General features: G+C 39.2%; 1 protein-coding gene and 1 long non-coding RNA gene across 3 annotated transcripts; one reads left to right on the top strand and one right to left on the bottom strand.

Annotated features, from left to right (window-relative positions):
* Positions 1-24,934: 24,934 nt before the first annotated feature.
* On the bottom strand, positions 24,935-44,787 carry LOC133851126 (uncharacterized). 2 transcript variants are annotated; one of them, XR_009895744.1, is made up of 3 exons: positions 44,647-44,777; positions 44,057-44,126; positions 24,935-25,278 (listed from the first exon to the last, which is right to left on the bottom strand). It is a non-coding gene; the product is annotated as an uncharacterized LOC133851126 (long non-coding RNA). The 2 variants fall into 2 exon arrangements; XR_009895745.1 differs by having other exon boundaries at positions 44,057-44,787.
* On the top strand, positions 25,630-30,631 carry LOC133851124 (calcium-transporting ATPase 12, plasma membrane-type-like). The gene is made up of 2 exons (XM_062287436.1): positions 25,630-25,830; positions 25,954-30,631. Exons 1-2 carry the CDS (start codon positions 25,722-25,724, stop codon positions 29,127-29,129), a joined length of 3,285 nt encoding a protein of 1,094 aa, XP_062143420.1. The 5' UTR covers positions 25,630-25,721; the 3' UTR covers positions 29,130-30,631.
* Positions 44,788-72,089: the final 27,302 nt, after the last annotated feature.

Raw genomic sequence — 72,089 nt, 5'->3', positions numbered from 1 at the left:
TTTGGGAAGACCCTTTATGAGAACTGCAGATACAAAAATTTGTGTAAAAAAGGGTACAGTGAGCATGAAAGTTAATGGGGAGAAAATTGAATTCAAGGTCTTTGATGCATTGAAATTACCCCTAGACAACCTTGATTGTTTTAATATCTGTGAAATTCAAAATGTAGTGGAGAAAGTTTTTCAGGTACATCCTAGTGATCCAATGGAAGCCACTCTCACTCACAGTTTCACAAGGCAAGACATTAAGTCAAATTGTGAGAATGTTAATGATGATATCATTGAAGCCGTTCAATTCCTTGAAGCCTCTCCACCTCATCCAAGTAAGTATGCACCTCCCTTTGAATCGCTTGTGCCAACTAACACTACTCTTGTTCCATCCCATTTGAAATATGCCTACCTGGGAGACAATCAGACATTACCAGTAATAATTGCTTCAGAATTAAGCTTGGGGGAAGAGGAGAAGCTTTTAAGGGTTTTGAGAGATCATAAAACTGCACTAGGGTGGACTATTGCCGACATCAAAGGTATAAGCCCTTCCAAATGCATGCACAGAATTCTCCTTGAAGATGAAGCAAGGCCAACTAGGGACGCACAAAGAAGACTTAACCTTCACATGAAGCAAGTAGTTAGAGATGAAGTTCTCAAATTGCTAGATGTTGGCAATATCTATCCCATCTCAGACAGCAAATGGGTAAGTCCAGTTCAAGTGGTGCTGAAAAAGAGTGGAATTACAATGGTGAAGAATGAAGAAAACGAGCTGGTACCTACAAGAATGACCACCGGATGGAGGGTATGTATTGACTATCGAAGGCTCAACAAGGAGACCTGAAAGGATCACTTTCCTCTACCTTTTATTGATCAGATGCTAGAAAGGTTAGCTGGTCACAGCTACTATTGTTTCTTGGATGGGTATAGTGGGTACAATCAGATTGCTATTGCTCTAGAGGATCAAGAAAAGACCACATTCACATGTCCTTTTGGCACATTTGCGTACCGGAATATGCCATTTGGATTATGCAATGCACCTGCTACATTCCAAAGATGCATGATGAGCATCTTTTCAGACATGGTGGAAAAATTCATTAAGGTATTTATGGATGATTTTAGTGTTTTTGGCTCTAACTTTGATGAATGCCTCCAACATCTACAAATTGTCCTTAAAAGGTGTGAAGACTGCAATCTAGTGCTTAATTGGGAAAAGTGCCATTTCATGGTACAACAAGGCATCGTGCTGGGTCATGGTATTTCTAGCAAAGGTATTGAGGTCGATAAGGCAAAGATTGACATCATCTCCAAACTCCCTCCGCCTATGACAGTAAAAGGTATAAGAAGTTTTCTGGGGCATGCTGGATTTTATAGAAGATTCATCAAGGATTTCTCCAAGATTTCTAGACCCCTCTGTGCACTGTTGGCCAAAGATGCAAAGTTTGTATGGACTGACGAGTGCATGGATGCTTTCAATTTATTGAAAAAACTACTCACATCTGCACCAATCATGATGGCGCTAGATTGGAACCTACCGTTCAAACTTATGTGTGATGCCAGCGATTTTGCCTAGGGAGTTGTTTTAGGCCAGCGAGTTGATAAGGTACCTCATGCTATTTATTATGCTTCTAGAACCTTAAATGATGCTCAACTAAATTATTCCACCACTGAAAAAGAGCTGTTAGCAGTCATCTTTGCATTGGAAAAGTTTAGATCATATCTGATTGGATCTAATGTCATCATCTTCATTGATCATGCTGCTCTCAGATACTTGTTTGCAAAGAAGGATGCAAAACCTAGGTTGATTCGATGGGTCTTACTACTGCAAGAATTTGATCTAGAAATAAGGGATAAAAAAGGTAGTGAAAATGTGGTTGTAGATCATTTGTCCAGGTTGCTTCATGAAGAAGAAGGGAGTGAGCTCCCCTTAGGCGAACAATTTCCGGACGAGCAATTATTTGCCATCAATGTCCACCCTCCTTGGTATGCAGACATTGTGAACTACATCACTACAAAGGTTTTTCCCCCAAGTATGTCCAATCAAGAAAGGAAGAGATTAATATCTATATCTAGACAATACCATTGGGATGAACCTTATCTATTCAAATTCTGCCCTGATCAAATCATCCGGAGATGTGTACCTGAGGAAGAGCATACCAGCATTTTACAGCATTGCCATCAGCTTGCCTGTGGAGGACAGTTCAGAGCAAAGAAGACAGTACTTAAGGTATTACTAGCAGGTTTCTTTTGGCCTACTATATTTAAAGATGCTTTTGGGTTTTGCAGTGCTTGTGACAGATGCCAAAGGACGAGGAACATCTCTTCCCAAAATCAAATACCATTACAGAATATTCAAGAGGTCGAACTCTTTGTCATATGGGGTATTGATTTCATGGGCCCTTTCCCTAACTCATTTGGATTTTTATATATTCTAGTAGGGGTTGATTATGTGTCCAAATGGGTTGAGGCTATCCCCTCTAAAACTAATGATCATCGAGTTGTTGTGAAGTTCTTGCAGGAATATATTTTCACTCGATTTGGGACACCAAGAGCGATCATCAGTGATGGAGGAAGCCATTTTAACAATCACCCTTTTGCTTCTTTGCTAAAGAAGTACGGGATCACACATAAGGTAAGTACTCCATATCATCCCCAGACCAGTGGACTGGTGGAGATTAGCAATAGAGAAATCAAGAGCATCTTGGAGAAGACGATGAACACTAGCAGAAAGGATTGGTCTTTGCGCTTAAATGATGCACTATGGGCTTATCGGACTGCTTACAAGACCCCAATTGGTATGTCAACCCATCGGTTAGTCTTCAGAAAGGCCTGCCATTTACCTGTGGAGCTAGAGCATTGAGCATATTGGGCCATAAAGCAACTCAATTTCAATATGAAGCAAGCAGGTGAAAATCAGAAATTGCAGCTGGTTGAGCTTGAAGAATTGAGACATGATGCCTATGAAAATGCAAAGATCTACAAGGAACGGACTAAGGCATATCATGACAAGAAACTTGTCAGAAAAGAGTTTCATGTAGGCCAAAAGGTATTGCTATACAATTCCAGATTACGACTTTTTCCAGGTAAGCTTAAATCTCGATGGTATGGTCCTTACATTGTTACTAAGGTTTTCTCTCATGGAGCACTAGAAGTTCATAACAAAGAAAAAAATCACACTTTCATGGTGAATGGGCATAGAGTGAAACCATATATTGAGATTGACTTTCGGCCTCAAGACGAAGATCTGGAATTACATCCAGTTCAGAACACTGCCTATCCTGCTCTTGAGCGAAATTCAGACTAGGCTCAAGTGCATATATATAATAATAAAAAAAATAAAACCATTTTTGAAGATTTCACTGAGTAACTAGACTTCTTGCCTCATTAAGCATTGAATGTTCACGTCAAAAAGTGAGAAATTTGGATTGGTTAAAGTCATGACTAGTTTAGTTCTGTAACCTTTTTGACTCGAGCTAGTAAGCTCTTAGAGGTGTTTCCACACCTATTGCCTAAAATCCATCTGGTTTGGGAGCATTAGCCTAACACTCGTTACATGGGTCAATTAGAAAGCTTAACAGAACTAAGCATTACACAGTCTGACCAAAAAAAAAAGGAAGAAAAAAAAAAAGAGAAAATAAAGCTCTTGCTATTATGCCTTGGTCATTCAATTTGATGGGGATTCCAGTGAATTTTGAGATATTGAGTCATTGCATAGTGGAATTAATTTGAAGCCTCATGATTATGTGTTAGTTCACCTTACAATTCAATTGTACTTGTGATGCCTCAGCTTGTCGTTTGTAAGTGGTTAGACTTTGGAATTCTATTTTATATTGAAGATGGAGTTTATCTTTCTAAGCTTGCTAATGAATGAGAATCATAATTTTGGTGACACTTAACTCTTTGGAATAAACATGAATTTTTGTATAATGTTTGTGGGTATCATTCATGGCAAACCCTCACGAGACTTCACTCGTCCACTAGGGAGTCCTAAGGGTTTAAAAGGCTTATTGCATACGCTAAATGTAATCATGTTTCCCACGACAAAGGAGGTAAAGTAGTTATTGTTTTGGTTTTCCTTTTATTTTCAATTCTGCATTGCCAAGGGACTAGCAATATGTAAGTTTGAGGGTGTGATAAGTGCTGAATGTTACACATTCAAGCCTATTATTTACATATGTTAAGCTCTTAGTTTTGTTATAGTTTGATGTTTTGTGTTGTTTTTGCGTTTTCTTAAATTTTACAGGTTTTGGAAGAAAATCCATCAAATTCCAAGATTATAATGAAGTTGGAAATCTCACTTTTGGATATATTCAAACTCCAAATCAATTTTGAATTTAAGGAAAGAGAAGTTGGCAAAAAATCGTTATTCTTGGAAAGAATCCAGAATGAGCATGTCTCAGAAATTTAATTATAACTTTCGGCTCACGTATTGGATTGCAACAAAATTGATGGCGTTGGAAAGCTAAGATAAAATTACACAAATATGTCAAAAATAGGTTTTTCCTAATTCGGACGTTTACCATGCCAAAATCATCCCGAAATAAAAGACCGCAAATTTGTACGGATTTTGGAATCCTTTTCCTACTTGGATAAAAATTTCAGAAAAGAAAAATACTTGTAATTATTCTATTTGGACTAGAAGTCCTATTTGTAATTGTTCTAGGATTTCTAAAGCATCTAGAGCTTCTCTAATCCCTATAAATAGGCCTCTAGCCTTTGAAGAAAATACACACACAAGCTTTGAAGAAGAATCAAAGGCTACATCAAGAAGGAGGTTTTTTTTTAGTTTTTATTTTCTTTCTTTTCCTTTATTATTTTCTTATGAGGATGATTTCCATCCAATTTATGTGTAACTAATACTTAAGTTAGGGCTCGATTAAAGCCCTAATTATGTCTTGTTAAGGTTTTCAATTGGCGCCTTTGCTGCAATTCATATATTGATGCTTAACTTGATTATTTCCTATTTTCTTGAATTCCTCTCATGTTTATGCTTGATCATCATATGCATGTGGTATGGATTTGTTATTTATGTCAATTTGGATGACCGAGTCCTGGGCATAATAAAGTAACAAAAGAACCCCATCACAGGTTCTTGAATTAATCAACATAAAGACAACTGGAATAGATACCATGTTCCAATCTGAGTGTGTTTACCGATTTCCATAAATTTATGCTTTCTTGAAGAACAACTTAGTAGATACCATGCTAAATCCTTTAATGAAGAAAAGAGTTAGAGTAGATACCATGCCTAACTCGTTGCTTAGGGAAATCAATAGCTTTAGGAGAAGATACCATTCCCTTGTGGCTAGTAAGCATTAAGTATCAAGTTATGATGGTAGCATTGGCATTGTGAATCTTATTTGAGTATGATTAGCGGTGGATATTGAAGCCCTACCTTATCTCCTATTATATTTCTTCAATATTTTTGTCTCTTTTCTTTTATTAGATCTTATTAATACTTTTATTTCTTTTCACTCATCTTAATTATTTAGGAAATCTTTTAAGTATAATTTACCAATCCTTGTGGGAATGATCTCGTCTTTGCCTACTATACTATCTTTGATCTTGTGCACTTGCGAGCAAAACGTACAAATATTTATCTATTTATTTAGGTAGTTATTTGCACAACACATCTGTCTAAAGCATCATCCATCCGGACGACGAGAACTTTCCGTCCGGACCTTCCCCTATGTCGAGAAGTTTTGAACTGCTCTAGCTTGCATCCGTCTGGACGTTTCAGCAGCACGTCGGGATGACTCTCAATGTTTGACAAGCTTCAGGATTTCTTTCCAAAGCACAGTTATGGGAAGATTGCTGCCATCGTCCGGACGACGTGGATTTCCGTCCTGACGCACTCATCCATAAGGCAAGTATCGCAATTCAAATCCAGACGTCCGAACGCTAGTCATCATGGTCCAGACACGCGAGCATCAGATATGGAAATTGGGTGCATCAAATCAACCGTCTGGACGACCATCCTCCAAGTCAAGACGCGCGAAGCCTCTATATGGAAATTACTTGAAGCGGCCGTACGACCGTTTGGACGACAAGGCACTACCGTCCGGACGCTACTCATTTCAGGAAAGAATTTCAACGAAATTCTATGACAATTGATCCACAGTTGTCCATCCGGACGGCCCATGACTACTGTCTGGATGGCACCCAGTTTTTATCAAGCCAGACGCTCATTTGAACCGTCAGCCTATAAATAGAGGTCCTTAGGCTTGAGAACAGCAAGAATTCAGTATTGAATTCCATTAGTGCTTAGAGAGCTATATTGTGAGAATATTGAGCTGAGTTGATCTCTCTAAAGCTGTTGTTGTGTGTGTTGTTGCTGCGCTTAATCTGAAGTCTATCTTAGGGGCTGGCCCTAAGGTAAAGTGTTAGTATTATTGGCCTCATTCTATTTGGACAAAATCACTTGTATGTAAAAAATGTTGTTTTACAAGGGATTCCGCTATTCAGAAGATTCTGCCTACAAGTCAAAAAATCTCTAGTTCCCTGTCAGCCGTCCGGACGATCGTCTGTCCACTGTTTCATCCGTCCGAATGACGTGCCATATTGTCCGGACGCCCGACAGACCAAGCATCATCCGTCCGGACGACGTATATTTCCGTCCGGACCTTCACTGTTTCAAGAAGCTACTGTTCCAGCTTGCATCCGTCCAGACGTCTCAGCAGCCCGTCCGAACGCCTCTTAGTGATCGATCAGCTTCAGATTCTTTCCAAGTTCAATTTAAGGGAAGATTGCTTCAACTATCCGGACGACGTGGATTTCCGTCCGGATGCGTGTTCAACAGTTAAGGAAATTGCCTATTCGACTTCAACCGTCCGGACGACTGCCTATCATAGTCCAGACGCGCGCATAGCAGATATGGAAATTGCGTGTTAAAGTTCAGCCGTCCGGACGCTCATCCCCCATGGTCCGGACGCGCGAAGCCTTATATGAAAATTACTTGCAGCAGACGTTCGACCGTCCGGACGCGGCTCTTAAACAGGAAAGATTTCTCAGCGAAATTTTTGAAAAAATCTGTCGCACAGTTGTCCGTCACTGCAGTCACCCATTCTATTCCTCAGCCTATAAATAGAGGCCCCTGGGCATTGAGAACTGCAAGACTTCGGTATTGAATTCCACAAGTGCTCAGAGAAGTTACTTTGAAGATTGTTGAGCTGATTTAGTTTCCTTTGAAGCCATTGCAAGTGTGCTGCTGCTGCGCTACAACTGAAGTCTATCTTAGGGGTAGGCCCTAAGGTAAAGGATTCCATTGAAGACCCCTTCAGGTAGGAGACCTGGTTGGGAAGCGTTCATGTTGGGTTACACGTTAGAGAGCAAGGTACGACCACTGCATCGGGTATATGTGAGTGTTACTTTCTTGTATCTATCTAGCTTTGTCTTCTGAATAGTGGATATCCTGGGTTTGGCTGCCTCGGAGTGGTTTTTCTCTTAACTGAGTTTCCACTTCGTTAACAAATATCCGTGTCATTTATGTTCCACATTGTTATTGTTGACACATTAAGCACACACTTGCCATTTATTTTAGAAGTCAAATTCAATTTTCAATTGTGATGTGAACCCCGTCAAGAATAACGAGATCCAACAACGAAAGGGAACCCAAGATCGTTCTATGGACAAATTGGAATGGAAGACCTCGACCCGTTGTTTATGACAAACAAGAACCTCGGTATAAGGAAGACACCACAAACGGTGGTGGAAACTTCGTTTGATAAGTCGAGATGAATGCCACGGGAAATCCCGATAAGTTCGCGTAGTTCTTCAAAGAACCAAAGAGAATAAACCTCACAAGTTTTATGAATAATCAATGTCCCCTTTTCCATTGCTTGTGCACCTATTTAAAGGGATGAACATTATAAGGAAAAAAACCTGACATAGAAAACCTAATTAAAGCCGAAAATTGGTAGGGAAAGAAATCCTTACCTTCCTAAAACACACAAGACATATAAGGCAATAAAGGCTGGACACCCACCCTCCTAACCAAAGCTAAAATAAATCCCTAAAAAGGACGCTAAAATAGGAAAGAAGAGCTGGACGCCTAGAGTCATATAGAAGGAAACATAAGACAACATAAAAGGAAAGAAAGTGGCGCCTAGAATAGCCATGCAATCCGATCCTTCTAGAATAGACCCAAAATATTTCTTGCCAATTCTTAGCCTTGACCGGATACTTCTAGAACTTGAATCAAGGTGACAATTCTTTGTTGCCCACGTGGATCATGCTCATTGGGCCTCCACGAATTTGCTTGAGCCCATAACTCTTGAATGAGTCCGTTGAGTACATCCTTGAACTTCTTTGCTCATGCTCTCGTAACCGGCCCAATTGGTACTTGAACGAGATCCTTCACAGCGGGGCCTTGATCTCCATCATTCCCCTCCTCTTGAAAATGATTTGCCCTCAAATCATCACCTACATCAAAAGGACTCAAATCAGTAACATTAAAAGTGGCACTTACATTGTACTCACCAAGTAAATTTAGCTTGTAAGCTTTGTCATTGATACGCTCGAGGACTTGGAAAGGACCATCTCCTCTTGGGAGCAATTTGGAACGTCTTTTCCCCGGGAATCTTTCTTTTCTCATATGCAGCCAAACCCAATCTCCGGGTTCAAAAACCAGCTTGCAACGTCCCTTGTTGGCTTGTGTGGCATATTGCTCCGTTCTTCGCTCAATGTTGAGTCTTCCTTTCTCATGAATCTGCTTCACAAAGTCAACTTTCTTTTTGCCATCTAAATTAACGTGCTCTGTCAAAGGTAAAGGAGATAAATCCAATGGAGTTAAAGGATTAAACCCATACACAATTTCAAATGGCGAAAATTTGGTAGCAGAATGAACAGCTCTATTATATGAAAACTCAACATGTGGTAAAAATTCTTCCCATGTTTTGATGTTCTTTCTAATGATTGCCTTCAATAAAGTAGACAAAGTCCTATTTACTACTTCAGTTTGACCATCAGTTTGTGGATGACAAGTAGTGGAAAACAATAGCTTAGTACCTAGCTTACACCATAAAGTCTTCCAAAAATAGCTCAAGAATTTAGCATCTCTATCCGAAACAATTGTCCTAGGCATGCCATGTAATCTCACAATCTTTCTAAAGAACAAATCAGCAACATGCGAAGCGTCATCCGTTTTGTGACATGGAATAAAATGAGCCATTTTAGAAAATCTATCCACGACCACAAAAATTGAATCTCTTCCACGTTTAGTCCTAGGCAATCCTAACACAAAATCCATTGAAATATCAATCCAAGGCTCACTAGGAATTGGTAAAGGAGTATACAAACCGTTGGGCTGCACTTTGGATTTAGCTTGCCTACATGTGACACATCTACCACAAATCCGTTCGACATCTCATTTCATGTGAGGCCAATAGAAGTGTTCCTACAAAATAGCTAAAGTCTTTGCAACTCCAAAATGTCCCATTAATCCCCCACCATGTGATTCTTGCACTAATAACTCCCTTATAGAACAGTTAGGCACGCATAGCTTTTTTTCTCGAAATAGGAATCCATCAAGCCTAAAGAACTTACCAGAGGCGATTTTCTCACAAGCTTTATATTCCTCACAAAACTCGTGGTCTTCAGCATATAATTCTTTAATGTGTTCAAAACCAAGCAATTTTGCATCAAGTGTGGAGAGTAAGGCATACCTGCGAGAAAGTGCATCGGCGACTACATTCTCCTTACCTTGCTTGTACCGAATGACGTATGGAAACGTCTCTATGAACTCCACCCATCGCGCATGCCTTTTTTTTAGCTTGTGTTGGCCCTTCAAGTGTTTCAAGGACTCATGATCGGTGTGAATCACGAACTCCTTAGGCCATAGATAGTGTTGCAATGTCTCTAAAGCCCGAACCAATGCATACAACTCCTTGTCATAAGTTGGGTAGTTTAAGGCTGCCCCGTTGAGTTTCTCGCTGAAGTAAGCAATTGGTCGTCCTTCTTGCATAAGAACAGCGCCTATACCAATACCTGAAGCATCACATTCAATTTCAAACGTTTTAGAAAAGTTAGGTAAAGACAACAAAGGTGCGTTAGTCAGCTTCTCTTTGATTAATTGAAATGCTTTCTCTTGTTCTTCTCCCCACCAAAATCCAACGTTCTTCTTGATCACTTCGGTAAGCGGTGCAGCTAAGCTACTGAAGTCCTTCACGAACCGCCGGTAGAAACTAGCATGTCCATGAAAACTACGAACATTACCTACACTTGTGGGGCTTGGCCAATCTTGGATTGTACGTACCTTTTCTTCCTCAACCTGTATACCTTGTGCACTAACAACAAATCCCAAAAATACAAGCTTATCAGTGTAAAAAGTGCACTTCTTTAAATTAGCAAACAACCTTTCTTTCCTTAGCACATCTAAAACGGATTTCAAATGTACTACATGATCGTCTATGTTTTTGCTATAAATGAGTATATCATCAAAATAGACAACAACAAATCTGCCTATAAATGTACGTAAGACATGGTTCATAAGTCTCATAAAGGTGCTCGGAGCATTAGTCAAACCAAAAGGCATAACTAACCATTCATACAAACCATACGTCCTTTCTAGGTAGATCTGATCCTGAGGCATATCTTGAGTGGGAGAAGAAGATGGAGTTCGTATTTGATTGCCACAACTACTCCAAGACAAAGAAGGTAAAATTAGCTATGATTGAATTTTCTGAATATGCTATTACTTGGTGGGATCAGCTTGTGATAAACAGGAGGCGGAATAGAGAACGCCCAATAGACACATGGGAGGAGATGAAAGTAGTGATAAGAAAGCGGTTTGTTCCAAGTTACTACTACCGAGAGTTGTACAAAAAGCTACAAGGTCTTAGACAAGGGAGTCGAAGCGTAGAAGATTACTACAAGGAGATGGATATTGCTATGATCCGCGCTAATGTAGAGGAGGATCGGGAGGCTACAATGGGTAGATTTTTACATGGCTTAAACTGGGAGATCCATGATAAGGTAGAGATGCAGCATTATGTGGAATTGGAAGATATGGTACATATGGCTATCAAAGTGGAACAACAACTCAAGGGAGGGAGTGGGACACGTGAAGGCCATAACTCTAGTTCTACATCTTGGAAATTGAGTCATGCCAAGCCGCTGGACAAGTCACAAACGCCCAAACCCAAGCCCAAATCCGCGACCACCAGCCACGTGCCTCAAGGTAAAACCGAAGCCTCTAACTCTAGGAATCGTGATATTAAATGTTTTAGAAGTCAAGGCAGGGGCCACATAGCAAGTCAATGCCCAAACAAGTAAGTCATGGTGTTGCAAGCCAATGGTGAGATTGTGACCGATGATGTAGATTCCGACACCGACGACATGCCGCCATTGGAGGATGTTTTCGAGGAGGAGTATTTAGCCCCCGACGCATTGACATTGGTGGTGAGGAGAGCATTGAGCTTCCAAGCAAAAGGAGTTGATGAAGTACAGAGGGAGAACATCTTTCACACTAGGTGCTACGTTAAAGACAAGGTATGTAGTGTGATTATTGATGGTGGTAGTTATACTAATGTTGCAAGCACAATTATGGTGGAGAAATTGGGATTGCCCATGGTAAAGCACCCTAGACCGTACAAGTTACAATGGCTAAATGATAGTGGTGAGATAAAGGTGAACAAGCAAGTGTTAGTTGCATTTTGAATTGGTAAATACGAAGATGAAGTGTTGTGTGATGTAGTACCGATGCAGGCTAGACACTTATTGCTAGGGCGTCCATGGCAGTTCGATAGGCAAGTGAAGCATGATGGCTTTACGAACAAGTACTCTTTTGTACTTAATCAACGATCAATTACTCTTGTACCATTGACACCGCAGCAAGTATACGAGGATCAAGTGAGATTACAAAAGGAGCAATGTTTTCAAAACTGCCGATGATTGTACTTTTGTACAAAGAGGCACTTTTAAACACTAACGAACTTGACCTTGCTTTGCCTAGTTCTATTGTTTCTCTTTTGCAGGAGTACGAGGATGTCTTCCCCGAGGAAACACCACATGGGTTACCTCCAATCCGAGGGATTGAACATCAAATTGATTTTGTTCCCGGTGCAACCATCCCAAACCGACCAGCTTATAGGAGCAATCCCAAGGAGACAAAGGAGATTCAATGGCAGGTAAGTGAATTGTTGGAGAAAGGGCACTTGAGGGAGAGCATGAGCCCATGTGCGGTTCTGGTCTTACTTGTACCTAAGAAGGATGGGACGTGGAGAATGTGCGTTGATAGCCGAGCCATCAACAACATAACGGTAAAGTATCATCATCCTATCCCACGCTTAGATGATATGTTAGATGAGCTGCATGGTTCTTGCATATTTTCTAAGATTGATTTAAAATGTGGTTATCATCAAATTAGGATAAAAGCAGGAGATGAATGGAAAACTGCCTTTAAAACAAAATATGGTTTGTATGAATGGTTAGTTATGCCTTTTGGTTTGACTAATGCTTTGAGCACCTTTATGAGAGTTATGAACCATGTTTTGCGTGCATTTATAGGCAGATTTGTTGTTGTCTATTTTGATGATATACTCATTTATAGCAAAAACATAGACGATCATGTAGTACATTTGAAATCCGTTTTAGATATGCTAAGGAAAGAAAGGTTGTTTGCTAATTTAAAGAAGTGCACTTTTTACACCAATAAGCTTGTATTTTTGGGATTTGTTGTTAGTGCACAAGGTATACAGGTTGATGAAGAGAAGGTACGTGCAATCCAAGATTGGCCGAGCCCCACAAGTGTAGGTAATGTTCATAGTTTTCATGGACTTGCTAGTTTCTACCGGCGGTTCATGAAGGACTTCAGTAGCTTAGCCGCACCGCTTACTCAAGAAGAACGTTGGATTTCGGTGGGGAGAAGAACAAGAGAAAGCATTATCTCCTTTACCTTTGACGGAGCACGTTAATTTAGATGGCAAAAAGAAAGCTGACTTTGTGAAGCAGATTCATGAGAAAGCAAGACTCAACATTGAGCGAAGAACGGAGCAATATGCCACACAAGCCAACAAGGGACGTCGCAAGCTGGTTCTTGAACCCGGAGATTGGGTTTGGCTGCATATGAGAAAAGAAAGATTCCCGGCGAAAAGACGTTCCAAATTGCTCCCAAGAGGAGATGGTCCTTTCCAAGTCCTCGAGCGTATCAATGACAACGCTTACAAGCTAGATTTACCTGGTGAGTACAATGTAAGTGCCAATTTTAATGTTACTGATTTGAGGGCAAATCCTTTTCAAGAGGAGGGGAATGATGGAGATCAAGGCACCGCTTCGAAGGATCTCATACAAGTACCAATTGGGCCGGTTACGAGAGCACGAGCAAAGAAGTTCAAGGATGTACTCAACGGACTCATTCAAGAGTTATGGGCTCAAGCAAATTCGTGGAGGCCCAATGAGCATGATCCACGTGGGCAACAAAGAATCGTCACCTTGATTCAATTTCTAGAAGGATCCGGTCAAGGCTAAGAATTGGCAAGAAATATTTTGGGTCTATTCTAGAAGGATCGGATTGCATGGCTATTCTAGGCGCCACTTTCTTTCCTTTTATGTTGTCTTTTCTATCCTTCTATATGACTCTAGGCGTCCAGCTCTTCTTTCCTATTTTAGCGTATTTTTTTTTAAGGCAAGTAGGGATTTATTTTAGCTTTGATTAGGAGGGTGGGAGTCCAGCCTTTATTGTCTTATATGTCTTGTGTGTTTTAGGAAGGTAAGGATTTCTTTCCTTACCCATTTTCGGCTTTAATTAGGTTTTCTATATTAGGTTTTTTCCTTGTAATGTTCAGCCCTTTAAATAGGTGCATAAGCAATGGAAAATGAGACATTGATTATTCATAAAACTTGTGAAGTTTATTCTCTTTGGTTCTTTGAAGAACTACGCGAACTTATCGGGATTTCCCGTGGAGTTCATCTCGACTTATCAAACGGAGTTTCCACCACTGTTTGTGGCGTCTTCCTTATGCCGAGGTTCTTGTTTGTCTTAAACAACGGGTCGAGGTCTTCCATTCGAATCTGTCCATAGAACGATCTTGGGTTCCCTTTCGTTGTTGGGTCTCGTTATTCTTGACGGGGTTCACATCAGTTCGGATGGTTAAGTGACATGTCCGGATGGGATCTCTACAGGTTTAAGACTTGCGTCTCTTTCTATGCCAGACACACATCTTTTCATTTTTATTAATTTGTCATGTCATATTGTGTGCTTTTCTCATGGATTTCTCCTGAGATTTTGGCATTCTTTGCACATTTATTCTCATCCCATGATCTTCATTGTGTCTTCCATTATTGTTTTAAGTTTTTGTGCTTTTAGAATATTGGTATATTTGTTGGGATATTCTCTTGAGATAGTGTGCATGAAAATTCTATTCTGTTTGTGTGTTGGGTTGATATTGATATATCTAAGTCATTTGGATTCCGATCTTTGCTTTTGTAATACTTGGACATCCAATTGACAGCTGTCATAATACCACTTTCTTTTTTGGACTAACAAGATCTAATATTTCTTTGTGGTGTTATTTTAGAAATATTTCTGTTTAAATCTTTTCAGGAATATGTTGTCCAGCAGCTCCCAGCACAAATCTGACAGATGAATCCTTTGGAAAACTAACAGTTGTTGAAGTCGCATGTTCAAATTCCAAAGGTCTCAGGATTAAGATGAGCTTTTTCCCCTGGCTCATGCAGAGCCTTCCGTAGCATTCCCTTAGATCTTTATTGTAATGCCCCGCCTTTTACAAAAAGACGTAACTGAAAATTTTGATTTCCACGTAGTATTACAACATCATCAGAGTTAAATATTGGCAGTGGAATATATCTATTTTTTTTTCTTTATAATGACACATTAGAGCTGACTGAATAACCTCCATATATAAAATAATAACCTTTGTTCTGATAATATAAATACATCTCGGATAACAACGTACGTGCCACAAGCGACACTCAATAAAGTATTAGTAATACCAAAATATCATAGCATCGAAGAGACATATAAAAAGAGTTTGACACCGGTGCATGAAATGATATACTAAGCAGGGTAGTCCATCACATCCAAGAGACCACAACACAGGAGGCAACTTAGCCTCAAAAGACTGCTACTCAGATCCATTAAGCATCTGGATAGTCCTAATACTCTTCGTTCTCAAACCCTGTATTAATAAATAATACAGATAGAAATGACAATACAAAAATACCAAAGTGAGTCCGCTGTTTCCAATAATATAATGAATGCTGATTTATTTATGAAATGCAACATAATGAAATAAAATAAAATAAAGATTATATATAAATATATATATACATTTTATGGCCTATGGTTGCAAGTCATAGTCATAGATTGAATATGTATATGTATATATAAATAAATAAAGAAATGGCATGACATTTTATATGCAAAGTTTTAATTATATCTTTGAAGCACTCCTCTCGTGATGGATCCTACGGTCCGTATTAGCGTGTCGATTGGGATCCTACGGTCCCCCTTTTACGAGTTATCTCCCATGTTTTATTAATCTTTTACTGGAATCCTACGGTTCCAGCATAACTGAAATCCTAAGGTTTCAGTGGCTTGTTTATTATCCTCTTTTCGGGTGCCTCCTCATTCACTGAGAACCTAGGAACTCATGTGCAGCCTCATGTACTCACTGTACTGTGGATCTAGATCCAACAGCTTGTTATTATACCGATTATTAAAATAATAAAATATGCAAAGTCACATGCGCAAACAAGTAAATAAAGCAGTAGACACAATATCATAGGAAAAATCCACCAGCTTCGTCCTCAGTAAGTATAAAGATACTTACCTTCTTTTGCTTCCAAAAGGGTTTCCATACAATTGGTGACAAAGGCTTCTAGAAAAAAGGGCTAAAACTTCACCCTTGCTGTAGCACATAAAACAGAGTATTTTTCTCCTTTCCTTTTAAAAGAGATGTAACTCGTGAGAGCAACAAGGTGTTTCTTCTTTTTGTTTTCTTCATTCTTTTCCCTTTCATTAACATCATAAACCGAACACACAAGGATACACTGCAATACATTTTAATGCACACAATAGTGAATTAATATAATTCATTAACAATACACTCCAACACTATTCTTATTCCTAACCTCCAAACCTTAACTTAATTTCTATCGTTATTCTGTCATGGTAACGACATGTAAAATTAGTCCAATTACATTTTATTACTAATCTTTTTATGCGAACTTTATTACGGCATATTATAATAGATTATAATGCCACGTATTTCATGTAGGCATTATAACATCATTTATAAACAATGACCAAAATAATCATTTTATTTAAAATAGCATTATAAAAGCTTTATCATTAAAAATCATATATATTTATTTTTATATCAAATAAACTTAATAAATACATTAATATAATTAACGAGCTTTATACTTTAAACACAAGTGTAATAAAATAAATTCGTACTTATTTCTTTATTTTAACCTTATAAAAATTGAGCAGAATAACGGCTTAATATATATATTAAATGCCTTAAATACTTAAAAGTATTTTGGCAGCATAACGGCGCTTTTGTAAAATAATGTATTTTTACTTGGGCATCATAACGGCGTATTTTTATATTTAATCACTCCACTTTGAAAATCCTGTTTAAAACACATCTTAAAAACATTAGATTACTTTAGCAAATAACTCATAAATTCACAATATTAAAATAAAACTTTAATTAAAAACCAAATATGTTTATTCTTTTTCTTTCTTTTTCTTTTTCTCTTCTTATTCTCTTCTTATTTTCCTTCTTCTTCTTCTTTCACAATAGAGTCGAGAGAGAGACAGAGAGATAGAGAAGGATAAAGAGCTTGAGAGAAAGACTTACCCACGGAAGAGAGAGAACTTTGGATTTCTTATACCTTTGCTGCTGGACCCAAAATTGAGAGAGAGAGAGAGAGAGAGAGAGAGAGAGAGAGAATTTGAGAGAGATTGGGAGAGAAATTGAGATGTGTAATTGAAGGAATGGATTGGGCTCCTTTTATAGTGAAATGGACGGCCAAGATTGCTCCAAAACGATCACATCTAACGGTTGGGGAGAAGATTTGGAGAGATTTGGTATTAAATATCAGATTTTCGTAGATTCGGTGCATGAATCTGTTTTCTGCAGAAAGTCGATCGATCGCATTTTTACACTATGAAATAATCGATCGATCTAATTGAACAGTAAGTCGATCGATCTACTTTTTACACTATAAAATAATCGATCGATCTATTATACTTAGCCAAATTTTCATCCGTTTCAGCACCTATAAAATCGCTCAATCGATTAATTAATCGATCGATCTATTTCGGCTTCTAATAAGAGTTCGATTCCCTAATCGCACGAACTATTTTAAGACATTAAACAATCGCTCGATCGATTCTATAATCGATCGATCGAATTAGACTTAGTTTATTTCTAATCCATTTTAACTCTTATACACTTATGCATATATTTCTAATAAATATTTAATCTCTTAAATATTTATACCTATCTTGATGAATAATTATTCCACAAATATTCATATGTATATTATTCCTATTATCAGGCCTTAAATCATATTTTAAGATATTTTACTCAATATCTTAAAATATGGGGTATTACATTTATCAGTTAGAGGTTCAGTGGTGAATCTCCTTATTTATCTTGCAAACCAATTGCTTAGAGGATGTCAATCTGCGGATAACCAGTTTCAGGCTTTGCAAGAGATTGAAGGTTTTCAGTCCATGGTTCCTGGCTTCCTGAGCTAGAAGCCGAAGTAGTACAAATCAAGCTTTTTATACGGATTTCTCTTCGTTACTTGATTTCAGTAGATCAGCAGGATTTGATACATGAAGGATTTATGTTCCTCTCTGTTGGGCCACTTGCATACTCTTCCTTATTTTCCTATTGTTTTGGATTTTAGAACGCTTTTGTCTGTGGATATTATTACTCTGTTTACCCATATTGTCCTTTTGAGACACTTAGGGGGAGTAATTTTTGTGTGGTCTTTCTTCTTACTTTGTTTTACCCTTTGTCCTTTTGTGACAAAAAAGGGGGAGTAATTTTTTACTAGGATTGTATTTTTAACCGGTCAAGTGATTTTGTGTTGGATGCATTCTGTTGGACAAAATCACTTCTATGTAATGTTGCTGCTTTCACAGCGATGTTGTTTTATTCATAGTCTACTCTTCAGTTATGAGCTTCAAGAAGACTCTGTGCAAAATTTAAATCAGTCAGTTTAGTTCCTTGCATCCGTCCGGACGACATGGTATTCCGTCCGAACGCTCATCAGTCAATAACATCCGTCCGGACGATGAGAACTTTCCGTCCAAACACCCATCAGTGTCTAGAAGCTTCGAATAGTTCAAGTTTGCATCTGTCCAAGCATAATAGCAAATCGTCTGAACGCTCTTTAGAGTTCGAGAATATCCCAGTGTTCCAGTGAATCCGTCCAAACGACGTGGCTATACCGTCCGAACGCCATTCAGTGTTTTACAAGCATTAGGGTTTCTACCTTAAGACACAGTTATGGGAAGACGGCTGCAACCGTCCGGACGATGTCCTCCATAAGGCAAGTCGTGCATACAAAGTTCAACTGACCGGACATCAGTCTTCATGGTTCGGACGATCAAGCATCATATGTGGAAATTGCGTGCACCAGTTCAACTGTCCGGACATCAGCCTTCAGGGTCCAGACACTTAAAGCCTTTTTATGGTAATTACGTGCAGCCGAAGTACAACTGTCCGGACGCTAGGGCAACCGTCCGGACGAGGCCTTATTATGGAAGCTTTCAGTGCTATTTTTGAAAGGCGGTTGCAGTTGACCGTCCAGACGCTCGGTCAAGCCGTCCGAAGACCCTCCGGTATTTTGGTCATATCGTTTTACTCAAATATCAGATTGGGACGAAATCGGCGCCGTTGGAAAGCTAATGAAAAATGTTGTAAATTGATGTTTGGAAGGCCAATAGAATCGTCCGAACGGGCCGGACGGCCCCATCCGGATGGAAACATCAAGGATCCGGACGGCCCTACCAAAATTCGATAATTTTTCAGAATTGCTTTTCTGACACGGAAACAGTTTCCCAACCGGACGCCTAAGGCTACCGTCTGGATGCGCGTGCCAGAGACTCCATTTTTTACTCGAATTAGGGCTTCTAAAGCCTATAAATAAGGGGTTCTAGGCATGCATTCGATACAAAATTCGGTGGTGAATTCCTTATAGCTTAGAGAGGGTGTTTAGGGAGATATTAAAGATCTGCTAGCTCTCTAGCTTTTTCCAGTGTGTGATTTGATCAGCTGTTAAGTCTATCTTAGGGGTTGGCCATAAGGTAAAGGATTCCATTGAAGACCCCTTCAGGTAGGAGACCTGGTTAGGAGGCGTTCGTTTTGGGTTACACGTTAGAGTTTAAGGTACGACCACTGCATCAAGGGTATGTGAGTGCTACTACTTTATAACTAGCTTTGTCTTCTGAATAGTGGATATCCTAGGTTTGACTGCTCCGGAGTGGTTTTTCTCTTAATTGAGTTTCCACTTCGTCAACAAAATATTTGTCTCCTTTAATTTCCGCATTTAATATTTTGTTGCACACTGTTCACACACACTTGTATAAATTAGAAGTCTCTTTTATTTTTCACAATCAAATAGCATCTCAAAACTATGTAGAGATATAAAAGAGAGTTCAGAGTTTGATTAGCACAGAATCTTCCTGTAGTCAGAAAGTTTGAATAGATTACTCAACTCATGCAATGCGTGTGTGTGTGAAGACTTTTCCCAAAAGGTTTGAATTTAATTGATATGACAAAAAGCAACCAGATTTTATAGACAAGAGAGAAAATCAATGAAAGATCAGTCAAAAGTCAAACCTTATTAATTACTAGGGCCTACCCACCCTCATCTGATACACTCCCCCTAAGATGCAGTACCTAATTGTTTTACTTGTACCATGAAGGACAAGGTAAAATTTTACTTGCACCATGAAGGACAAGATATATTGCTATTTCAGCACAAAAGCAATGAATATAAGCATATAACACAGAGCTTATAAGAATATCTGCTTGATTCTTTTTGGTGCTGCAACCTAGAGAAAAATGCTAGAATTTTTAGGTTCTAGGTTCAACTAGCATGTTGGTCAATTTGGTCATCTTATCAAAAACATCTATCTTATTTAGAATTTCCAGAAGCAACGAGTCAGAGAGGAAAAGATGTACCTTTGGGGAGTCTTGGATAGTGCACATTTTCATCGCATGAAGAAAGTAACTATCCAGCTTTTATAGGCTGCAGGTTCAAATGAGTGCCTGGTTTGAAAAACCTAGGCCTCGTCCGAACGGTAGACATAAGGCGTCGGGACGGACAACTGTACGATCGGCTTTCCAAAATTTTGCTAAAATTCTTTCCAGATTTGAGCCGCATCCGGACAATGTTGCCATGTCGTCCGGACGATCGCACTTTAGCTGCACGCAATTTCCATTTCAAGGCTTCGCGCGTCCGGACCAAGGGAATGGTCGTCCAGACGGTTGATCTGATGCACGCAATTTCTATATAAGTAGCTCGCAGGTTTGGACCATGAAGACTAGCGTCCGGACGTCAGAATTTTGAATGCGCGACTTGCCTTATGGATAAGCGCGTCCGGATGGGAATCCATACTGTCCGGACGGTTGCAGCGATCTTCCCATATCTGTGTTTTGGAAAGACATCCCATATCTGGTCGAACACTGAGTGTCGTCCGGATGTGCTGCTAAAACGTTCGGACGGATGCAAGCTGGAGCAGTTTGAAGCTTCTCGACACAGATGAAGGTTCGGACCGAAAGTTCTTGTCGTCCGGACGGATGATGCTTTGGACAGTTGGGCGTCCGAACGGCATATCACGTCGTCCGAATGGTTGCAAGGGATCCGATTTCTCTAAGTTAAAGATTGTGCATAATCTTCTAGAAGAACTCTGAATAGTTGAATCCCTGTTTAAATGCATCATTACATAGAAGCGATTTTGTCCAACAGAATGTAGCCAATTACAAACTAACAATTTAGGACTCATTTATGATCATCATGCGATTGCCTACTCAAACATGGAAAAATGGACAAAACCTGGCAAACTAGATGACCAATAAAGTGGGCAGCAGACCCACTGGACCACAAGTTCCCTAAGCAACTTACACCAACAACAACAAAACAAAGCTACACAGACAACTCTCAATCTTCTGAGACTAGCTTAAACCACTTCGTAACCAACAAAGAATCTATACAAATTCCTCACAATGAAAACCATCTATACAACCACAAAGTAAAAACAGTAGAAAGCTATGCACAAGAGCACCAACAGAAAGCTCAAAATCCAAAAATCGTCCACCAGAAAATCAAACCTATAGGACCAAAGCAGCAGCACACAGAAGGGACTATAACCCTCTAGAAACAGAACCAGCCAAGGGCATTTCCCACCCCAACTCCCATGCTTCATATTACAGCATGGTTACTTACAGTTGTACAAGGTCACATAAAGAAACAAAGACAAGCAAGACATGCTAGTAATTGGCAACAAAGACAACAACAATCCTATCAAGAACACTATGTGGTAGTGGTCAACACTAACTGATCAACAATAACTGATATACTCCAAAGTGATAAACTTTAAACATAAACATCAACAATAACTGATCAAAAAATGCAGGACATCAAAAAATGCAGGGGTTTTACAAAGGAGACGATAGCATTTTCAATATCACTATGTGGGGCCAAATCTTCTGGGAGCCCAAAAGGCGTCGTTAATGGCTTCCAAGGACACGAAACGCTAGGTTGGAGCAAGGAATAAGGGGTTTTACAGAGGAGACGATAGCATTTTCGCCATTTTAGTCTCAGAAGAAACAAATGGTCTCTTAGAACGGGTTTTACAAGGGTTTTGCTCACTCCGAACTCAACCCCTCCCTCAAATTAAACCAAATCACCGGGTTTGTTACAAATGCTCTAAGAAGATCAACTCACCGGGTTGGGTTCGGGCAAGGAGATCGAGATTGCTAGCTGGAGATTGAGTTGGCTGAAGTTGGTGGCGGCGGCCGGCGGAGGCGTTGTTGGAGGTGAGAAAAAACCCTAGGGCAGCGGTTCGTCCGGCGGCTGTAGCAAAGGAGAGAGAGAGCAGTGGCCGAGATCGACAGAGATCTGATATTTTATATCTAAATTTCTAGACGGTTTGACCAAAACCGTCTTAAAATTTACATTTTTGGACGGTTGTTTTTAAACTGTCTGTACATTTATGGATGTATTATTCAAACCGTCCATATTTATTTCTTTACAGACGGTTTTTTGAAAATCATCTATAATAGTTTAATACTAGACGGTTTCAGAAACCGTCTTGAAAAAAAACCATCCACAATTGGTATTTTTTTTTTTTGTAGTGACACATCTATGGCTTATTAATTGACATCATCGATCATGTTCTGCTTTTCTGTTTCTCTCTCCTCCTACACTATTTTGGGAGTGGGGTGACATTGATGGACTGTTATAACTCCATTTCTCTTGATGAAGATGGACTTGTACTTTCGATTGCTGCGCAAAACATAACATGACTGTGTTGTCTGATGGTTCCCATTTGAAGTACATTTCAAACCAGTCTTAGCCCAATAGGCTTTTAGAGATTCAAATGCTTGGGGAATGATGTGAAAGCTCTTGGCCAATTATTTAATTATTTTTTGTCCGGGTTAGTCGCTGCTCCTGTGATAACAAAGACTAGGAAGCTCATTGGAGTGGCCTCGTGATGCAGGTTAGCATAAGTTGTTGGAATTTTGTTCGAGTAATTGCTGATTTTATTGAAAGCTGGAGATGGATTTGATTTGATTTCCCTTGTAAAGTAGAACAGACTTGCCTTGTTCAATAAAATGTTGGCTTGAGAAAGTTATAACCTGCCTACAATCTGAATTAGGTTGTGCTCTGCCTCCTCTGTTATTATCAGGTAACCAGACATGGGCCTCGATGGGCTGGATCCAGGTGAGCCTCCAATGTAGTCTGTAGACACAATATAATCCAATATTTGAGGCCCTAATGAAATTCAGCTAGTGATCCAGGCTTAGGAAGTCAGGTTAGAGGGTTTATGTAAAGATATTTTGGACTTGGGCTCCAGATTCTAGTGTCAGTTGTCATGTTAGAAATTCTGTGGCAATTCCAATTAATCTTCAAATCAATTTTTAATATATATATTCAAAGATTAGTCGAGACTATCACGTCACTATCATCAAAAAAATGTCAATGGAACAAACTTAGAAGCAGTAAGAATTGTCAATGTATCTCATTCCTCGCCGGTGGAACTGAGTTGGAGTAGGCCAGGGGCAGGGAGTCTGTTTGAACAGGATCGGAAGAGGCCTCTGTCAAGTGGAGCACATGTAGGGAACAAAATACAAAATTTTCCATGCCACCGAAAGAGGAAATTTCCGAGAGGTTTCAAGAGCATTTAGTTAGACAACGTCGTTGGGAACTGAAACCTCCAGTTTCCCATTTTTCTTTGTCATCCATTGTCAAGTGCAGTTTTATTAATGGAAGAAGGTGCAAGGAAGTTGCGCAGGCGGCGGTGCACGAATTTGTACGTTGGACGGGGTCAATGTTCACATGAAATGTTTCTTGGCTTGTTGGGCACATTTAAAGATTCACGTTGCAAAGTCAACAATCAGCTACGGAAAATTAACAGCACCATATGACTTTTGTTCCCATATTAATTTTTCTAGGAAAATCAATTCCTGAAAAACGGAAAGCTTTACAGACTGACCAATCTGACAGATGCAACAAACTGCCAGTTGGAATTGTTAATTAAAAAGAGAAATTGAAAGAGAGGAAAAAGCTTCTGAAAATAAAAATATACCGAGTATTTTTGGTCTTGTTGAAAAATGTATAGGGTTATTTTTGTGTTATTGTTTTTTTTTTTTTTTTTTTTGTTGGTAGTTTAGAGCACTCTTAATGGATTTACTATTTGCAACTTTAGGCTAAAGTAGTTGAACAAAATATTAAAAATACACTCCATTGAATTCTGTAAACAAAAACTAGAATAGATTTTGCTTGGCTCCATTACATGTAGTGTTGCACTATTCACGGATGCATTCATTATTCTATCATAATCTCGCTCTCATACTCTTCTCCTTTTTTTCATTTATTTTCCCTACCGACGCCTCTACTTCTCTTGCTACCCAACAAACCTCGAGCCCTTCTTTGTCCATGCGTGTGCCTCTACCGTTTTGCTTTTGGCCCTACTTCCATTCCCGGAACTATATCTGGGCAACGTGGAGGATGGGTCACTGTCGATGGGCGACTTGTGATGGCTAGAACGGTGAATCTCGGCCCCATACCGACGGAAGAAGATGAATGCTGAATCATATGTGCAAACTAAAATGTCTTGCCTTGTAGTTGAGAGGGGAGCTTTAGAGCTGCCCTGAAATGTCTTCCCCTGTAGCTGACACTCTCAAGAAGATCAAGCTGCCTTGAAATGTCTTCCCCTATAGCTGAGAGGGGAGCTTCAGAGCTCATAACGAGAACCTAAGGGAAAGAGAAAGGGGGAGAAAGTAAACAGAGGACAGATACTAGTAGCCAGAAAGGGATCAATCAAGGGCGAACAATAGATCGATGCGCAAACTGCTAGATTTTGCTTGAGTTTGATACTGTAGCCTTTTGATTGAATGGGTAACAATTGTTTGGGTATTTCTATTGCTGTGTTCGATCTTGAGTTTTAGTCAATTCTTGATCAAATTTGCAGTTGATTTTGATTTTGTAGGTGGTTTGAGAAGCCTTTGGTTGTTTCTAATTTTGGGAGTCTCTTAATTTTTGTTTGTTGATGAAATTTTAGTAGATGACTGAATGGCTTTTGCAAATATTGGGTGTACAATTTTTTTGTATTATATTTAAAATTATGAATACCGAAAGAATTTGTTTTTTGAAATTATGTTTAAAAGGCTTGAAAAACCTGAGACAGAATTAGAAAAAATTGATTAAACCTTAGTAGAATTTGAATTCCCAAACATGTTTCTCGAAAATAATAATAATAATAATAATAATAATAATAAAAAAAAAAAAAAAAAAATGTGCTACCCAAACATGCCATTATTTTTGAAGTTTGTATACTAGTCAAAGTATCTAAAGCTCTCTCCTAAAACGCTTTGAAGTTTAAGGAAGTTGGCATCGTGTCATGTACACATCCAATAAGTAAAAGTCAGCCGACAGCCAAGATAGACTTGCTTCCCTCATTCTAGGGGCCAAGTAAAAAAATATTGATGAAAAACACCACGTAATGGACCCTTTCCTTGGCGCTTGCGATTAGAGTCCATGTATCCACCACTTACAAAAGCAGTCAATGTGAAAATCCGCCTGCACATGCTTGTAATTAGAAAAGTAAATGACTTCAAGACCAAACTACTACCCTCTTACCATGGTTAAGGGACATTTTTTTTTTGGATGATTATTAAGGGACATTGCAATACCAAAATTTCAGTACATCTGTAGATAATGGCGGTGTATTTGAAAATTTGCGCTCTTTGATCAATCAAAATTACCATTCACATTGCTAAAATGGAAAGAATTTACTAGTTGCTTGACTAAATTATAAAAAAAAAAAAAAGACTTGAGAGGCGTGTGACACAAGTTCTCCTGCCAAGCTACCTACCCCCCCTCAATCGGATATTATATAAACAAAGGTAGGCTCTGCAGTAGAATGAAGTTCTTTCCTTACTGCATCTTTTAAATTCAGTCTCTTTTCCCAAGTTATTTTTACTTCCTAATAAATACCTCGCATTATTCTGCTTCTTCATAAAATGACAGAAACAAGCATGCGAGGAAGCCATAATTTGGACAATGCTTGTAACACATCGGTCCATAACTTCACTGGAATCACTGCCTCAATCGGATATTATATAAACAAAGGTACGCTCTGCAGTAGAATGAAGTTCTTTCCTTACTGCATCTTCTAAATTCAGTCTCTTTTCCAAGTTATTTTTACTTCCTAATAAATACCTCGCATTATTCTGCTTCTTCATAAAATGACAGAAAAAGGCATGCGAGGAAGCCATAATATGGACAGTGCTTGTAACACATCAGTCCATAACTTCACTGCCATCATCAGAGCCCAGAAACGGTGGCGCATAGCAATCTGTTCCATCCGGTTCATGGTCTCTCTTGGCAGAGAGGTCGTTTTCAAAAGAAATAGCCATAATTCTGGGATCTTGAAGCCCCACTTTTTCACTACCCTCGACATTGAACCAAGCAGCTCCCACCCTGGTGAAAATGAACGTGTGCCTTGCTCCTTTGTTCCTAACATGAATCAAACAGCTCTCACAGAAATGGTGAAGGAGAAAGACTTACTAGCTCTCCGCAGCTTTGGAGGCGTACAAGGCATTGCCACTGCTCTCAAGACAGACCCTGAGAAAGGAATCCACAGCGATGATCAGGAAGTCGGCCAGCGGCGTCAAATGTTTGGTGCAAATACTTACCACAAGCCCCCTCCAAAAGGGTTCTTATTTTTTGTGGTCGATGCTTTCAAGGATACCACCATTTTCATCCTGCTGGCCTGTGCTGCCCTTTCTCTTGGTTTTGGCATCAAAGAACATGGGGCCAAGGAAGGCTGGTACGAAGGAGGAAGCATTTTCATAGCTGTCTTTCTGGTGGTGGTTGTCTCTGCCCTCAGTAACTTCAGACAGGAGAGGCAGTTCGAGAAGTTATCAAAACTGAGCAAAAATATCAAAGTTGATGTTCTTAGAGACACACACCGCCTCAAAATCTCTATCTTCGACATTGTAGTTGGAGATGTTGTCTTTCTAAATATAGGTGATCAGGTTCCTGCTGACGGATTGTTTTTAGATGGGCATTCATTGCAGATAGACGAGTCTAGCATGACAGGAGAGAGTGATCATGTGGAAGTAGATTCCACTGAGAATCCCTTCTTGTTCTCCGGATCAAAGGTGTCGGATGGGTATGCTCGAATGCTTGTTACATCGGTGGGAATGAACACTGCATGGGGTGAAATGATGAGCTCAATAACTGGTGATTCCAGTGAAATAACACCATTACAAGCACGCCTTAACAAATTAACCTCTTCTATCGGAAAGATAGGCCTTGCAGTTGCTTTACTAGTTCTTCTAGTCTTGTTAATTCGTTATTTTACAGGTAACACACAAGATAAGAATGGAAAGAGAGAGTATTATGCTGGCCAAACAGATTTAGATGATGTGTTCAATGCGGTCCTGCGCATTGTTTCTGCTGCAGTCACTATTGTGGTGGTCGCTATCCCTGAAGGTCTGCCATTGGCGGTCACGCTCACACTTGCTTACTCCATGAAGAGAATGATGGCTGATCAGGCAATGGTCAGAAAACTTTCCGCTTGTGAGACAATGGGCTCAGCAACGATAATCTGCACGGATAAAACTGGCACCTTGACATTGAATGAGATGAAAGTGACCAAGTTTTGGCTTGGCCAAGAATCCATTGAAGAAGATTCTTCAACTGTAATTGCACCAAATGTTCTTACTTTATTCCACCAAGGAGTTGGTTTGAACACAACTGGAACTATCTATAAACCTGCATCAGGATCCGAACCTGAAATTTCTGGTAGTCCAACTGAGAAAGCAATTCTCTCGTGGGCTGTTTCGCAATTGGGTATGGACACAGTAAAGCTAAAGCAAGGTTCCGCAGTTCTCCATGTTGAAACCTTCAACTCTGAGAAGAAGCGGAGTGGGGTTGCAATAAGGAAAAAGTCTGATAACACTGTCCATGTGCACTGGAAAGGTGCTGCTGAGTTAATCCTAGCAATGTGTTCAAGCTATTATGAAACTAGTGGGATTACGAAGTCCCTCAATAAAGATAGGTATAAGATTGAGAAAATAATCCAAGGCATGGGCGCTAGTAGCCTCCGATGTATTGCTTTCGCTCATAAGCAAATATCAGAAGAAGAAATGGGATGCCACGATGCTGAAAGGACTCACCGACTAAGAGAAAACGGCTTAACCTGGCTAGGGATAGTTGGTCTCAAGGATCCATGCCGGCCTGGTGTTAAGAAAGCTGTGGAGACTTGCAGAAACGCTGGGGTGGAGGTCAAAATGATCACTGGAGACAACGTTTTTACAGCAAAAGCTATAGCTACAGAATGCAGTATTCTAGATCCCAATCACCAAGTAAATAGTGAAGTGGTAGATGGTGTTGAGTTTCGAAACTACACACATGAAGAGAGAATGGAGAAAGTCGAGAAGATCCGGGTGATGGCAAGGTCATCTCCATTTGACAAGCTTCTGATGGTACAATGCTTAAAACAGAAAGGCCATGTGGTTGCAGTCACTGGAGATGGCACAAACGATGCACCTGCATTAAAAGAAGCTGATATAGGACTTTCCATGGGCATTCAAGGCACTGAAGTGGCTAAAGAAAGCTCCGATATCATCATCTTAGATGATAACTTCGCTTCTGTTGCCACAGTTTTAAGGTGGGGACGGTGTGTATACAACAATATCCAGAAATTCATCCAGTTTCAATTAACAGTGAATGTTGCAGCTCTTGTAATCAACTTTGTTGCAGCGGTTTCTGCTGGAGAGGTTCCGCTAACAGCAGTCCAGTTGCTGTGGGTAAATCTCATCATGGACACGCTGGGAGCTCTGGCCCTTGCTACGGAGCTGCCTACTGACGAGCTTATGCAGAGGTCTCCTGTGGGGCGAACAGAGCCTCTAATAACAAGTATTATGTGGAGGAACCTCTTAGCTCAAGCCTTGTTCCAGATATCAGTCCTCTTGACTTTACAGTTCAAGGGTGAGTCTCTCCTCAATGTTAGAGGGGAGGTTAAGGATACACTTATTTTCAATACTTTTGTTCTCTGTCAAGTGTTTAATGAGTTCAATTCAAGAAGCATGGAGAAGAAGAATGTTTTTAAAGGACTTCATAAGAACCGATTATTTATTGGAATTGTGGGAACTACAATTATTCTTCAGGTTGTAATGGTGGAATTTTTAAACAAGTTTGCAGATACAGAGAGATTGAATGGGTTGCAGTGGGGAGTATGCATTGCAATTGCAGCTGTGTCATGGCCACTTGGTTGGGTAGTGAAGTTCATACCTGTTTCAGATAAACTATTCCTCAATTACCCTAAGAGTGCAAAAGTGATATTCTTGAGGATTGTGAGGGTGTTTAACCGAATGAAACCCTCTTCCTCTAGGCTTGGAATTGGATGTGGGAAAAGGTAAGGCCTTAAGCACAACATGGGCAGAGTTTCCTGATTTTTTTAAATATTTTTTGGTAAAATTACCACCTAGAAATCTTACCAAAACATATAATATCCTCTCTCTAAAGCCGCTTAAAAGGTGCGACATAGCCCATGTGTCTTCTTTGTGTCATAATCTTTTTACATAGCCAGTTTGAAGCCCTAGATTGACAACCAACACTAAACTTAGGGAGATAATAAAAATATGTATTAAGAGATTTGAACCTCAAACCTATCCATAACCGCTACTTACTACCTACAGAGTTGTGGTGGACTCTAAATTTGGTAGTTTGTGGGGTGGGTGAAGTTCTAACGAGCCCCTTGGGAAGTATGGGGTGGGGGGTTTATGAAAGAACATTAGGAGGGGTTAGGGAAGTTCTCTAGTCATACCAAATTTGAGGTGGGAGATGACTCCAAGGTTAGTTTCTGGCATGATTTGTGGTGTGGGGATAAGGCCCTTAAGGAAGGCTTTCTAGAGTTATATAGCAGGGCTCACTTGGAGATTTCGAGTGGCACCAATCAATGGAATGTAAGCTTTGTTGGAGCAACTCATGATTAGAATGTGGATGTCTTTGTTTCGTTCTTCAAGGTATTGTATTTAGTTAGAGTGGGACAAGAAGGTGAAGACAAAAATTGGCGGGTTCCCTCAAAAAGATGGTTGTTTGCTGTTAGATCCTTCTGCAGTGTCTTGGTTTGGAATGAGGGCTCTTAGTTCCATTGGAAGAATGTTTGGCGGATTAAGTTTCTTTTGAGGGTGGTCTTTTTCGCTTGGTCAGCTGCCCTATGTAAGATCCTTACCACAGACAATCTGTGGAAACCAACATGTCATCGTGGTTGACAGGTGTTGTATGTGTAAAGAAATGGAGAGTTCGTGGACCATCTTCTTCTCCATTGTGAGGTTGCCGAGGCCTTGGATGTTTTCTTCAGTCGTTTTGGGTTCTCTTGGGTTATGCCGAGACGAGTAGTCAACTTATATGCGTGTTGGTGAATTGCTGGTAGCACTCGGAGTGATGCTGTGTAGAAGATGGTGCCTTTGTGTCTGTTGTGGTGTCTAAGGAGGAAAATAAATTATAGAAGTTCTGAAGATTGTACGAGGATGTTGGTTGGTCATTAGTTATCATGATTTCATTGTATGTACATGCTTTTATTGAAAAGAAAAAAAAGGCATGGTGGAATACTCTTCAGTTGGTTCCATAATCATCATGTAGGAACTATTGTTGGCTCATGATCCAGCATTTTTGTGCTCTTTATATTGTTCTAGAGTTGGGTGTGTGCCTCTCTTCTGGAAAAAGGGAAGGGAAAGAAAGAAGTGGGATTCTCTGTCGAAACACCTTATCAATTTTCAGACTCAAATCCAGGGCTTGACTGAGTTTCTTAAGTTTATATGTACGTGTAGTTACAATTTTTCTCCTAAGATTGTTCTCATTAACCATATAAAAGCTGTATCCCTGTAACATTTATAGAAGTAGAATTCAAGATGTCATTTTCTTTGAGTGGATTTTCTGTATCTTGTTACTTAAAATTTCTCCCATTGAATTTTTTGTTGTTATGCTCTACAGTTGCTCTTGCTGATCTTTCATTTTCCATTTTGCTATGGAGATTTGAAGACCTATTTGATAGCTAACCTATTCCCTTACTACTAAAGCCAATGCCCATGGGTGTTAATTTATCATTTGCATATAGATGAAAAAGGTGAATCATATCCTAGGAATTTTACTTTTTAATTTTGATATCAAGAAAATAGTTTCTTTATTACATATGTAAACTTTCTCAGAGCACAATAAGATGGGGTATTTCATTTTTTTTTTTAATTGATAAACAAGATTGGTTAGATTCGACAAACTGCTAAGGAACGTGATAGGAACCCGAAAGTTGGGAACCAGAAGAGAGAAATATGGCTTATTGTCTTGCTATATTGGGATAGAGCTGAGAGGGAAAGTAGCCCTTAGTGGCTATGCAGAATTGGCCCCAGCTTGTGCTTGCCTTAGGTAATAAAACCCTAATTGATAGATATCCCTAATACGCTACTCTTGCCTTAATTGGTACTTAACATTCCCGCCCTCTCAAGATCAACCTTCACCTCAAGGTTGGAAATTAGGGAAGCATTTGTGGAGGGAATGAGACTCTTCCCACGTAGCGTCTTCCGGGGGTAAATTAGTCCATTGGACGAGGACCTGAGTTATGGTGCGACCGCGTTTGCGGACTTGGCAACGGTCGAGGATGCGGCATGGCGAAACCTGTAGTGTGCCCTGGTCATCGAAGGAGGGTAAGTCCTGAGCTGAAACGTTGGTGTGGCCCATGACCCGCTTTAGACAAGAGACATGAAACATAGGATGGACTGTCGAGGCTGCTAGAAGTTCCAGGTGATATGCAACCTTGCCCACGCGGTTGCGGATGTGAAATGGCCCATAAAATCGAGGCACCAGCTTCAGGGATCAGCGGTTGGCAATCGAGCTTTGGCGATAAGGTTGGAGGCGGAGGAACACCATGTCACCTTCAGCAAATTCCCATTCTATGTTGATCCGCTTGCTGTTTCAAGCACTTCTGAGCCTCGGTAAAGTGCTGTTTGAGAGCTCGGAGTATGCTATCCTGGGTGGTTAATGCGTCATCCACCAGTGCCACAAAAGTGGTACCGGCCTCATATCCTGTCATGGTTGGAGGGGTTCGCCTAAAAACAGCCTCAAAGGGGGTCATTTTCGTTGAAGTATGATAGGTTGTATTGTACCAATATTTTGCCCATGACAACCACTGAACCCACTGCTTGGGTTGGGTACTGACAAAGCACCACAAGTAAGTTTCGAGACAGCGATTGTTCGTCGGTTTGGGGATGATACCCGGAACTGAGTTTCAGCTTAGTACCCTGCAAGTGGAAGAGTTCCTGCCAGAATTTAGTAGTGAAGATGCAATCGCGATCAGACACAATCGACTTAGGGAGGCCATGGAGTTTGACAATATTATCTATGAAGGCTCTTGCCACCGATGTCGCCGTATAGGGGTGCCTAAGAGCCACGAAATGGGCTGCTTTGGAGAGTCAATCGACGACCACCATGATCACAGTATAGCCACTGGAGTTCGGGAGTGCATCAATAAAATCCATGGACAACTCCGACCAGATGCAATCGGGCACAAGCAGCGGCTGCAACAACCATGCAGGGGACATGGTCTCATATTTATTGCGTTGACATACCTCGTATTCCACAATGTAGGTGTGGATATCCGATCGCATATGTGACCAATAGAAGAGCTTATTGATGTGTTGCACCATTTTCAAGTAACCGGAGTGGCCCGCGGCAAGGCTGGCATGAAGTTCATCGAGAATAATGGTCCGCCAAGGGGGAGATTGGGTTAATAACCAAGCGGCGATCATATTACAACAGCCCATCCTGCACCGAATAATGCTAGCCAAAAAATGATCATGCTGCGACTTACTGATCTTGGCATGTATCTAAGGATCCTGCTTCAATTCTTCCTTCATCCGGTCCAACCAATCCAGGTGCACATAGGATATGGCTAACAAGGATGCCGGATCCTCAAGCTGTCGGGATAGGGCGTCCGCGATTCGATTTTCGACCCCTCTTTTATATGAAATGGTGTAGTCATACCTGAGGAGCTTGGTGAGCCACTTTTGCTGTGCCGGGGTAGAGGCGCGAGCATCCAGGAAATGCTTAAGACTTTGATGGTCAGTCTTGATGATAAAGTGGCGACCAACGAGGTAAGTGCGCCATTTAGTGACCGCATGAATGATGGCCGTCATCTCCTTCTCATATGTGGAGAGATCGAGATGGCGAGGAGCTAAAGCCTTGCTCGTGAAAGCAATGGGTCAGTTGGACTGCATCAAGACAACACCGGTACCGATACCACAAGCGTCGCATTCAATAATGAACGGCTGGGAGAAATCAGGTAATGCGAGGACAAGGGTGGTGGTCATGGCTTCCTTGAGAGTCTAGAAAGCCTCTTCGGCAGCCGGATTCCAGGCAAAGTTCCCTTTCTTGAGAAGGTAAGTGAGAAGCATGCAAATTTTCCCATAATCCCGGACAAACTTCCAATAATAGCCCGTGAGCCCGAGGAAACCACGCAGCCTGGTGATAGTTTTTGGGACGGGCCAATCGAGCATGCTGTGAATTTTGGCAGGATCGGCAGCGACTCCTTCTTTAGAGATGATGTGAACAAGATACTCCACTTGTTCCACCCCGAACAAGCATTTAGATCTTTTGACGAATAGGTGATGTTGCTGGAGTTGCAACAACGTCGTCTCGAGATGTTGAAGATAAGACTCCCAAGTAGGGTTGTAAACCAAAATATCTTCTAGAAAAACCAAAAGAAATTTCCGCAGAAATGGGTGAACTACCTCGTCCATCAAATGTTGGAAGGTAGATGGTGCATTGGTGAGGCCAAAGGGCATGACCAAGAACTCCTAGTTGTAATATCCCATATTTTAAGATATTAAATAAAATATCTTAAAATAAGATTTTAAGACCTAATAATATAAATAGAATAAATATGAATATTTATTAGATAAATATTCATCAATCTTTTTAAGTGGAAATGTTTATAAGATTAAATATTTACTAGAAATATAATAATGGATCTAATTTATTAAAAATATTTAAATAAAAGAAAATTTGGATGAACAGTATGTCGATCGATCCACCAAAACTATCGATTGATCCACTTACTATTCATGTCGATCGATCGAGGGTGAACAGTGTGTCGATCGATCCACCAAAAAAGTCGATCGATCGACTTTTGCAAGAAACAGATTAATACCAAATCTCCCCAAATCTTCTTCCTACCCATTGGATACGATCGTTTTGGAGCAATCTTGGCCGTCCATTTCACTATATAAGGAACCCAATACTTTCATCACATCTCATTTCTCTTAATTCTCTCCCAAAACTCTCTCAATTTCTCTCCCAATCTCTCTCAAATTCTGTCTCTCTTTTTCAATTTTGAGTCCAGCAACAGAGGTAGAAGAAATCCGAAGCTCTCTCTCTCCCGTGGGTAAGTCTCTCTTTCTCCCAAGCTCTTTATCTCCCTTCTTCTCCATTTCTATTTCTCTATCTCTCTCTCGGCTCTACTATGAAGGAAGAAGAAGAAAAATAAGAAGAGAAGAAGAAGAAGAGAAAAAGAAAATGATATTTAGTTTTTAATTAAAGTTTTGTTTTAATAGTGTAATTTTATGAGTTATTTGTTAAGTAATCTAACGTTTTTAAAATGTGTTTTAAACAGGGTATTTCAAGCGGAGTATTGAAATATAAAAATATGCCGTTATGATGCCCGAGTGAAAAATACATCATTTTACAAAAATGCCATTATGCTACACAAATACTTTTAAGTATTCTAGGCATTTATTATATTAATGCCGTTACTCTGCTCAATTTTATAAGGTTAAAATAAGAAATAAGTACGAAGTTATTTTATTATACTTGTGTTTAAAGTATAAAACTCGTTAATTATATTAACGTATTTATTAAGTTTATTTGATATAAAAAATAAATACATATGCTTTTTTTCTTTTTCTTTTTGATAAGGTAAATATATATGTTTTTTAATGTTAAAGCTTTTATAATGCCAGTTTAACTAAAATGGGTATTTTGGTTACTATTTATAAATACTATTATAATGCTCGCATGAAATATATGGTATTATAATTAAACCATTATAATATCTAAGCGACATTAGAAATTGAGATAAGTGATTTAAAAGTCGAAAGTGAAAAACGTGGTAAAATAGGTTTCTTAGCAAATTCTTACAAACACACTACCACATGTACAAAATTGTATTGCAGTGAGCACGTGTGAATATTGTCTAAAGCAGGAAATAACTGTGAGTATTTCTTATTCACTGAGGGTGATGCTGAATTTCCATAATGTTGTGGTTTCTGTTTTATTTAATTGTTTGCGCATGTGGAATTTGCATATTTTGTTATTTTAATTAATAAATTTAATTATAAAAGAGTTGGGAGTGACGTCTGCCTGAGCCAAAAATATTAATAAATAAAAGAGTAGGGAGTTACGTCTGCCTGTGCCAAAAAGATAATAAATTATTAGAGTGACGTCTCCTTAGAACTCGCTAAACAGGAGTTACGTCTCCTATCATCCGCTAAACGGGAATTACGTCTCCTAGACTCTATTAAATGGAATTACGTTTCCTTGAATCTATGTGTTAGAGTTACGTCTCTATAAGATTAAATGCAAGAAGCTCATGATTTATTTTATAATAAGACTGTGCATATAAAACTGTCATTACTCTATATTATTTCATTGTATTGCATTTACTTAAATAAATCAGTAATCATATTATTATTGAAAACAGTGGACTCACTAGGTATTTTTGTATTATTGTTTCTCTTTGTATTATATATTAATATAGATTATGAAGAAGAAGAGTATCAGGATTGTCGAGACCTTTAGGTGATCCTGGTAGCAATGTATGAGGCTGGGATGCCTCCCAGTTTTGTGGACTACTATATCTAGTCCATTATTATTATTATATTCGGAAAAAAATATTTATATATTTATTCCGAGTTCTTTGATTGTAAATTATCTGTGCCATACATGGCACAAATACTATTTTAATATATTTTGAAGTATTTTTGTTAGAAGCTCTGCCGTGTTATTCAATCAAACTCTATTGGAAATATTATATTCCACTGCCAATTTATTACTCTAAATGAAATTTTCACTTACGCCTTTTTGCAAAAGGCGGGGCATTACACTAGTTATTCATGCGTCCGGAATGTTGTCTTTGAACCCTGTCGTGGACTCAGATTTGATGGTATCCGGAACGTAAGTCAAGCTTGAAGAAATAACACGCACCATGCAATTCGTCTAGAAGCTTGTCGATCATCGATATGGGAAACTTGTCCTTAACCGTGATTTGGTTGAGAGCCCGATAATCCACACACATCTGCCATGTACCATCCTTGCTTACTAATAAGACCGGGGAAGAATAGGGGCTATGGCTAGGTCAGATAAGCCTGGTCTCTAGTAGTGCCTTAACTGCCCGTTCAATCTCATCCTTCTAGATTTGGGCATACCGGTAAGGGCGCATGTTGGTAGGAGCGCTGTCTAGCAATAGCGAAATTTGATGGTCGGGTGAATGCCGAGGAGGCAGCAACATAGGCTCAGCAAAGAGGTGACTAAACCAGTCCAAGAGAAGTTGCAGCTTCGGTGCGGCCGGGTGAACCGAGGCGGTGATCTCCAGCAGCTCGGCATCTATGATCCATCTCGGTTGGACCAGTAAACTGCTCACCGGGCTCTTTTTTTTTTTTTTTTTTCCAGACTTGCTCCATGGTGCGAACTCCTATCTCGTGGACAGGTGGTATCTTGTTGCCCATGATTTTGTACCGCTGACTCCCCACTGTAAACACCATGCTCAATTTCGAGAAATCCTAGAAAATAGGACTCAAGGTGTGAAGCCATTGAGCACCCAACACCATGTCACAACCTCCTAGTGGCAAGATATAGAAATCGGCTGAAAAAGAGGGGTTCTGCAATTTAACTAGCATGCCCAGACAACACTCGGTGCTTGTCAGTTTGCCCCCATCTGCAATACGTACCTCCAACACTGCATCAATATCGACCTAGCAAAGAAGACGTCGCACCACCCAGGGATGGAGGAAATTGTGCATGCTTCCGAAGTCGACTAGTGCCGTGAGTGGCTGCCACTTGACGTACAGCGTGACTCACATGGTTTGTGGGGTTGTTGCACCGGCCAGGGCAGCAACGGATATCTCCAATACCTTTACTGTTTCTGCATCTTCAAAAACGTCGTCTACATCTTCGCTGTTGTATCGTCAACGTCAATGAGGAAGAGAGTCTTCTGTTTGCACTAATGTCCCACTTCCCAGCGCTCATCACAATTATAGAAAAGATTCTTGAGTTGTCTCTCCGTGGCTTCAATAGGAGTTAGCCGTTTGATCGGTGGAAGTTTTTGGGCAACAGGGGCCATGGGCCCAATGGTGGTCTTGGTGAAGTTTTTGGACGGGGGGCTTGCGGGTCTGCCGCTCCTCCTGTAACTGGGCTACGCCGATGGTTAAGGTCAAGGAAGTGGGTCAAAACATCTTGACATTCAGACGGTGATAAATGATGAATGTTACACATTCAAGCCCCTTAATTTACATATGTTAAGATCTTAGTTTTGTTATAATTTGATGTTTTGTGTTGTTTTTGTGTTTTCTTGTATTTTACAGGTTTTAGAAGAAAAACCGATCAAATTCCAAGATTATAATGAAGTCAGCAAACTCACTTTTGGATAGATTCAAACTCCAAATCAATTTTGAATTTAAGGAAAGAGAAGTTGGCAAAAATTCGTTATCTTTGGAAAGAATCCAGAATGAGTACGTCTCAGTAATTTAATCATATCTTTCGACTCAAGTATCAGATTGCAACAAAATTGGTGGCGTTGGAAAGCTAATAAGAAAGGCAATAAATATGTCAGAAATAGGTTTTTCCTAATTCGGACGTTTTCCATGCCAAAATCGCCCCGCAATAAAAGACTGCAAATTTGTACGAATTTTGGAATCCTTTTCCTACTTGGATAGAAATTTCAGAAAAGGAGAAGACTTGTAATTATTCTTTTTGGACTAGAAAACCTACTTAGAATTGTAATAGGAATTCTAGAGCTTCTAAAGCTTCTCTAATCCCTATAAATAGGCCGCTAGCCTTTGAAGAAAGACACACAAACTTGGAGGAAGAATCAAAGACTACATCAAGGAGGTTCTTTCTAGTTTTTATTTTCTTCCTTTATTTATTTTCTGTATGTATATAATTTTAGTTTATATTAGTTGTAACTAATACTTTAGTTAGGCCTCGATTGAAGCCCTAATCATGTCTTTTTAAGTTTTTCAATTTGCCTTGCTACAATTTATATATTGATGTTTAACTTGATTAATTCTAGTTTCTTGAATTCCTCATATGTTTATGTTTGGCCATCATATACATGTGGTATGGATTTGTTATTTATGTCAATTTGGATGACCGAGTCCTAGGCATAATAGAGTAACGAAAGAACCCCGACACAGGTTCTTAGATTAATCAATATAAAGACAACTGGAATAGATATCATATTCCAATCTGAGTGTGTTTACCGATTTCCATAGATTTATGCTTCCTTGAAGAATTACTTAGTAAATACCATGCTAAATCCTTCAAGGAAGAAAAGAGTTAGAGTAGATACCATGCCTAACTCGTTGCTTAGGGAAATCAATAGCTTTAGGAGAAGATACCATTCCCTTGTGGCTGGTAAACATTAAGCATCATGTTATGATTGTAGTATTGTGCATATTGCGAATCTTATTTGAGTATGATTAGCGGTGGATATCGAAGCCCTACCTTTTCTTCATAGTATTTTTAATTCAATCTTTTATCCCGTCTTATTCAACATATCGCTTTTAGGAATTTCTCTTTAAATACAATTTATACCAATCCTCGTGGGAATGATCTCGTATTTGCCTGCTATACTATTGTTTTGATCTTGTGCACTTGCGAGTAAAACGTACAAGTATTTGCCTATTTATTTAGGTAGATATTTGCACAACAGACGGATCTCTTCCTTCAAACCACCAATGAAGCAACTAATCAAGAATGGCTCACTCAAGCCGAACACCTGTGTGGCCAGCCTCTCGAATTCGGTTTGGTACTCCCGAATACTACCTGTCTGCTGCAATTTCACCAGAGCTTTCGCAGAGTCGTCATACTCCGTTGGCTCGAAACGGGTCAAGAGAGCCTTGGAGAATTCCTGCATGCTACCATGGGGTTGGCAGCCATCGCCCATCGATACTACTATAGAGACTCTCCTTCCAGATGAAAGGAAGCAATGCGAATCTACTGTGCTGGCTGGGTCTGATGGTATTCGAAGAATTGCTCTGCTCGGTATAGCCATCCCAAAGGATCGCCACCATCGAAACTCAGCAAGTCAAGGCCTAATGCCCAAGTGTGGATGGAGTTGTAATGTCGCGCGGCTCGAGGTTGGGTCCTGTACCGGAGTTGGAGTTCGGTTCATGGGGCAGTGGAGGGGGTGTTGGAGCACCACCATTAGCACGGCCACCGCTGGAATCCGATTCCAGCCGTTGAACGCTGGTGGACAGCCAATCGCACTTCAGATGGAGGGCTAAAAGGACTTCAGCCATCTCCTTCATTTGCTGTTCGGACCGCTTCATTTGTTGCTCCGAACGTCCCATGAAGCGAATGATGTCTTGATCCATTTGCTGTTTTTGCTTGCGAGAATCATACACCAGATCATAGTTTCTAATACCAAGATGAAAGGAACCTGAAAGTTGGGAACCAAAAGAGAGAACTTTTATTGATAATTCATAGATGATTAGCTCATAGGCTAGGGTTGCATTTATAGGAGAGATTATTTGGTAAACAAGGAAAGAAATATGGCTTATTGTCTTGCTATATTGGGATAGAGCTGAGAAGGAAAGTAGCCGTTAGTGGCTATGCAGAATTGGCGTCGGCTGGTGCTTGCCTTAGGTCCTAATTGATAGATATCCCTAATATGCTACTCTTGCCTTAATTAGTACTTAACAGAATGCCACATGGCTATGATTTAAGATTAAACAAAGCAACTACTTATCAAAATATAAAGAGTAATGCTACATATTATACCCATATCCTAATAGGTTGATGTAGCAATGCTCATCCACCCTTGGATTATTAGCCTTGTTTAAAAAAAAAAAAAGAAGAAGTTTTCAAGCAACTACTGATCAGATTTTCCTAAGGCTAGGTGGCAATGCCGTAGCCACCAAGCAGCCCCCAGCCGGCTGGAATAAGGATTATAATTTTCCATATATTATTTCCCTAAGAGTTTTAGCTAATAAGGAATGTATTTTCCCTTAGTTTATTACCTTCCTAGTTATTTTCAAGCATGTTGCAATGACGGTTAAACCTAATGGTTATATCTTATAACCTAGCCGTTTTCTATAAAAGTGTAATCCTAGTCAATAAAATATCATGCTGAATATTAACAAACCTAGAACATTTTTGGTGTTTTAGAAGGTCACGACTCCCTTGAAGTAGCCATTGAAAATCACGGCTCTCTCGAAGTAGCCCATATCCTTTTTCTTTGTTCTTTTTATTATTTGATTGCATCAAGTGGTATCATAGCTAAGGTTCCTCTCTCTTTAACAAGAAATTGTTAAACCTTGAGGCTCGGTTTCCCTCAAAGAAACCAGAAAAAAAAAAAAAAAAAAAAAAATCGAGAAGAATTCCAGTTATTCACCATAGGCCATTCCTGCAACAAGAGCATGGCCTACCAAGATTTTTCATTAGAAGCAAGGCCGGCTACCGGTTCATTGTCGTCTGGTCAAGCTGGAGCAGTCTGTGAACACCTTGACAGTAGAAAACCAGCAACTTATGGCCCAGATTACTGAAGCTTTTGATATGATAGCCATTCGGGACCTATGCGAAGCTGGGGAGAACGGCAGACGAGACCACGTGCGGAAGATGGAGAAGATTTCCAGGCAAGAGAAAGGCTCGTTTCAATGGGGAAGATGATGCAATCAAATAATAAAAATAAACAAAAGAAAAGGTATGGGCTACTTCGAGAGAGCCCCTTAATCTCCAAAACAACCAAAAAGGTCTAGGTTTTCATAATATTCAGCATGTTTATTCATTGAGTAGGATTACACTTAAATAGATGACGGCTAGGTCATAAGACTTAACCATTAGGTCTAGCCGTCATAACACATTGTAGGAAAATAAACTAAGAATGGAAAATATATTCTTTATTTAGCTAAAACACTTAAGGACTAATATATGGAAATTATACTCCTTATTCTCTGCTGTCTTGGGGGTTCGGTTCTGCCACGTGTGCTGCCACGTAAGCCCTAAAATTCTGAACGTATCATCCCTCTCCCCTAACATCTTCCTTGTCCCCAAGGAAGAAATCAAGAATTTGAACTTGGACCATGTCTTGATCTTCCCATGTAGCTTCTGCCTGGTCAAATTTCCTGAACACAAACCTTTGCACAGAGTCAGAAGATTCTTTTTGATATATCTCTGTAGCATTTGGGCCACGATCTCCAGTATGGCAGTTTGGTATGTGCAATCTCCTTGTTCAGTTTCTGCCCAAAGTAGCCACTTCATTCTACCACCAAACTCAAAAAGATCCAGCAAACCCGAAATCAGAAAAGCATAACCATCTAAAAACCCAGGCGCTTGAGATTGGCCATTCCTTGTTGCTTCCTTTCTTAGAACTTCAGTCTCGTCTAGGGGAACATCTGGGACCACAAGCCCTTGTATTCCAACGTCTTTTATAGTGAACATGAACTTTCCAACACCACGCTTGAGAATTGGATTATAACATGAAAATAGTGCAATTGGACAAGATAATTGCGGGATTACCTTGGCTTTCTTGTTTTTGGTTTGTGTCTCTTTCTTGTAGAACCAAACCCAAACAAAAGCTCTCTTCTTAATCTCTTTCGCACCACAATGAACACGAATGACTCCCAAAGGCATGGAGGCGTGACGTGAGTTGATGACGGCGCGTTTGGAAGGTTGGGTATGATGCCTTCTAAATTTACAGCCGAGGTGGGCTAATTTGCGGCTGGACGACGGCGGTTCGGTGGGACGCCGGTGTGGATAGATTTTTGTTGCTTCAACTGCTCTTTTCTTTCTCTTTTTTGTGATGATGGCAGCCGGTGAGGTGGGTGTTATGGGTGGGGCTTGGCTCACCGGAGCGGTGTGTGATGGAGAAAAGCTTTCAATTCTTTTCTTGATCTCCTCCATCCGTTTGCTCGCTTCTTCTTTGTACGCGAGGAATTCTGACCGCATCTTGTCTAGCCTCGCTCGTTCCTCTTCATTCCAGAAAGATATGGTGATGATGTGGATCGGAGATTGTTGTAGAAAACAATCAACCCTGGCTCTGATACCACTTGATGCAATCAAATAATAAAAAGGAACAAAAGAAAAGATATGGGCTACTTCGAGAGAGCCTTGATCTCCAAAACAACCAAAAAGGTCTAGGTTTTCATAATATTCAGCATGTTTATTCATTGAGTAGGATTACACTTAAATAGATGACGGCTAGGTCATAAGACTTAACCATTAGGTCTAGCCGTCATAACACATTGCAGGAAAATAAACTAAGAATGGAAAATATATTCCTTATTTAGCTAAAACACTTAAGGAAATAATATATGGAGATTATACTCCTTATTCTCTGCTGTCTTGGGGGTTCGGTACTACCACGTGTGCTGTCACGTAAGCCCTAAAATTCTGAACGTATCAGAAGAAGACCTAACCATCTGGGTTTGTAGGGTCGAGCAATTTTTCAGGTTCCAAGGAACCAACGAGGAGGACACTCCGAAGATTTCCTTGCATGCCATTACCAGTAAGGACCCCACATAAACCATGAAGACTTATGGGAGGATTGAGCTGTCAAAATTTTTAGTACTCATTGATTCGGGCAGCCCTCTTATTTTCATGAGTTTATCCCTTGCCCGCATGTTAAAATTATAACCTGTAGAGGAGGGAGGGATGGACGTGACCATCGCCTCAGGGGAAAAGATCCACAGCCTTGGTAAGTGTGTTCAAGTTCCAGTAGAATTGCAAAGCATGACTTTTACCATAGACTTCCATATTCTGCCATTGGAAGATTATGAAGTTGTGCTAGGCACTCAATGGTTGCGAATTTTAGGGCCCATCTGCTGGGATTTTGAGACCTTAGAGATGCAGTTTGTGTGGGATAAGGTGCCAATAATATTACATGGCATTAAAGGTAAGTCGTACATGTCAAAAGAATTCCTGTCTCTCTATTTAGAAGCAGCCGAAAACAGTAAGGAGATGCTGGAGCAGAATGTGAAGGAAAAAGAAGAGAGGAAGCACGGGTTGGAAGAGCATGGAGTGACTTTTACAAAACCAGAATTGAAACCGAATAGGAAGAAGAGATGGAGCCAAGGTTGGAAGGGCAGGGAGTGAATTGTGCAAAACTGGAACTCTTCCATGGGGATAAGGAAGTTTTTAGGGGGGAGAAATGATACGTTCAGATTTTCCTAAGGCTAGGTGGCAATGCTGTAGCCACCAAGCAGCCCCCAACCAACTGGAATAAGAAGTATAATTCTCCATATATTATTTCCCTAAGTGTTTTAGCTAATAAGGAATGTATTTTTCCTTAGTTTATTTCATTCCTAGTTATTTTCCTGCATGATGTAATGACGGTTAGACCTAATGGTTATATTTTATGACCTAGTCGTCTTCTATATAAGTGTATCCCTAATCAATAAAAAATCATGCTAAATATTAACAAACCTATAACATTTTTTGCGTCATAGGAGGTCATGGCTCTCTCAAAGTAGCCATTGGAGATCACGGCTCTCTCGAAGTAACCTATATCTTTTTTTTTTTCTTTTCTTTTTATTTGATTGCATCAGATGGACACTATCACATCAGCCCAATGAAATGGAGATAAGATGGGGGTCTAGTATTTAGTATTACTCAAATATTAAACAGAGCTGCTATAGATCTAAAATGTCAAGCTTATGACCCAACAGATCATGGATATCAAAAGTTCAATCAAACAGAAATAGAGGACCATTTGAATCCATGAAATTAAAATGTGGAATCGTTCGACTCTATAGCCTTCTTAAAATTGTAAAAGAGAAACTGAAACCTACAAAACAGGAATTACGATGAGCATGATCATTTGATCAAGATCACCCAGATGCTGGTTCGATCTCCTAGCATCAAAGACTTAAAAATTCTTATTACATTAAGGCAAGAAATAATTCAATTCGTGTACAAACTAGTAATTGTCTTTGACAAGGGAACAAAGTAAGATCATCTACCACAAGCCTAGTATATGTGGAAACTTCTAGAACACAAAATTCATCTTTCTATGCAATCATTTCAAGAATCAGCATGTATGAACTGGAATAAATAGGAACTAGGAAGCGGATGGACTCACATTGGCTAAATACTGCTAAGTAAGAGAAACAAGCATCCTCCCCTTAATGGCCGGACTTATTCCTGTTTACCTGCAACCAAATTTTCCATGCAAAGGGCATAGTCAAACAAATACAAGGCTGCTTTTGGTGGCTTGGAAAGGGAGAATGCAGTCCCAGATTCATACTCTGGTCGCTTTCTATTCCGATGGATTTGGATTGCATTAGAATTCTCACAAAAATAAAAAAGCTCCAGATACAAGCAGCAGGATTTTTTGAATTTTACAGTACCGGAATCCAAACCAACTCCAATTTTGCAAGACCAAACATGGGCATCATTGTTTATCGCCTAATTAAGATATAGAAAAATAGGGCCTTGGTCCAAACCAGATTTTTACCAACAAGATTCTAACGAAAACCATTAGACACATCTGAATCACCCATTTTTATTTTTTTTTTCACCCAATAGAACCCCAAAAAATATAATTAAACTGGAAGAAGAAGAAGAAGAAGAAGAAGAGAATAAATGAAAAGAAAAGGCTTCATAAAGAAATAGCTAACGGAGATGGGAGACTTTTTTTCTTTTTCTGAGTAAAAGAGACGGCAGACTCACAACGCAAAGAAACAGCTACGTCACCGTCGTTCTTCTCCAACCGCACCGGACTCAAAGACAAGCACCTTTGTCCAATCAGAACCGTGCCAGTTTCCCATGCTTTGCTACCGAAAGAGATATTTTGGTAAAAGACTGTGGAGTTGATTTGTTTTTTTTTTGTTTTTTTTTTAAGTAATACTGATTGGTTTGATATAAAGTATAAATAATTTTTATGGAAAAGAGAAAAAAAAAAATTGTATTGTAATAAATTTTTTTATTTGAATAATAATAAAAATTTATTGATATGATATAAAAATGAAAAAAAATGAAATTTTTTTTAAAAAGTAAAAATAAATGAGAAAAATAAAATGTTTGCAGGTACAAAATGTGATCAGATTTTATTTTTTTTAATAAAAACCCATTTAGGGTAAATACAAAATCGGTGGAGTTGTACTAAATAGAGCTTTGCAAGTATAAAAGGTGGCTTAAAATTTGAATGATAAGAAAAAAATGACAAATAACTCTTTGCTCTTAATTTTTTATTGCAATTTCGATTTTAAAAAAAAAAAAACTGTTACTATGTACCGATAACAAAAATGACGAGTGTCTCCTATGGTGCTTTAAAGTATAAAAAAGTTGCTTAAAATTTTTGGGGTATAGCATAATCCATAAATAATTCCTTGCTCCCAATTTTTATTTAAAATTTTGATAAAATCATCAATCTATCATGCAAGCATTAAAAAAAATGACAAGTTTTTCTTATATTAAAAAATTATAAAAAGAAACAAAAGAAGAATATATATATATATATATATATATATATATATATATATATATATATATATATATATATATATTCTTTTCTCTATTTTTTAATATATGAGGCATTTATCATTTTTTATTGGTGTTAACGTGACGGATTGACGATTTCCGTCAAAATTTCAAATGAAAATTGAAAGCAGAGAGCTATTTGTCCTTTTTGTTTACCATGGGAAGTTTTAGGCAACTTTTATACCTTGGGGAGCTATTTGCACATAGGTGCAGCAACTCTAATGACTAATTTTGCAATTATTCTTGATATATATATATATATATATATATATATATATATATATATATATATATAGGTTAAATGCATTTTTGGTACATGTGGTGAGGGTCATTATCAAATGGCCGCTTTGATTTCAAAAAATATCGTAAGTGATACTTGCTGTCGTTAATCGAAATAACTACTTGGTACTTTTGTCTAGATTTCGTCCAATTTTGTGATTAAAATTCACATCACCCCCTTAAAATCGTGACACATGTGTGCTGATATTTTAGTCAAGTCAGAATATCTTATGATGTGGACATGTATCATAGGTGGTACCTATGTTTTTATGCCACATCAAATGTCAAAAATAATAAAGAAATTACCTTTAAAAAAGGAAAAAAAACAAAAATCAGGAACCAAAAATTAGGGGTGGCTGACTAATCGTATTTTGGGCAAGGGGTGGCTCAATCTACACTAAAAAGAAGAAGAAAAAGCTCTTCAGAGTCATTTTGATTAGTGTCATTTTGAGAAAAAATAAAAAAAAAAATTAAAAAAAAAGTAAAGAAAGAAGAAGAAGAAGATGACACTAATCAACTTCCTTTCACTGTTGAAATGATATCACAATTATGTTGTCTACATGAAACGACGTCACAATTGACGTCCTCTACATGAAACGACGTCGACCTATTGGGGGATGTCGTTTCAATAGTTAGTGACGTCGTTTTATGTTGGAAATTGGTTTGCAGAAACATGTTTGCACAACAGAAAATAAAATTTCCAAACCAAGATCAAACTTTATGAAGAACAGGTGAAGAACAATGCTGTTTTAAAATAAATTGTAAAGAAAAAACACTTGCTTGAAGAATTCGACCACTCCTTAGCCTTTTGGGCAAAACTTTGCTCATTGCTTCTCAACAAAAAACATATAATCTTAGGGATTATGAGACCTTCAAATTTGAAAAATTAAGACTCCTACTAATGTGTGTGTGTTATCAACCAATCAACCAAAATATAAAAATGCGGAAAATAAACAAAACAGATATTTTGGTGACGAAGTGGAAATTCTTTGTACCAAAGAGAAAAACCACTTCAGGGCAGCAAAACCCAAGAAATCTACTATTCAGAACAAAAAGCTAGTTACAAAATAGTCTTACTCACATACCCCTGATATAATAGTTGTACTTTGAACTCTAACATGTACCTATATGTGAGCGCCTTTCAACTAGACCATCTGTCTGAAGGGTTCTTCAATGAACTCTTTTAGCTTAAGGCTCCTCCCTAAATTAGACTTCAATGGTTGATCAAATCACACACAAAAACTCTAAGAGAACTAGCAAATATAACAATCTCTGCCTAAACACCCTCTCTAAGCACACAGAAATTCAATAATGAATTCTTTCAAAATTACAAGCACAAAGACCCTTTAAATAGGCTTCAGAAATCCCAATTCTAATCAAACTCGGATTTCCATAGGTGGCGTCTGGACATTGCTTGAGGCGTTCGGACCTTCACATCTTCAGTAATTCTCTAACGCGCATTCGGACTTGGAAACCCTAGCATCCGGACAGTGTGTGAAAACCCTTTCTTCGTCCGCAGTCATCGAATTTTCATCTAGACCTTGTGTGATCGGAGACTTATTGACTTCAGCGTCTGCTGGGTCGTCCAAACCTGTTCTGGAGCTTGAGCTACTGACTCCACTGTCTGCTGTAGCGTTCGAACCCTGATAGGACACTGAGTTTCTGATTTGGGCGTCCGGACCTTGACAATTGGACGTCTAGATGGTCTGCAGGGAAAACCAACTTTGACATCTATAAAGTTACCAGAATCTTTCTTGTCTCAAAATCTTTCATTTCTTGAGCAGTATATTGCAACTCTTGCCTTGTACAATTCTTTCTATGCTGGAATAAATATTCTACAATAATATCTTAAATAGACTCTGAATTACGGTGTCCCTGTTATGGAACTTCCTGAAATGGAAATTCCTTAATTTGGAAGCGTTTTTGTGTAATACCCGAAAAACATCATGCTTAGGATAATAATATTTACATGTGTGTACATAGATATAAGACTTAATTATTTTTACGTATAAGACTTTATGGTCAATCAAGCGAATCTGGGTCGAAGTCGATCGAGCGACTTAATTATCCAGTGCGATACAGTTTATGTGTAAGCTACAAATGTCGATTTTATTACCCTTAAATCTTAAACCCATGGGCATTTGGTTCCAGATGATTATAGCTCCATCTAGTTAGTCTAGTTAGCTCAATTTGGTTCAATACAAACCAGATTTTATATGTACCCAGCAATCATTACTTAAAGATTTGAAAATAAAATCCTAGGGGATTTGGGCTATGATTTTGGTAGATTTTGGGAGATTATCTGGCTTCAATCCAGCCATTGAAATGGTTTGTACTGCTCCAATCCCAGCCATACAAGTCCCCTATATATTTAGAGTTGATGATCAAGACCTCATGAAAAAAAAAAAAAAAGAGGGAGAGAGAGAGAGAGAGAAGAGAAGAAGTTCTGAACCCCACATAAAAACCTGTTGTACTGTCTTCTTCTTAGTGCAAAAACTTTAAGCACGAAAATCTCCTTGTTTCACCTTGTTTTCTAACACCTAGTAAGCTAGATTAAAGCCTCATATCACCCTCATTCCATCACAAAACCAATAGGGAATTTAGAACAGAAACTGTCCTTATTTTACATCAAAAAAATAGAGCATAATTTAGTGGTGTTTCTTTTCTAGATAGCAACCTCTTTTGTCCATTTGATTTACCTTGGAGCAAGCTTTAGAGGTTAATCTCATCCTCTACTGTTCTAAAATTAGTGGCCCTTCTCCTTTTAATTCTTATGTTGTTAATTTTTTTTTTCCTCTCTTAAAAGAGACACTGAATACACATAATATAAACTTCTTATTAGTATTTTATATTGGCAATATTCTGGTTGACAAAAACACTTTATGTAAAAGTTGCATATTAACAGGATGATCGGTTCTTATTTCAGAGTCTTCATATATTCGGACAGTGTTCATTTCAAAACATGTGACTTATCACAAGTTTCTAGAAGATGACCATGAAGATTCCTTGCAAATTCCAAGACAAAAAAACCGGTTCCTGTGCAACCGTTCGGACGAGCCTTTGAAGGCGTCCGGACGCCCCGTAGTGTCTAGTAGATTGAGTTGAAGATGTCCAGACGTCCGAGCAACACCGTCCGGATGATAGGTCAAGCTTTTCCAATTTCTATATGGAGTTGGATTTCAGAAGTCGACACTATTTGGAAAGTTTCTGTAAGACGTCCGGACGACGTAGCAACAGTTTCGGACGATGTCCAGCATTTCAGAATATTCTGGATTTCCATTCGAACGCAGAAAGAAGTTATAGCGAAGGCGTCTGGACGCTCGGCCAAACTGTCCGAATGTATACCTGTTATGGAAAGATCTGTGCTATTTTGGAAGGCGGTCGTAGAAGACCGTCCGGATGAGGCAATCTTCCATCCGAACGCTCGACAGCCAGAGTTCGAATTTGTCCAGATTTAGGATCTTTGTAAGCCTATAAATAGAGAGTTCTAGGCTTGTAAATTGTATGAATTCTGTAACAAATTCCATAGTGCTTAGAGAGGGTGTTTAGGGATAATCGAAGATCCGCTAGCTCTCTAGCCGTTGCAGGTGTGTGCTCAAAAATTCGTGTGAAGTCTATCTCAGGGGTCAGCCCTAAGGTAAAGGAATCCATCAAAGACCCCTTAAGTAGGAGACTTGGTTGGAAAGCGTTCACGATGGGCTTTGTGTTATAGTTAAAGGTATGACTACTGCAATAGGTTTTGTGAGTACGAGTGCTTTGTAACTTGCTTTGTTTTTGGATAGTGGAGTTCTTGGGTTTGGCTGCCCCGGAGTGGTTTTTCTCTTCACAGAGTTTCCACTTCGTCAACAAATATCTTGTCTTATTTAAATTCCGCATTTAAGATATTTTGTTGCACACAAACACACACTTGGTTTTTTTAGAAGTCAATATTTATTTTCAATTGGTATCAGAGCAAGTAGACTTGTGTTTGGATTTATTTCCTAAGTGTGATCCATGACTTCTTCTAACATAAATCTTCCTAAGTTATTTGAAGATGATTTTTATGATTTCTATAAAGATACCCTGTTGATAAGTAAACTCTTTAAGAAATCCAATAAAGAACTCAAGAAGATTAAGAAAGAAAAAGAGTCTTTGATTTTACAATTATCTGAATCACATGTTTTGATTGACTCTTTGAAATCTGAGAATACCATGCTTTTTGATACTGTTTATGCACTAAAGAATAAATTAAAAGAATCAAAGGATCTCTTGGAAAAATTCTCTAGTAATAATTTGAAAAGCATGCTTTGTATTCATACAGATATTTCTAACAAGCCTGCTTTAATTGTTAATGATTTAAGTACTTCTACTTCACATGCTTCTAATTCTGAATTAGATTCTATTGATATTAAGCCTGTGATAGAAGATACAGCTTGGTTAGATAATTCTTGCTTAACTAATCATGTGATGCCTAACTCCAAGGAATCAGGAATATAAGATAAGTTTATTCCTAATTGTCATAATTGTGGGAAGATTGGTCATATTAGGCCAAATTGTTATTTGTTGAAATCCCACAGGCCTTGGATTAAGCAGGATGCTCTGAGGAAAAGTGAAGTTGAAGATTCTTCCTCATCAAAATATGTCCCTTCGTATAGGAGACATAAAAAAAGTAAGTGTAATATTGTTTGTAAGAATGCTAACCATATTTCTGTAGAGAAAGTTAAGCAACATTCCAACAAAAGAGGCCTGCCCACCTGTCATCACTGCGACATCACCGGTCACATCCGACCCAAATATCCATAGCTCCAAGCTCAGAAGAAGAAGGCACAGAGGAAGTTGCCTACTAAGACCACATCAAGTACTCTAACTTCGGCAGGACATCAGGTTCCATGGCATTAGCGGCAATAACAGCGGTCTGTTCCGAAGAACACAACAAGGCACTACAAACAAGAGCTGCAAAAGCTCGATAGCAACCATGCCTATGAAGGGTTGCTGAACTTGTTACAAGGGATGCTAAGGAGAATGGACAGTGTGAGCAATACTTGATCACATCTACCATGTGTACACTAGGGTTGGGTCATAAAGGATGAGACCATTCACCCCTTGAGGGGGAGTGGACTCACCTAGTATAGGTGTAGTCTCACCATACCTAGGATTTTGGTTCCTAAATCCTAGTGCATACCAGGTATGTTTGCATTGCATTGATTGTCATATCTTATATATATCCTATTTTTGCCTTACATTCTGTTTAAGGAACCACCTTTTCTATCTTTAGATTTTCTCTTAGTTGCTTTGAGAATTTTCTACAAGTTCATTCTAAGGATGACAGAGAAAGCATGTCACTGCTTTTCTATCTTGGTATAGTCAAACCTCTCTCCCTGAGGACAGGTTTGCTCTTACCTCATACTTTGTCTAGACATATGTTCTTTTCCTTTTAAGCATGTCTTTGTTGTTTTTCCGCTATTATTTTTTTTAATTTTTTTTTTTAAAAAAAAGGGGGAGAAAGATGCAGATATTTATTCTTGTATTTAGCTTTTCAGATATCTTATGTATTTTTACCTGATGTCTTAGTTCTTGGTGCATTGCTCTTTTTGCTTTTATATAACTGAGAGTTCTTGTTTGATATCTGCAAAGTTTCCCTACTACATCTATTTGATAGATAGTTTTTTTTTCATGCGATGAAAATATGCATTATCAAAGGCTCCCTTAAGGTACATTTTTTTTTCTCTCTGACTTTTAGCTTCTGGAAATTCTAATGAGAGAGATTGTTTTTGCTAAGATGGTCAAATTGACCAACTCGCTAGTTGAACCTAGAACCCATAAATTCTGACATTCTTTCTACGTTGCAGCACCAAGTGATAAAAAACATTCAAAACTGAATAAATATGGATAAATAAAAAGATCCACTGCTTTTGTGCTATAAATCTGTTCTTGAACTTGTCCCTATAGAAACAGCCAATGACCAAATCATTGCGGAAATAGACGGTCACCAAAGGAAGAAGTAAAAGAAAAGTGTTGCAGCTTAGGGGGAGTGTATCAAATGAGGGTGGCTATGCCCTAGTAAAATAAGGTTTGACTTTTGACTGATCTAACATTGATTTCCTTTCTTATTTAGAAAATTCGGTTACTTTAAGTCATATCAGTAAACTTCATATCTTATTGAGAAAGCTATCACATACACATGCATTGCATAAGTTAAGTTTACTATTAAAAATTTCTATTTCCAGGGAAATTTATTGTGCTTATTGACTCTTAACTCTCAATTATATCTTGGTATATTTTTGAAAGGCTATTTGCCTATTTTATCAGTTATTTATACATGTGTGTTCTGAAGCTAACGTTAGGAAATTTTTTTTCTGCATATTTCCCTCTATTTTTCAGCTTCTAGTGTGAAGCGTCCGGACGGACATGTTCTTGCGTCCGGACGTGCTCGGCTCTGTCGATCTTTTATTTGACAGCATGCCGTCCAAATGAGTATGTACCACTTCCGGACGCGAGCTTTTTGCTTTCTCTACCAAACACACACACACACACACACTACTTTTTGCCTATTCTATCATGTTGTGTTGTGTATGTTTTCTCTCGGACTGATCCTGAGATTTTGGCATTCTCTGCACATCTTTTCTCATTCCCAGGTATTTCCTTGGACTTTCCTTATTCTCTTAAGCTTTGGTTCTTTTTAGAATATTAGAATCTTTAATTGATTATGATTTGAGAGATTGTGCATGAATATCTTTTTTTGTCTTTATGCTGGATGAATATTACTAATCTGTGCCTTTTGGATTGCTATATCTACTTTTCTATCTCTTTATGCATCCAATTGATAGCCATCATAATACCACATTCTGTTTGAAACTAACAGGATCTAATATTTATATTCATTTGGTTTCCTTGTGGTGTTATTTTTGGATAGATTTTTGTTTAAATATTTTCAGGAATATGTCGTCCAGCGGCTTCCAGTATAGTGTCAGACAGAGGGCTCTTTGGAAAACAGACCAGCGTTGAAATCATATGTTCCAGAGATCTCAAATTTTAGATGAGCTCATTCTCCCTGCTCATACAGAGTCTTCCGTAACCTTTTCCTCTAGATCTGCACCAGCTAGAGATTTAGTGGTGAATCTTCTAATCATCTTGCAGACCACTTGTCTAGAGGATTTCTTTCTGCGGATGATCAGTTTCGGCCTAGAAGACTCAAGTTACTGAAAGTTTTTAGTCTATGGTTTCCCGGCTTCAGGAGCAAGAAGCCAAAGTGGCTCAAATTCAGGAAATGTGATATCTTGAGGTTTTGGTTTTCTCTTATGTTGATTTGAGCTTTTGATGAGACACTTTACTATTATTCTTGTTGTTTTGAATTTTAGTAATTGTGGTTTTCTCTTATACTCTATTTACCCTTTGTCCTTTTAAGAAAAAAAGGGAGAGTATTTTTTTTTTGGACCGGGAATGTATTTCCAAACCGGTCAAGTATTTTTTGTTCCAGAATGGCCAAAGGGGGAGTTTGTTAGTATTTTATATTGGCAACATTCTGGTTGATAAAAACACTTTATGTACCGGTTGCATATTAACAAGATGATCGGTTCTTATTTCAGAGTCTTCATATATTCAAACAGTGTTCATTTCAAAACATGTGACTGATCATAAGTTTCTAGAAGATGTCCATGAAGATTCCTTGCAAATTCCAAGACAGAAAAACTGGTTCCTGTGCAACCGTCCAGACGAGCCTTTGAAGGTGTCCGGACGCCCTGAAGTGTCTAGCAGATTGAGTTGAAGACGTCCGGACGTTAGAGCAATACCGTCCGGACGATAGGTCAAGGTTTTCCAATTTCTACATGGAGTTGGATTTCAGAAGTCAACACTATTTGGAAAGTTTTTGGAAGACGTCCGGACGATGTGGCAACATGTCCGAACGATTTCCAGCATTTCAGAATATTCCAGATTTTCGTTCGAACGCGGAAAGGAGTTATAGCGAAGACCGTCCGGACGCTCGGCCAAGCCGTCCGGACGCTCGGCCAAGCCATCCGGACGTATACCTGTTATGGAAAGAATTGTGCTATTCTAGAAGGTTGTCACAGAAGACCGTCCGAACGAGGTAGTCTTCCGTCCGGACGCTCGACAGCTAGAGTCCGAATTTGTCCAGATTTAGGATCTCTATAAGCTTACAAATAGAGGGCTCTAGGCTTGTAAATTGTATGAATTCTATAACGAATTCTATAGTGCTTAGAGAGGGTGTTTAGGAAGAATCAAAGATCCGCTACCTCTCTAGCCGTTGCCGGTGTATGCTCAAAAGTTTGTGTGAAATCTATCTTAGGGGTCGGCCCTAAGGTAAATGAATCCATCAAAGTCCCCTTCAAGTAGGAGACTTGGTTGTGAAGCGTTCACGATGGGCTTCGTGTTATAGTTAAAGGTATGACTACTGCAATAGGTTTTGTGAGTACGAGTGCTTTGTAACTTGCTTTGTTTTTGGATAGTGGAGTTCCTGGGTTTGGCTGCCCCAGAGTGGTTTTTCTCTTCACAGAGTTTCCACTTCGTCAACAAATATCTTGTCTTATTTAAATTTTGCATTTAAGATATTTTGTTGCACACAAACACACACTTGGTTATTTTAGAAGTCAATATTTATTTTTACTTCTCTTTTCTTTGTGAACAGAGGAGGACTTTTGGCCAACACTAAAAGCAAACCAGTAATTTGAAGCTTGTTCAAGCCATGAGTGTGTTGAGGAGATTGTGGGTTTATTAACTTGTGATATATATATTTGTGAACAGAGGAGGACTTTTGGCCAACACTAAAAGCAAACCAATAATTTGAAGCTTGTTCAAGCCATGAGTGTGTTGAGGAGATTGTGGGTTTATTAACTTGTGATATATATATATATATATATATATATATATATATATATATATATATATATATATATATATTTATAGATATAGTATTGTGTGTGATTTTGATAAAAGTGCAAGATAATTTAGGGGAATGAATGTGTGTGTGTGTTTAAAAAAGGTGGAGATATGTATTGTAAGTAGTGAGAATGCATGTGGGAAATATGTGTATATGTGTGTGTCGTACGGGTGTATGTCCAGACTTGTGTATTTGTTAAGGAGGTGTAAAACTATATAAACATATATGTGTGCTTAATTAGGTGACACTTGTATACTTGCTTTAACATAAATGTCTAGAAAGCATTTTTCTTAAAAGGAGGGTATATTTATGGGAGAAAAGAAAATAATTCTAGTAGCACCGTTATAATATTAATGTTGATATTTTGTATAATGGTACTAAATTGGAATAAAATGAGTATAAGGTTATTTTTATTATATTTAAATATGTAGCCGTTGTAATGAAAAAAATGATTTCTTGAGAATATGTGTAGTAATAATAGTAAATATTCTTGTAGTGCCTTTCACTAATCTATTATTATATCGTTACAATTATGCAATTTTTGAGAGTAACCTTTGGAGCAGAAATAGTAAATATCTTTATACTTACTGAGAATGATGCTGGTGGACTTTCCATAATATTGTGTTTACTGCCTTATTTATTTGTTTGCGCGTGTGATTTTACATGCTTTCCATTTTTAACTATACTAATTAATAACAAAGTTGGTAAGCAGGGGGGTGATGGTTGCTAATGGAACCTTTGGCTTCCGTGACACTTAATAAATAAATGGGCTATGACCTTTGGCTTTTAGTCTGCTGGGACCTTTGCATTCCAATAACAAACAAATAAGCTTTAGGTGAGGGGAACCGTTGGCTTCCACAACACGCTAATCCGGACCGTTGGTTCCATCACGAGAGGAGTGCAAAGATGGTAATTAAACTTTGCATTTAAGACTGTCATATTACTGCTTCATGATTATGTTTATATTCAATCTATGTCTACGATTTGCTACCGTAGACTATATATTGTGTATACATGTGATTATGAAGTTATATTACATTGTGTTGCATTTCATAAATAAATCAACATTCATATTATATTATGGGAAACAATTGACTCACTTAGGTATTTTGTATTTGTTGTTTTCTCTCTGTATTATGTGATAATACAAGTTATGAAGAGGAAGAATATCAGGACTATCCAGAACCTTAGATGGATCCTGTACTAGCATTTGAGGCTAGACTGCCTCCTTTTTGCAAACTACTATGATGTAGTTCATTAACTTAGTTTCAGAGACAATATTTATATTTCTGCTGTTATGTAATTATTAAACTCTAGTTATTTTGACTTGTATAATTATATGCACCCTATGAGGCATGACTACTACCTTTTGTATAATTACATTGAGCACTTGTGGAATTCAATATCGAATTCTTCCAGTTCTCAATGCCTAGGGACCTCTATTTATAGGCTGAGGTACAGAATGAGCGACTGCAGTGATATATGCGGGTACCGTCCGGACGGTGGACATGGGCCGTCCGGACGGACAACTGTGCGACAGATTTTTTTTGAAAATTTTGCTGAGAAATCTTTCCTGTTTAAGATTTGCGACCGAACGGTGAGACACTGTCGTCCGGATGGTCGCACGTCCATTGCAAGTAATTTCCATATAAGGCTTTCGCGCGTCCGGACCATGGGGGATGAGCGTCCGGACAACTATTCTTCAACACGCAATTACCATATCTGCTATGCGCGCGTCCGGACCATGAAAGGCAGGCATCCAGACGGTTGATGTCGAATCAGCAATTTCCTTATCTGTTGAACGTGCATTCGGACCAAGACTGACTGTCGTTCGGACAGTGATATTTGAATTGCGATTCTTGCCTTATGTATGAGCGCATCTGGACGGGAATCCACGTCGTCCGGACGGTTGAAGCAATCTTCCCTTATTTTGAACTTGGAAAGAATCTGAGACTAGTCGATCACAGAGATGCGTCCGGACGGGCTGCCGAAACGTCCGAATGGATGCAAGTTGGAACAGTAGCTTCTCGAAACAGTAAAGGTCCGGACGGGAATGCACATCATTCGGACAGATGATGCTTGGTCTGTCGGGCGTTCGGACGGTATGGCATGTCGTCCGGACGGACGGAACAGTGGATAGATGGGCGTCCAGACGGGATGACACGTCATCCGGAAGGGCTGACAAGGAACCGAAATCTTCTGACTTGTAAGCAGTGCAGAATCTTCTGACATCACTATGAATAGTGGAATCCTTGATAAAAGCATCTATACATACAAATGATTTTGTCAACCAGAATGTAGCCAATCAAAACCTAACAAATTTGTTAATTTATTATTGTTGTGGATTACTCTTGATTGGGTTATTGTGCTTGATTTTGAAGGTTTGGGTTCTTGTTGAACCCGTGTAACCGATTGTGTGTATATGGGTGTATTTTCCATGTTTTGAGGATCAATTGATTATGGGTGGTGTTCTGATTGGTGTAGCCGTTTGTGTGGGTTCGGATATAACTGTTGTGTGTTTTGGTACGTTTGGCCGATAGTGTGCATGTGTGTTCAGATTGAGCTTTTAATGATAACAGTTAAACTGGTTTGTAGATAGGGGTGTACAAGCGGTATGGTTAATAAGCACAAATAATCGGTAACCGGCAATAACCGCTAACCGGGGAAACTGAGAAACCAGAAATAACCTCAACCGAATAACTGGATAACCGGGTACTCAGTTGTGGTTACTGGTTATTGTTCTTTTCAAAAACCGATTAATAACAGGGTAACCTCAACCGATTTTTATTATATATATAATTATAATTTATATATATATATATATATATATATATATATAATATGTTGGTTTGTAATTGGCCACATTCTGTTGGACAAAATCACTTCATTGTAAAGGTGCTTTTTAACAGGGATTCCACTATTCACAAGCGTTTCAAAAAATCTGCACTATGTACAAGTCAGAAGAATCGATTCCCTGTTAGTCGTCCGGACGACCGTGCCATCCCGTTTGGACGCCCATCTGTCCACTGTTCCATCCGTCTGGACGACATGTATTTCCGTCCGGACCCTTCACTGTATCGAGAAGCTTCTGTTCCAGCTTGCATCCGTCTGGATGACTCAGCAGCCCGTCCGGACGCCCTTCAGTATTCGATCAAGCTTCCAATTCTTTTCAAAATTATATATGGGAAGATTGCTGCAACAGTCCGGACGACGTGGATTTCCGTCCTGACGCGCTTCTCCTTAAGGCAAGAATCGCAATTCTAATTCAACCGTCCGGACGTTTGTCAGCTTGGTCCGGACACGTGTTCAATAGAAATGGAAATTGTGGATTCGACTTCAACCGTCCGGACGCCTGCCTTTCGTGGTCCGGACGCGCGCACAGTAAATATGGAAATTGCGTGTTGAGATTAACCGTCCGGACAGCCATCCCCCATGGTCCGGACATGCGAAGCCTTATATGGAAATTACTTGCAGCGAACGTGCAACCGTCCGGATGACAGTGTCTCACCGTTCGGACGCGACTCTCAAACAGGAAAGATTTTCAGTGAAAATCTCAGAAATTCCGGTCACACAGTTGTTCGTCCGGACGGCCCATGTCCACCGTCTGGATGGCGCCCATATATTTTACAGCAGTCGCCCATTTGAACCTCAGCCTATAAATAAAGGCCCCTGGGTATTGAGAACTGCGAGAATTCGGTATTGAATTCCATCAGAGCTTGGAGAGTTATTTGTAAGATTATTGGAGCTGATTTGTCTCTCAAGCCATTGTAAGTGTGCTGTTGCTATGCTACAACTGAAGTCTATCTTAGGGGTCGGCCCTAAGGTAAAGGATTCCATTGAAGACCCCTTCAGGTAGGAGACCTGGTTGGGAAGCGTTCGTGTTGGGTTACACGTTAGAGAGCAAGGTATGACCACTGCATCAGGGGTATGTGAGTGTTACTGCTTTGTATCTAGCTTTGTCTTCTGAATAGTGGATATCCTGGGTTTGGCTGCCCCGGAGTGGTTTTTCTCATCTTGAGTTTCTACTTCATTAACACAAATCCTTTTGTCATTTATTTTCCTCATTGTTAAAAGTTGACACTTTGTGCACATACTTGCTATTTTTTTAGAAGTCAATTTCCATTTTTTCAATTGGTATCAGAGCAGGTACACTCTGTTTAGGATTTATTTCCTGAGTGTGATCCTCATCTCTTTGTGACTTCTATTTTTTGATTACACATTTTATCATGAATTCTTCTCAGTTATCTAATGAGGATTCTGATATTAAGCTCTTTAAGGTTTTTAATAAATTGAAGAATGCTCAACATTCTAAAATTTTACATAAAGAGCTTAAAAAGGTGAAGCAAGAAAAAGAGTCATTAATTATGCAATTGTCTGAATCACATGCTTTGATTGATTCTTTGAGATCTGAAATTACCATGTTGTTTAACATTATTGATACACTTGAGAATAAATTAAAAGCATCTGATGATCTCTTGAAAAAATTCTCAGGGGATAATTTGAGGAGCTTGCTTTGTATTCATTCAGATGTTCCTAACAGGCCTGGTTTAATTCTTGATGATTTGAGTGCTTCTACTTCAAATGCTTCTGATTCTGAATTAGATTCCATTTTTATTAAGCCTGTGATAGTAGACACTGCTTGTTTGGATAATTCTTGCTTGAATAATTGTGTGATGCCCAAGCCTAAGGAATCAGGAACACGAGGTAAGTTTGTTCCTACTTATCATAATTGTGGGAAAATTGGTCATATTAGGCCAAATTGTTATTTGTTGAAATCCCACATGTAACGCCCCGCTTTTACAAAAAGCATAAGTGAAAATTTTTGAATTTTCACAAAACATTACTAACTTATCAGAGGTAATTATTGGCAACGGAATAAATGTAATATCGATTGGGAATAGAATGACACCTCAGAGCTACTACTGAAATACCTCAAAATATATAATAAGTCAGTCAGCATAACTATACAACAGTAATACCAGTCATGCCTCACAGGGCTAGGTAATCATACAAGCCAAATATCTACATATACTGGAGAAATTATAAGTACTGTCTTAAGTTAGGCTAATGAACTACAACAGGGTAGTCCCAAAATATAGGCTATCCAGCCTTACAAAAAACTGAACTAGGAACCGTCTATGTGTCGGGATAGTCCTGATAATCTTCTTCTTCTTCATAGCCTGAACCATTACAAATACCATACAAAGAGAAGAAAACAACATAAACACCAAAGTGAGTCCACTGTTTCCAATAATAATATGAGTGCTGATTTATTTAATTAATGCAACATAATGCAATGGCCATATAATCACATGTATATACAAAATATAATCTATGATCGCGAATCATAGACATAAAATGAACATAAACGTAATCATAAAGCAATGACAGTTTTAAGTGTAGAATTTTAGGTATTTCCCTTTTTTCACTACTCTGTTGGCCTTGGCACGGTTAGCGTGTTATTTGAAACCTTGGTTTCCTCACTTAACTTTTAATTATAATCTTTGGGAGCCTTGGCTCCTGGAAACCTTGGTTTCCCTGGTGACCTTGGTACACCAGTTTTTGTATTTATTATTCTTTTCAGGTACCTCCTCATTCACTTAGAACCTTGGAACTCATGTGAAGCCTTGCGTACCCACTGTGGATCTTGATCCAACAGCTTGTTATTAGACAGGTTATTAAAAATAATAAAATATGCAAAACCACATGCGCAAACAAGTAAATAAAGCAGTAAATATAATATTATAGGAAAAGTCAACCAGCTTCGTTCTCAATAAGTATAGAGATTCTTACTAGTTTCTGCTTCAAAAGTCTTTCTCTATAACTGCATAATTTCAATCATGTAGTAATACTAAATTAGTGAAATGAGGCTACAAATATGTTTACTATACTTATCCTTAAAGTATTATTTTAACCGTTGTCCTAATACTTCTGTTTTGGTTTTCTTAATCAAAGATATTGAATGCCATCTTAGATTATTGAATAATGAAACTAAGACATCTTCTTTTATTAGCCATTCATTCCAACTAGTATGTTGTTATATAACTCCCATTCATACCCATATGAGGCCAAAATAATACTTCTACACACACACAACATTAGCCATATACCCATTTACACTCACTTACTAAATTTATACTTAATATTCTCATTCATGCAGGGAGTTCCAGCATACAACACACACACACACCATTCACTTCACACATTCCTTTTTATTAATCAACACACCTATGTTTCAGCAGCTCATCCCCACACAAAATATTAAAGCAAAGCTACTATCTTGCTTGCTTAAAACTTCATGAGTGTAATTCTTTCAAAAGGAGAAACTACCCATGATCCTATGGAACACATACTGAATTTTAGAGAGTAAAAAGGAAGATTTACTTACCAAAATTCGCACCCAACAGATTGGATAAAAGGAAGGGGTCTAACTCCAAAACAGAGTGCTTGAAATGAGTTGGAAGTTTCTGGTTTTTGAGCTAGAATCAGAGAGAGATTTCAGATGTTGGTTTTTTGGTGTATTGTTGAGAAACAAGAGGAGATTTAAGGCTTCATTTCTGGCTCATAAGTGCTGGTTTTCATAGAAGAGTGAGAGAGATTTTCCATGGAAGATCCAGCATCAAAACAGTGAAGGGAAGGGAGGCTTACGTGAGTGGTATAGGGAGGGCTTTAGCTGGTTTTTTGATGTCCCATGCACGCTATATATAATAACTTCGAATGGCTGAGATCAAGCCAACACAATTTCTTCGAATGGTCGGATCTTTGACAGCAAGAGAGAGAGATATCCATGCAAGATCATGTAATATCTAATATTAGATTTTTTTTCCATATCTAGTGTCATAATTAGATTGTACTACCATATCTAGTTCAATTTCAACCAAACTAAGCTAACTTAGGCCAACTAAATAAGTTTCAATCATTTGGAGCCGTCCATAAGCAATGGGTTCAAAATCAAAGGTAGAAAATCACTTCCCTGCTGTTTACCCGTAAGCTGCGTCGCACTGGATAAAGTCGCTCGATCCAAAATTAGTCGATCGATCGACATCGACCCATAATCGCTCGATCGACCAGAAAGTCGCTCGATCGATTTCAACTTTACTGATCTATTTCTTTACATGCATAAATACATAATTTTATTAGACTATTAGCAATTCTTAAGCCTTGTACTTATGCACATATCTTAATAACTTAAGTAGGGTGTCTTTCTCGGGTATTACACCACGGGCCTTGGATTAAGCAGGATGCTATGAGGAAAAGTGAAGTTGATGATTCTTCCTCATCAAAATATGTCCCTCCGCATAGGAGACATATAAAAGGCAAGGGCTATGTTATTTGTAAGAATGCTAACTATAATTCTGTAGAGAATGTCAAGAAGCATTCAAGCAAAAGAAGCTTGCCCACCTGCCATCACTGCAGCATCACCAGTCACATCCGACTCAAGTGTCCACAGCTCCAGGCTCAAAAGCCAAAGAAGCTGCCAACAAGAGCTACATCAGGGAGCATTCTACCTCCTACGGCTCTTCAAGCTCCATGACATCAGCAGAAGTTTGTTCCTGCCAATCAGAGTGGCAAAACAAAGAAAAACAAATTAAGGCGCTACAAGATAAAGCCGCAGAAGCCCAATGGCAGCCATGAATATGAAGGATTGCTGAGCCTAATGCAAGGTATGCTAAGGAGAATGGACAACATGGACAACATGGACAAGACCTGCAAGCCACCACCTCGGGTCAAGCAGGTATGGGTCAAGAGTGATGAGACCATTCACCCCATGAGGGGGAATGAACGCACCTAGCATGAGAAGGTGTTCATGCCTAGGATTCGGTTCCTAATCCTAAGGCATCAGGTTTGATTGCTTTCACATTTACTTGTTATAATTGTGTGCTTACTATGCAATCTAGGAACCAGTTTGTTGTGCCCCCTATTCTCTTGTGAGAGCATTGCAGATACTTTTTGGGGAAGAAAGAAAAAGCAGGTCGAGCGACTGTTTTTCTGTATTGGCATCATCAGGTTTGACCTTGCCTTGCATATGATGTCATTTCCATATTGCATTATTTTTTTTAAAAAAAAAAAATTGGGGAGAATTTGCAGGATATTCTTTTCTTTTGGTATATCAGATATTGCATGTGTTTTCACCTGATATCTCAATTCTTTGTGCATTATTCTACTGTGCTTAGATATAATTGAGAGTTTATGACTATAATCTACCAAGTGTTTTCCTGTATATGCAAAAGCATGATAGCTTCTTTTCTCATGCGATGAAAAACGTGCTCTATCCACGACTCCCCTAAAGGTACATCTTTCCTTCTCTGACTTTTTGTCTCTAGAAATTCTGGATAGGAGAAGAGGTCTTTGATAAGATTGCCAAATTGACCACATGCTAGTTGAACCTAGAACCTAAAAACTCTGGCATTCTCTCTAGGTTGCTGCACCATAAGAATCAAGCAGTAAATCATTTGCATTATGTGCTTTAAATTGTATATTCACAGCTTATATGCTGAATTTGCTATATGCCTTGCCCTCTACGTGCAAGTAAAATTTTTACTTTGTCCTTCATGGTACAAGTAAAACAATTAGGTACTGCATCTCAGGGGGAGTGTATCAGATGAAGGTGGCTAGGTCCTAGTAAGTTATAAGGTTTGACTTTTGACTATTATGTCACTGGTTTTCTCTCTTGTCTAGAAAATCTGGTTGCTCTTTGTCATGTCATCGAAAGTCATACCTTGTGGGACATGTCTTCACACACACACATGCATTGCATGAGTTGAGTTGTCTATTTGAATTTTCTATGTCCAGGAAAATATTTATGCTGATTGTACTCTCAACTCTCTTTTATATCTCTGCGTAGTTTTGAGATGCTCTCTGATTGTGTTATCAGTGGCTTATACATGCGTGTTCTGAAACTGACCTGAGAAAAATTAAACTCTGCAAATTTTTCTTCAGTTTTCTATCTTTCAGTGTGAAGCGTCATGACAGACCTATTCTTATGTCTGGACGAGCGCAGTCTTGCCATACGCTGTTCTAGCAGTAGCCGTCCGGATGGTTGAGTAACATATCTGAATAGGATCTCTACAGGTTTAAGACTTGCGTCTATTTTTCTGCCATACACACATGTTTGCATTTTTATTGATTTATCATGATATGTTGTATGTTTATCTCGTAGATTTCTCCCGAGATTTTGGCATTCCTTGCACATCTCTTCTCATCTCATGATCTTCATTGTATCTTCCGTTACTCTTTTAAGTTTTTGTGCTTTTAGAATATTGGAATATTTGGTGGGATATTTTCTTGAGATAGTGTGCATGAAAAATCCTATTCTGTTTGTGTGTTGGGTTGATATTGATATATCTGGGTCATTTGGATTGCGATCTTTGTTTTTGTAATTCTTGGGCATCCAATTGACAGCTGTCTTAAATATCACATTATTTTTGGAACTAACAGGATCTAATGGTATTTTTGGAGATATTTCTGGTTGGTTTTTGTTCAGGAATACGACATCCAGTGGCTCCCAGCACAGTGTTTGATAGATGCATCCCTTGGAAAATCAATTTTGTTTGAGGTCATGTGTTCAAAATTTTCAAGGGTCTCAGGATTTAAGATGAGCTTTTTCCCCCCACCTCATGCATAGCCTTCCGTTGCATCTCCATCAGATCTGCATCAATTAGAGATTCAGTGGTGAATCTCCTCATTTATCTTGCAGACCAGTTGCTTCAAGGATGTCAATCTGCGGATAACCAGTTTCAGGCTTTGCAAAATCAAGAGATTGAAGGTTTTCAATCCATGGTTCCCGGCTTCCTGAGCTAGAAGCTGAAGTAGTAGAAATCCATCTTTCTATATGGATTTCTCTCCGTTACTTGATCTCAGTGGATCAACAGGATTTGATACTTGAAGGATTTCTGTTCCTCTCTTTTGGGCCACTTGCAGACTCTTCTCTAGTTTCCTATTGATTAGGATTTTAAAATGTTTTTGTCTGTGGATATTATTACTCTACTTACCCTTGTACTTCTAAAACATTGAGGGGGAGTAATTGTTGTGTGGTCTTTCTCATTACTCTGTTTTACCCTTTGTCCCTTTGTGACAAAAAGGGGGAATAATTTTTTATTTGGACCGGCATTGTATTTTTAACCGGTCAAGTGATTTTTGTACCAGAATGGCCAAAAGGCGGAGTTTGTTTGTGACGTCCCACATCGCCTGGGAATGAGGATGTGCTTATATGTATAAATGCACCCTTTATGACACAACGCGTTTTAAAGCCGTGATGGCAATGAACCTATCAAAACTTCGCAGTTAAGCATGCTTCTGCGAGAGCAATCCCAGGATGGGTGACCTCCTGGGAAGTCTGGTTTGGGGAGCCAAAAGCGGACAATATTGTGTCATTGGGGTGGATCGTTACAAATGGTATCAGAGCCATTGCCCAGCCTGAGATGGTGGGAGCGTGCACAAGCCCAAGAGGGTTGCCGGCGGGCACTCGCTGGGATGCCAAGAATGGGGTGATCCCATGAGGGTCGCCAGCGAGGACGCTGGGTCCCAAGGGGGGGTGATTGTGACGTCCCACATCGCCTGGGAATGAGGATGTGCTTATATGTATAAATGCACCCTTTATGACACAACGCGTTTTAAAGCCGTGATGGCAATGAACCTATCAAAACTCCGCAGTTAAGCGTGCTTCTGCGAGAGCAATCCCAGGATGGGTGACCTCCTGGGAAGTCTGGTTTGGGGAGCCAAAAGCGGACAATATTGTGTTATTGGGGGTGGGTCGTTACATTGCCACATAAGCATGCGACAGGCCGCGAGCGTCTGGACGTGTAACCTTACCGTCCGGCCGTTCGAAGCCGCGCACGTTCGGACATGTAATGTTACACGTCCGACCGTCTGAGCCACATCGGTCCGGACGCAAAGAGAGACCGTCTGGATGTTTCACACTGAAAAGACAGAAACTGAGGGAAAATTTGCAGAAATTATTTTTCCTAAAGTTAGTTTTAGAACATGCAAGTATAATCAACTGATAAAGCAATCAAATAGCATCTTAAAACTACGCAGAGATATAAAAGAGAGTTTAGAGTTCAATCAGTACAAAGATTTTCCTGTAGACAGAAAATTTAAATAGATTACTCAACTCATACAATGCATGTGTGTGTGAAGACTTTTCCCAAAAGGTGTGTATTTCATTGATATGACAAAAAGCAACTAGATTTTCTAGACAAGAGAGAAAATCAGTGAAAGATTAGTCAAAAGTCAAACCTTATAAGGTACTAGGGCCTAGCCACCCTTATCTGATACACTCCCCCTAAGATGCAGCACCCAATTGTTTTACTTGTACCATGAAGGACAAGGTAGAATTTTACTTGCACCATGAAAGACAAGGTATATTGCTAATTCAACACATAAGCAGTGAATATACATACATAGCATAGAATTCATAAGAGTAACTACTTGATTCTTTTGATGCTGCAAGCTAGAGAGAGTGCCAAAAATTTTAGGTTCTAGGTTCAACTAGCATTTTGGTCAATTTGACCATCTTATCAAAAACCTCTTCTCTTATTTAGAATTTCCAGAAGCAAAAAGTCAAAGAAGGAGAGATGTACCTTTAAGGGAGTCTTGGATAGTGTACATTTTCATCGCATGAAGAAAGAAGCTATTCAATTTTTGCATATACAGGAAATACTTGGCAGATATAGTCATAAACTCTCAATCATATCTAAGCAAATTAAATTAATGCAAAAAGAATTGAGATATCAGGTAAAAATACAAGCAATATCTGACATGCCAAGAAAAGAAAAAAATAAAATTTCATTCAATTTCTCCCCAAATTTTTTATTTTTTTTTTTAAAAAATAAAAACAAAAACATGTTATATGGAAATAACATCATACAACATGTATGCAAGGCATGATCAAACCTGTGTAAGCTCAATGTTGCCAATACAGAAAAATAGTTGCCTGACCTGCTTTTTCTGTCTTCCCCAGATAGTACCTGTAATATTCTCTCAAGAGAAATAGGGGGTAGAAGTTCCTAGATTTCACAACAAGTATAAGATATGACAAGTAAAAAATCATGCAATCAAACCTGATGCCTTAGGATTAGGAACCGAATCCTAGGCATGAATCGCTTCACCTACTAGGTGCATCCATTCCCCCTCATGGGGCCAATGTCTTCCTTCTTCTTGACCCAAGCCTGCCTTCCTATAGGTGGTTATTGACAGGACTTCATCTGTTGGCCCATCCATTCCATCATGCTTTGCATCCAAATTGGTGGCTCCCTGCAAGATAGATCATTTTCCACCTTTTGCGGCTTTTTGGAATGCTTGGATTTGTTGAACTGGGATTTGCCACTATGATTGGCAGGAACAAATCTCTGCTGAGGCCGCTGATGCTGAGGCGCCTGGTGCCTTGGAGCTTGATACCATGGGGCTTGATAAGGAGTCTGATCCCATGGAGCTTGATTCCATGGAGTCTGGTAAGGACGCTAATGCCATGGAGTCTGATGCTGGGCTAGAGGTCTTGTGCCATAATTTGCTTGTCTGGGCACTTCTTTCTTGACCTTTGCTTTTTGTGCTTTAAGAAGGGAGCACTGGGGTCGGACATGCCCACTTAAACCGTAGTGATGACATATAGGAGATTTTCTGATGGAAGGGGGCTTCTGAGTTCCCGGAATATCTCCATTAATTCTGTCCTTCCCTTTATCCTCAACAGTGGTGGGAGGCTCTAGGACTGCAGGCTTAACAAAGACAGTCGTGGAAGTAAAGGGAATATCAGAAGGAAGAGCTACATACTCGAGACCAGTCTTGTCGGTTGGGTTCTTCTGGATTGATAGCATGTGAGTAAGCTTTTCAGTAGTGACTCTCTCTAATTGGAGCTGTCTCTCAAATAGCTTCTCTCCTCTAGCTCTTGTATTTTGCGCAGCAATGAATTCTTCTCAGTCTACAGACTATTCAGATCATGAATGTGTTGCTTGCGACCTTTCTTCATCTTTTTGAACTCTATATAGAGGGTTTTATAAGCCTCCTTGAGTTCTTCCCCATCATCACTGTGCTCTGAGTAAGAATCTTCCCACAAAGGTTAGGAATTTCTCTTGCTCAGGAGCTTCTTCTTCTTCGGACTCATCACTGAGAGTCGCATTATATGCCTTCCCCTTACCTGCTTGAGGTTTCCACAATCAGTCCGTATATGCCCAAACCCTGAGCATTCATAACATCTTGGGCCTCTGGATCTTTCTTCTCTGCTTCCTCAGGTTCAGTTTCTCTGGGGACCTTCTTCTTTTTTTCGAAAAACTTCTTCTTGAACCGCTCATTTCTCATTAATCTTCCAAAATTTTTGGCTAGCATGGCCACGGCTTTTTCTTCATCCTCAGAATCGTCTCCAGATGAGACTTCGACCTTCTTCTTGGAAGCTTTCAGGACAATGTTTTTCAGCTTCTTAACCGGGGGCAAGGACAGCTCATAAGTTTGAAGAGATCCCACCAACTCTTCAATCTTCATTTCTTCCAGATCTTTACTTTCTTCAATTGTAGTTACCTTGATCCTGAAACGCTCAGGCAAAGATCTTAGAATTTTACGAATGAGTTTTACATCCGAGACGGTTTTCCCAAGACTCACCATTTGGTTTCTTAGGTCACTCATCTTGGAGTAAAACTCTCCAAATGTCTCATTCTCCAATATCTTAATTTATTCAAATTTGGAAATCAACATTTGAAGTTTTGCAGAGTTTGGTGCCTTCATATGTTGTTTCCAAAATTGGCCACACTTCTTTAGCGGATTCACTATTTGAGATTCTTGCGAAGTCAGATGGTGAAAGTGCTTGACAAAGAGCATGGAGGGCTTTATCATTGGAAAGTCGCGCATTTTTCTTAGTGACTTGTTTGAGAGTTGCATCCGCTGGCTTAGTCCAACCAGTTTCAACAATACTCCAACAGTCAATTGATTTTAAAAAGAACCGCATACGAGCTTTCCAATAGCCATTGTTCGTACCATCAAAGGCAGGAACAATATTAAGACTTTGAGACACTTTATCAAATAGAAGTAAAAAAGAGTAACACTCAAGAATTGAGTCTAAACAGAGTGTACCAAGCTCTGATACCAAATGAAAAATAAAGTGACTTCTATTACAAAACAAGCGTGTGTGTGCACAAAGTGTTAACAAAATAATATCAATGCGGAATTTAAAATACACAAGAATTTTGTTAATGAAGTGAAAACTCAATAAGAGGAAAACCACTCCGGGGCAGCCAAACCCAGGATATCCACTATTCAGAAGACAAGACTATTACAAAGTAGTAGCACTCACCTACCCCTGATGCAGTGGTCGTACCTTGCACTCTAACGTGTAACCCAACACGAACGCCTCCCAACCAGGTCTCCTATCTAAAGGGGTCTTCAATGGAATCTTTTACCTTAGGGCCAACCTCTAAGATAGACTTCAGATCAGCACAACAACAACACACACATCAATGGCTTAAGAGAGACTAACTTAGCACAATAACTCTACAATATAACTCTCTAAGCACTAAGGAATTCAATACAAAATTCTTGCAATTCTCAAGCCTAGGGACCTCTATCTATAGGCTGCAGGTTCAAGTGAGCGTCTGGCTTGAAAAACCTAGGCGTCATTCGGATGGTAGACAGAAGATGTCAGGTCGGACAACTGTGTAATTGGCTTTCCAAAATATCGCTGAAATTCTTTCCTGTCTTGAGCCGCGTCTGGACGGTTCTCCCCTATCATCCGAATGGTCACACTTCAGCTGCACGCAATTTCCATATTAAGGCTTTGCGCGTCCAGACCATGAAGGCTATCGTCCGGACGTCTGAATTTTGAATACGTAACTTGCCTTATGGATGAGGGCGTCCGGACGGGAATCCACATCGTCCGGACGGTTGCAGCGATCTTCCCATATCTGTGTTTTAGAAAGAAATCCCATAGCTGGTTAAACATTGAGTGCCGTCCAAACATGCTGCTGAAATGTCTGGATAGATGCAAGCTGAAACAATTTGAAGCTTCTCGACACAGAGGAAGGTCCGGACGGAAAGTTCTTGTCGTTCGGGCTGATGATGCTTTGGATAGTTGGGCGTCAGAACGGTATATCACGTCATCCGGACGGCTGCAAAGGATCCAATTTTTCTGACTTGTAGACTGTGCAGAATCTTGTAGAAGACCTCTGAATAGCAGAATTCCTGTTTAAAAGCATCATTACATAGAAGTGATTTTGTCCAACACAATGAAGCCAATTACAAACTAACACTTTTTAATAAGGGAAGCTGTTTATATTCAGAGTCTACATGTTGGTTATGTGCTTCAAGAAGATTATGTGTGGATTTCAAGACAGAGAAGCTAAATCCCTTGTATTCATCCAGACGTCCCTGTCAACTGTTCGGATGCTCATCAGTCAAGCAACATTCTATCTGGACGGCGTGGTTATTCCGTTCGGACTCTCATCAATGTCCAAAACTTCAAATTATTCAAGGTTGCATCTGTTCGGATGTCTCAGCAACACATCCAAACGCCATTTAATGTTCGATAAGTGAAAGGATTTCCATTGCAAACACAAATATGGGAAGACAGCTGCAACCGTTCGGACGACAGGTATACACTGTTCGGACGCTATCCTTGACAAGGCAAGATGTGGAGCAGATTTGCAACCGTTCGCACATCAGGGCAACACCTTCCAGATGCCAGTCCTTATTATGGAAATTGCGTGCAATAGAAGTACAACCGTCCGAATGCGAGGGCAACACCATCTGAACACGGCCCTATTCAGGAAAGAATATTAGCGATTTTGGAAAGCCGGTTGCATAGTTGGCCGTCCAGACACTCTCAACTCTTGTCCGGACGCCACCTAGAGAAAATCGTTCCAAACTCCATTTAGGTCTTCTGTAGCCTATAAATAGAGGCTTCTATGCATGTAATTTGCATGAATTCAATATTGAATTCCTTAGAGCTTAGAGAGTAAAATTTAGGATTTATTGTGCTAATCAGTTTGCTCTCAAGCCGTTGTTATAGTGCTGTTGTTGTGCTTGTGTTGAAGCCTATCTTAGGGAGGAGCCTTAAGGTAAAGGATTCCTTTGAAGACTCCTTCAAGTAAATGACTTGGTAGGGAGGCGTTCGCGTTGGGTTACGCGTCAGAGTTCAAGGTACGACCACTACATCAAGGGTATGTGAGTGCTACTACTTTGTTACTAGCTTTTTCTTTTGAATATTGGAAATCCTGGGTTTGGTTGCCCCACCCGTTTTTTCTCTTAATTGAGTTTCCACTTCATTAACAAAATATTTGTCTCATTTATATTCCGCATTTTGATATTTTGCTACACATTGCACACACACACGATTAAATTAGAAGTCTCTTTATTTTTCAATTGGTATCAGAGCTTGGTACACTGTTTAGATTTATTTCTTCAGTGTTATCCTTTTGACTTCTATTTTTATTTTACCATGTCTCAAAATCTTATGACCATTCCTGCCTTTGATGGCACTAACTATAGCTATTGGAAAGCTCGTATGCGTTTCTTTTTAAAATCCATTGATTGTTGGAAAACTGTTGAAACTGGTTGGACTGAGCGAGTGGATACAAATATTGAGCTTGTAACTGAAAAGAACGTAGGACTTGCCAATGACAAACCCCTTCATGCTCTATGTCAAGTTCTTTCACCGTCTGAATTTACTAAAATTTAAAACTGTGGAACTACTCAAGAAGCATGGCAAATCTTAGAAACAACATATGAAGGCACAAAACTTATTAAATCTACCAAACTTCAAATGTTGATTTCTAGATTTGAAGAGATTAAGATGCATGAAGATGAGACATTCGGAGAGTTTTACTCTAAGATGAGCGACCTAAGGAACTCAATGGTGAGTCTTGGAAAGTCCGTCTCGAATGTAAAACTCATCCGGAAAATTCTAAGTTCTTTGCTTGAGCATTTCAGAATCAAGGTGACTACCATTAAAGAAAGCAAAGATTTAGAAGGGATGAAGATTGAAGAGTTGGTGGGATCTCTTCAAACCTATGAGCTTTCCCTGCGACCAGTCAAGAAGGTGAAGACTATTCCCTTCAAGGCATCTAAAAAGAAAGCCAAAGTTTCATTGAAGAAGACTCTGAGAAAGAAGAAGATGCAGTGGCAATGCTGGCCAAGAATTTCGAAAGATTGATGAAGAATAATAAATTCAAAAAGAAATTCTCCGAAAGACTGAAGAAGGCCCCCAAAGAGTCTGAACCTGAAGAAGCTAAGAAGAAAGACCCAAGAGGCCCTAGATGTGTTGAATGCTCAGGCTTTGGGCATATACGGGCTGATTGTGGGAACCTCAAGCATGGAAAAGGGAAGGCCTACAATGCGACTCTCAGTGATGAGTCCAAAGAAGAAGAAACTCCTGCTCAAGATCAGTATCTAGCCTTTGTGGCTTCACATGAAGAAGAGGAGGATTCTTACTACTCTGATCAAAGTGATCTAGACGGGAAGAACTCAAAGAGGCCTATAAAATCCTCTATGTAGAGTTTGA

Source organism: Alnus glutinosa, chromosome 12 (assembly GCF_958979055.1).
Source record: "Alnus glutinosa chromosome 12, dhAlnGlut1.1, whole genome shotgun sequence".
NCBI classification, from domain to species: Eukaryota; Viridiplantae; Streptophyta; class Magnoliopsida; order Fagales; family Betulaceae; genus Alnus; species Alnus glutinosa.
This window is presented reverse-complemented; position numbering and strand designations above follow the sequence as displayed.

Excerpts from the sequence above, each read along its gene's own strand:
- LOC133851124 (XM_062287436.1), top strand. The coding sequence starts at position 25,722 with ATGACAGAAACAAGCATGCGAGGAAGCCATAATTTGGACAATGCTTGT. Across the intron at positions 25,831-25,953 it reads CGGATATTATATAAACAAAG|AAAAAGGCATGCGAGGAAGC; the intron begins GTACGCTCTGCA and ends ATAAAATGACAG.